At 43.7% G+C, this 72,089-nt stretch overlaps 1 protein-coding gene across 1 annotated transcript; it reads right to left on the bottom strand.

Moving 5' to 3' along the window:
* Nucleotides 1-34,855: 34,855 nt before the first annotated feature.
* On the bottom strand, nucleotides 34,856-45,173 carry eve1 (even-skipped-like1). The gene is made up of 3 exons (XM_034190924.1): nucleotides 45,017-45,173; nucleotides 43,658-43,893; nucleotides 34,856-35,448 (listed from the first exon to the last, which is right to left on the bottom strand). The coding sequence occupies exons 1-3, from the start codon at nucleotides 45,018-45,020 to the stop codon at nucleotides 34,960-34,962; spliced, it is 729 nt and encodes a 242-aa protein (XP_034046815.1). The 5' UTR covers nucleotides 45,021-45,173; the 3' UTR covers nucleotides 34,856-34,959.
* Nucleotides 45,174-72,089: the final 26,916 nt, after the last annotated feature.

Genomic DNA, 72,089 nt, shown 5'->3' with positions numbered 1-72,089 from the left:
CATTTGAATCATACTAGTTAAATCTTTATTACAGATATCTTAGAGTTTTGACTTGACAAAATCTAATTGCAGATATCTTGATTTAGATATTAGATTTTAGACTAGAGGCAAAATGACACTGCAAAGAATATCCAGTCTAGTTAATAAATGTTAAAAAAAATGATACCGCCTCTGCTTATGTTTGCTTGTTTCTCTGTGTCTGTTGTAAAGGATATTTTGCCTGAAGTTAGGTTTCATTAAATAACTAGATACTAGGTTAAGTCGCACACTCATGTCCCACGAGATAAAGGTAATTCCATTACATTTGTGTTCATCCTCTCCATTTCATGAGCTAGCCATAACTGTGCCAGTTGTCGGAACAGATTCTGGCCTGTTTTATTGCCTCCACCAGTGACGTCGGAGGAAGTTATGTTATCACCCCTGTTGTCTGTCTGTTTGTTGTGAACAGTCTGAAGCCCACATTTTTTCATATATCATTATTCATTTTTTACTGAAGATTGATATCCTGATAGGAAAGAAGTGATTCAGTTTTCAAGGTCATAAGTCAAAGGGGAAAGTCAGGAAAAATGTTGGAAAATTGGAAAAATCCCTATCTTTAACATTGAACGAGTTTCCAAAAATTCATACCTGTCAAAACAGATCAAATTTCTTTCATATTTGAAAACGTTATGTAGGATGGTATCTTTTATTGGATGGAAAAATTTGATGTGGATCTGATCCAGATTATACATTTTGTGGCCATTTAAATTTAACATTGAAAACCCCGTTTAATGTATATTTTACATTATATATGGACTACATTTTAAATGGACTGCATTTATATAGTGCTTTTCCATCTGCATCAGACACTCAAAGCACTTTACAATTATGCCTCACATTCACCCATTCACACACCGATGTCATGACCCACAATGTCACCTTACACGTCATGTGACCTGTAATAGGAACAAGAGTTTCCTTTGCAGTTTTTGAAAATAAGCCTTTTTTGATTTTTCCGAAAAATAACCTCCTGCGAGCTTTGTTATTTATTTATTTTTTTACATTTTTGGTTGCCAGAAATTCTAACCATATCTTAATCAAACGTGCCCCAATCACTCTCATATTTGAAAATGAGGTGCAGAATGTCACCAACTATCACCTGACAAAGTTTGATCTGGATCTGATCCGGATTGTGGATTTTGTGGACATTTGAATTTAATATTTAAAAACCATTTGGTGTACATTTTGTGTTATATCTCAATGAAAATGACTCAACCACTCTCATTTGTGACAATGAGGTGCAAACTGACACTCTCAATGAACAGACTAAGTTTGATCTGCATCTGATTTGTATTGTGGATTGAGCGATATTTGATTCTTTTTAACATTGAAAAGCTCTTTTGATCTATATTCTGTGTTGTATTTTTGCTAATGAAAAGCTTCAGGCAGGACTTTGACCTTGAAATTTTTTTCCAAGGTAAAAATTTGTGGAATGGGAAACTAGTGTTGGCAGAGGTTTGCACTCTACGAGAGCGGTGCTCTAGTTAGATCTGGATTATCTGACTCGGATATGGTTTCCTGTGATTGCATGTGGCTCCGCCCTGCTGTAGCTGCTGTGCAGCTTATGAAGGACCTCAAACGTCCAACATGTGTTATCTTCATCTTGGTTTCATTTTTCACAAATCGCGTCACATGAATCAGTTCATGCCGTCCTTCTTTTACACGGTGAAACATGTGACCTGACCTTCAACCCTTCACTGCCAGCAGGGCCTTTTGTTTAATCATGATAAATAAATGTTTGAGCACAGAAGCTGCTGTTATGAATCCCTCTAATCTTCTCATTAATGAACTCATTCAGCTGTGAAGTTTTATGAGCAAAATTAAACGTGCAATGTGTGCTCACTGCGGCGTGTTTATATGAGCTTTAACAAATTTAATGAAGGCTTGTGGTTTCCCTTCTCCTCATTAAAATGTGACGATATTCTAAATTACATTTGTTTATTTAACTTATTTAAACCTGAATTTCAGAATTCTTATTTCTGTAAAGGTAACGTAATGTTGCAATGCCGCACGTCTTAAAAATGTCTTGAATAAATCTGTCCACAAACAGTCTACTCTCTTGCAGAACATTTTGTCTTCCCAGAACTTAAAAATAAAAAAGGTCTCAGTTGTTCACAAAAAATACAGTGACTATAAAATGTACACAAATTCTCCAGGTAATATCACATCGAAAAAAATAATTCAAGTTTCTTTATATACAACTTGAAATGATGCATTGTATATATATATATGAATACAACCCCAATTCCAATGAAGTTGGGACGTTGTGTAAAATGTAAATAAAAACAGAATATAATGATTTGCAAATCCTCTTCAACCTATATTCAATTAAATACACCACAAAGACAAGATATTTAATGTTCAAACTGATAAACTTTATTGTTTTTGTGCACATATTTGCTCTTTTTTTAAATTAATGCCCGCAACACATTTAAAAAATGCTGGGACAGTGGTATGTTTACCACTGTGTTACATCACCTTTCCTTCTAACAACACTCAATAAGTGTTTGGGAACTGAGGACACTCATGACTGGGTATAAAAGGAGCATCCCAAAAAATCTCAGCCATTCACAAGCAAAGATGGGGTGAGGATCACCACTTTGTGAACAACTGCATGAAAAATAGTCCAACAGTTTAAGTGCAATGTTTCTCAACGTTTAATTGCAAGGAATTAGGGGATTCCATCATCTACAGTCCATAATATAATCAGAAGATTCAGAGAATCTGGAGAACTTTCTACATGTAAGTGCCAAGGCTGAAAACCAACATTGAATGCCCGTGACCTCCGATCCTTCTGGCGGCACTACATTAAAAACCAACATCATTGTGTCAAGGATCTTACCGCGTGGGCTCAGGAACACTTCAGAAAGCCATTGTCAGTTAACAGAGTTCGTCGCTACATCTACAAGTGCAACTTAAAACTCTACCATGCAAATTGAAAGCCATACATCAATAACATCCAGAAACGTCAATTTCAATTTATTTCCTTTATATAGCTCCAAATCACAACAGAGTTGCCTCAAGGCGCTTTACACAGGTAAGGTCTAACCTTACCAACCCTCAGAGCAACAGTGGTAAGGAAAAACTCCCTCTTAGGAAGAAACCTCAAGCAGACCAGACTCAAAGGAGTGACCTCTGCTTGGGCCATGCTACAAACATAAATTACAGAAACAATTCACAGAACAATTCACGGACAAATATACAAGAATTGCTGTTGGTGCACAGGACAGGAGGGTCGCCAACACAAATACAACTCCCATCTCTGGATGGAGCTGCACCTTAAACAGAGAAAAAACAGAATCATGCATCAGAAAGACAAAAAAATACTGTATAATTTGCCAACATTAATCAACAAGAAAAACAGAAGAAATACTAAGGTGATTGCCGGCTGCTAGCCTTAAGCTTCACTAAAAGACCCAGAATTTAGGTAAAGTTGAGGCCGCGGCCCGTTTCAATTACTAATAACATGAATTAAAGGAGTAAAAAGCGTAAAACAAAACTGTACCAGTATGCTATCCATATGAAAGGGAAAAGAAGTGTGTCTTAAGTCTGGACTTGAAAGTCTCCACAGAATCTGATTGTTTTATTGACGCAGGGAGATCATTCCACAGAACAGGGGCACAATAAGAGAAAGCTCTGTGACCCACAGACTTTTTATTCACCCTAGCGACACAAAGTAGTCCTGCACCCTGAGAACGTAGAGCCCGGGCCAGTATGTAAGGTTTAATTAGGTCAGCTAGGTAGGGAGGTGCCAGTCCATGAATAATTTTATAGATTAGTAGCAGAACCTTAAAATCTGATCTCGTCGCCACCTTCTGTGGGCCCGAGCTAATTGGAAATGGACAGAAGCAAAGTGGAAAAGTGTGCTGTGGTTTGATGAGTCCAGATTTCAAATTGTTTTTGGAACTCATGGACGTCATGTCCTCTGGACAAAAGAGGAAAAAGACCATCCAGATTGTTACCAGTGCTAAGTTCAAAAACTAGCATCTGTGATGCTCCGTCACAGGAAAAACACCTCTGTTGGAAGCCTTAAGGACAAGTTGGAACATCTCCAGCTGATAAACAATTTCTCATATACTCACTCCACTGAAAGCCATCAAAAGCCAACTGGATTTTAACAAATGGTTATCAACACGGAGGTGTTTTTCCTGTGCCACCGCGACCCGTCCGCACGTCTTTCATTAAAAAAATCTCCTTTAACAGTGGAATATCCGGATAAAATGCTGAAACCGACTTCTTCTGAAACGTCTCTGTTCTCTCACGACGTCCTGGATCAATAGAGCCTGAAATGTGGAGGTTTTAAGTTTGAAACAGGCTGATGACGCTGCCTGAGAGCGCTGCACGACGTCTCGCACCGTGAAAAGTCCTTAAAGCGACAGAATCACCTCAAAATCTCTCATCAGCTGTTCAAATTTTCACTGAAAACCAGCTTAATTTTTCGAACCATGTCCACTTCGATGTGTCTCACAGGTTTAGAAAAAATTTTGATCAAACAAAGCGCCAGTCTCTCAGCAACTTCTCAGACAAAGGAATTCCGACGAGGGGCTGGACGACTCCTCCCACAAGGAGTGCTCACAGGCGAATGACGTCACCGACAGGCGTGGAAAAACTCACGCATGCGCACGAGGGTTCAAGCATGTCTGACGTAAAAACATATGAATGAAATCCATATAGTTTTTGAAAAAAATAAAAAGGACCTATACTTTACGGACAGCCCTCGTAGACTTTGTTTAAAAGAAGTCAAATGTAGAAGTCAAATGCATCATAACCATGTGAGTCCCAGCTTTGACTAGTAGTACAGAATCATGAACTAGCTGGTTCAATCTGCTCAAACACAGTGTGGACGCTCTGATGTGAGCGGACCAGCAGACAGTAAATTATGTCACACCAAGCCTTTATTCACGGCTCATCTGTCCCGCTCCCCCCCTGTACTTATGATTATAGCACATTATTATCGGAGCTGTGGCCCGCCGTGTTATTTAACCCCTCTGTTTATTTGTCCTGCATCATTACACACATACTGCTGCTTTGAGCCAACATTACTGATGATGGCGTGGTGTACACCTGTCCAGGTGAGGTGGAAGACTGTGCCTATGATATTTCAAGCTTCCACTGCCGCTCTGAAATCAAGAGAAGCGTTAAAGGTCCCCCTGGAGTAATGCTTTAAATCCAATAAGGGGAACTGTATGCTATACAGGGCTGGCTCCTGAGGAACTTCATAAATACAAAAAAGTACCTCAAAAAGACAAAAAATGAATGAATAAATAAAATAATAATAATAATAATAATAATTTTATATATATACGCACATAATATCTGGGCTCCCACTATTTGCAGGAAATCAACAGAGAATTAAATAAATAAAACCCTGCTTTTTTTTGGGGGGGGGGGGGGTATCCCATGTTGACGGCACATATTTAAAATTTTGTCTGAAAATATCACCATGTTATTAATAATTTAATGGACATAAATATTGTGTAGCTAGTGTACATTTCATCACTGTAATAGTACTCTAAATGAAAATGGTACAAGTGTTCAAATACTTTTTTTTCTGTTCAAGTTATCTAGAGTGGGCATGAAAATTACAATGCTGGTCCTATTGGTGGTGGGGGTGGTGGTGATGGGGAGGGGGGGATAACTGGGTGGCCATCGTTCCTTTTCACGTTGGGTCTATCTGCTCTGTCATTGGTGGGTTGGGATCCGGTACCTGGGCGGGGGGGTGTTACCTTTCCACGTGGCTCGGGTGTATGTGGCCCGCCTGTGTCCCTATGGCTTCTCGGCTGCCCCTGCCGCTCCGGGGTCCTATCTCGTGCCTTCCCTGGTTTGGGGAACTCCAAGCAGGGTGGTCCGTCCATCTACAGCTCCCTGGCCCCCTGTCCCCACTGTTGGTTTGTTCCTCCCCTGGGGTTCCGGTACTCCTCTGGGGCTGCCCATCTCCCCCCATCTCGTGAATTCCCTGGCGCCTCCGCTGGGTCTGGGGTTAGGCCAGGGGCCCGGTGGGGCCAGTATATGTGGCCCGCTACATGCGCCGTGCCTCTCCTTCAGCCGGCTGCTTGGGATTGGGCCTCACATGTCACACCCCTTTTAATGCACTTCACCAGCTTAGTACATGCATGCACATCATATTGAGTTTTAAGTAGCACATTATACGGTTCATATAGTTTTGCAGTAACGTGTTGGGGATGGGTTTGCGGGGCAGTCTGTGGCGCAGCTGTGCACTGCAGCCTTCCACTGCAGCCTTCCACTGCAGCCTTCCACTGCGATCTCCATCCACCACTCCTGCCCTGCCATTTTAATGCACACACTTTATTTCTACATATTTAGTAAACACACTCACGAATTTAGAGTCGGGGGTCACTAGGCGGTGGTGGGTTTGCAGGGCAGGCTGTGGCGCAGTGGTGTGCCGCGGCCTCCCACGGCAGTCTACCACCTGCCGTCTCCTGCCCTGCTTTTAATGCAACACATTATCTTTGCTCACTTAGGGGGTCACACACAGCAAGACAGATTAATTATAACAACTATGGTGGGGTTGGTAGGTAGGGTGAGTGTGGCATGTGGGGTTGGCCCCAAATGGCTGTGGATGTCTGGGGCTCTGGGGTGGGGGGTCTGCTTCGCCTGTTCTGTAATGGTCCCGGGGCCCTGCTCTGGGGCTGTGGGGCCAGGGGTGTGTGGTGGTGGCGGGGCACGAGTGGGGGGTGGATGTTGGCACTGGGGAGCCGACAGCTGCTGGGGGATGGGGGCTGTGGTCTCCGTGGGGTGGCCTCACTTGGGTGGTCTTCTGATCTTGGGCTGTGGGGTCTGGGGAGGAGGGTGGATTGGGGGCTGGAGGGGAGTTTGGAGGGGTTCTGCTGGCTACACTGGGGGGAACTTGGGTGTTGGGAGCACCTTGCGTGCTACCTGGCCCCGTGGGTTGGGCCTCGCCTCTTGTCTGGGGGCCGCGCCCTGCCCTCGTATGACTTGGTGGTCCCTGTCCATGCTTTGGATTCAGTTGTGGTGGCTCCTTTGCCCCCCTTCTTTGCTGCCGCTTGCTCCACCTTCAGAGCCGGGGCCCTGGTGGTGTGGTTCTGGGCGGCACCCTGTGCCCTTCTCTTGGGTATGGGGCTGCTCCCTGTGCCTCCATAGCTGTGATCTGTGTGTGGATGGTTGCATGTTTGTGCTCTCACCACAATTCAGTTTTGGGTGCTCTCAGGGGGATCAAGACTCTGGTGTCCTAGATTACGCTATGGATGCTCACTAATTAGAAACAGACTGTTGCTGTCACTGTTTGTTCATATGTCGTTGTTTGTCCTGGTATGTTGTATGGTTGGGGCCCCGTCTCCTCGATGTCTCACTTCAGTTACTGCCTTCACCACTTGTCTTTTGTTCTTGTCTGTCTTTGTGTTGTTTTGGTGGTCGGCCCTTCCTGACAGAAGTTGTCGGTTGGCTTTGAGTAGGAGGTTGTAGGCTGATCGGGAAGGGTGTATGGGGTTCACACATGCACACCACGTTCACTCACGCACTACATATCTTCTGTTTTGCAAGAATAAATTGCATATATGTGTATTAATGTTCATAAATGGTTCTGTCAATGTGGCATTTACCATTACTATATATGCGGGGGGGGGGGGGGGGGGGGGGACGACGACAATGCTTTGTAACATGTGGAAAATTAGACCAAAAGTTTTTATAATTACTCCCACGCTGTGTGGAGACCAATAATTAGCATGTTCTCAGTGGTGGGCATAGCTAACAGTAAAGTTAGCTTCAATAACCATTAAACCCCTAATTGAAAAGTTAACTTTTATAACGCTAAACTGATAAACTGCAAAAAAATTTAGCGGCAGTTACCACTAACTTTTAGTATTGACTCTGTACCACTGATCTATATTCGCCCTTTTGAGGTTTCAAATCTCGCAAAACTTCGGAGAGGTCGTCACTCTGCGAGATGTCATTAACACTGAGAAGTGCATTGAGACGCTCTGATCAGGCTTAAACCACTGCACACGGACAACAGCATTAACATTGCACTCAACAAAAATATAAACGCAACACTTTTGGTTTTGCTCCCATTTTGTATGAGATGAACTCAAAGATCTAAATCTTTTTCCACATACACAATATCACCATTTCTCTCAAATATTGTTCACAAACCAGTCTAAATCTGTGATAGTGAGCACTTCTCCTTTGCTGAGATAATCCATCCCACCTCACAGGTGTGCCATATCAAGATGCTGATTAGACACCATGATTAGTGCACAGGTGTGCCTTAGACTGCCCACAATAAAAGGCCACTCTGAAAGTGCAGTTTTATCACACAGCACAATGCCACAGATGTCGCAAGATTTGAGGGAGCGTGCAGTTGGCATGCTGACAGCAGGAATGTCAACCAGAGCTGTTGCTCATGTATTGAATGTTCATGTCTCTACCATAAGCCGTCTCCAAAGGTGTTTCAGAGAATTTGGCAGTACATCCAACCAGCCTCACAACCGCAGACCACGTGTAACCACACCAGCCCAGGACCTCCACATCCAGCATGTTCACCTCCAAGATCGTCTGAGACCAGCCACTCAGACAGCTGCTGAAACAATCGGTTTGCATAACCAAAGAATTTCTGCACAAACTGTCAGAAACCGTCTCAGGGAAGCTCATCTGCATGCTCGTCGTCCTCATCGGGGTCTCGACCTGACTCCAGTTCGTCGTCGTAACCGACTTGAGTGGGCAAATGCTCACATTCGCTGGCATTTGGCACGTTGGAGAGGTGTTCTCTTCACGGATGATGCGAAGGAGATGTGTTGCACTGCATGAGGCAAATAGTGGTCACACCAGATACTGACTGGTATCCCCCCCCAATAAAACAAAACTGCACCTTTCAGAGTGGCCTTTTATTGTGGGCAGTCTAAGGCACACCTGTGCACTAATCATGGTGTCTAATCAGCATCTTGGTATGGCACACCTGTGAGGTGGGATGGATTATCTCAGCAAAGGAGAAGTGCTCACTATCACAGATTTAGACTGGTTTGTGAACAATATTTGAGGGAAATGGTGATATTGTGTATGTGGAAAAAGTTTTAGATCTTTGAGTTCATCTCATACAAAATGGGAGCAAAACCAAAAGTGTTGCGTTTATATTTTTGTTGAGTATATGTTGTGCCTAAAATTCTTATGAATATATTCTCTGGGTTTATAGAAGCTCAGGTTGTTTCTCCGTTATTTTCAATGGGAATCGCTGTGAGCTGCGATCGCTTCCTGTTCATGTCGTTCTGGGAGAAAGTGAAGTTTGCTCTTTAATGTCCTGCTTATTGTCCTTTACAACACTGTTTGTCCTGTCTGTTCCAGAGTAATATATGTAAGATGTCTGACATTCGGTTTGCGTTCATTAAATTCCACGCAAGTTAAACGTAGCAGACATGGATTATTTGGAATATTTGTTTTTGCAAGTTTTCAGGGTCTCATGCAGCAGTTTCTTATTAACGTGATGAAAAGCATAAAAAAAAATACATTTTGGTAGTATAATATTCATTTGCAATTGTCGCCATGTGGGTTCTCTATGTTATTTTGACTCTCTGGCGTGCAAGGGATTATGGGATATCTCAATAGGGTGAAAATAACACTTGATTGCTCATTGGCCCACACACTCCGTACAAACCGCGGAAGCAAAAGGGCGGCCATCTTACCACTCGCCAGTTATGTTGACCGCACATAGACGACTTATTAGAACGTCAGCAATTTAGAGTAATGGCCGAGCTGATTCTGTCATTTCCTTCTTTTTCCTAATCTATGTCTTCCATGATTAGTTATTTGATATTTTTTCCTTTCTTTCTTTTAGTACTTTGACTTATTCTCCTCTTCTATTCTCAGTTACTCATACTCACTGGGACAAATACTCAATTCTAAAAATTATGATTCTTTAATCAAAGTTTATACAAGTTTTGTGTTATATATATATATATATATATATATATATATATATATATATATATATGTTTCTATTATTTATATAACGGCTGAGTGGATTGTTGTAATTTAATTAGTGGCTTGTATGTCACGTGACATGGATTGTTAATACCATTTGCCGCTGTTTCATTGACCGTGCAATAGTTCTTTTTTAGCGTGCAATTTTGGTGCAAAATGAAATGTGCACGCCCTGAACACCGCATGTGCTCACATTAACCGGGGACGGTGTTTAGCTAAACATAATGGAGTTTGTTTTGCTGACGGATGACGTTTTGAAGGAGCTAATTGGCGCTGCTAATTCTTCTAACACACAAAAAACAAATCCACTATGCTGGAATCCGTCTGGAGGAATTAAGAGCTGTTAGGATGAAAAGAACACATCTCTGATGTGATTTTCACTGGATTGAGGAACTACATAAAGTTTTATTCATTTATTTATTTATTGAAGTACAAAAAGTCAGTGCACGGCATAACGGACTACACTGTCACAATTTTGGACTCCAATTTAAAGTTTGTGATGGACTTTTAAGCACCAGTGGAACACCAAAATTCAAGTCCCCTTCCTGTTGTTTATAAATTAATAAAATATCAAATGACAAGGATCTATTTTAGTCATTATATAAAACAAATAATGAATGTTTTTACATTCTTTGTATTCTCAAGGTAGGTCATCTGGGCATTTAGCCTCGAGGGGCTGGTTTTGTCGGTGAAAACGTTGCCGAGCTCAATACAAATTCATGTAATTTGGTCACTTTTTAAAGGGGTCAGACTCGTCAATAAAATTAATTTCATGTATGTGTGTCACTTCAGATCATCTTAGTGTATAATCTCACTGTTCCAGGCAATGATAGCTAACAGCTGGCTGTTAGAAGCAAGTTAGAGACAAAGGCAAACCGGTGTCGCAGACCGAAAGGTCCTCCCTAAAAATCGGTCGGCCCTGCGTTCACTCTGCATGCATCATTTCGGAGCGTCTGCAGTATTTCACTGATTATTGCCTTGTTTCTGCTTCAAACTGCACTCCACTCATCATCTGTCTCAGTGACAGTGATCTGAAGCTTTTGTACAACAATCATTTCCACATAAATTCAGCATTATTTCATAATAAAAGATGGAGGAAGCGATCAGAGCATTTCAAAGTGTCACCGATTATCGCCTCGTTTATGTTTAAAACAGTCTCGTTTCTGCTTCAAACTGACTTTAGAATGATTTAACAGGTTTTACTTTGACATCTGATGGTTAATAATCCCATTATTCCCTTTGATTGCTTTGGGTGAAGAGAGTAGGTCTCAGATGTGCTACTGTGGTCCCAAATGATGCATGTGCAGTGGAGGCAGGGCGGACCAATTTTTAGGGGTGGGGGCATTTGGTCTGTGACACCGGCTGATTTCAACATACAATCAATAAAGCCCGAGTGAATTTTCACTGAGCGACCAGTTGTGGAAGTACAAATTCTTGCCTTCGGATTGGCCACTTTGCCGAAGTGACATAGCGCTGACCTCAAGAATGGAATGAATATTTAATTTGGTGAAAGCTGGAATGTACATTGGTGCATTCCAGCTTTTACCTTATGCAAATGTAGATGGATAATATAGAAATAGTGGACTTTTTATTAGTTGCACTGAAAGAATAAAACACCACTTAAAGTGTAGGTGACACGATATGTAATGTTATTTTGAGTATTTAAGACTAAAATGACACAACAGTTTAAAATGAATGCTTTCCCAGTTTTTGGTTACTGAAGAGATAAATATTAGGATTTGGAACTGCGCGCCACTAAAAACCAAGAATGTCCGGGCGAGTCACGACACTGGAGAAGAAGGAGGAAATGACATCAGCACGAGAACCATTTACTTAACAGCCCCATTTATTTGGTTAGCGATTGGATGTATTTCTGTGTTTAAATGCTTCATTTCTGGAGTTATGCCAGCTGGATGAGTTTGCTACAAGTTGTTATGAAAACACAATTGCAGGTGGAGTCAGCTGGTTTCAGTTTCCTCAGGATCACATGCATCGGAATGAGTGGATTGTGGGGACTCTATTGTGGACCAGTGGCACTTTTTTCACACTCTTTGTGTGCAGCAGATGAGGGGATGCAAGTCTTTCAACTTGTGGCGCAAAGCAGCCCGCGACGGAAGAAGAGGACCCTCCGTTCACAGCAAAAACTCGAACCATCAGCCGCAGACACATTTAACAAATTACACCTGTGCCGGTGCTGTAACCTGGCATCAAACTGCTGGTGTGACAAAGGGACTTTTTTTTCAGCCAGGACAAGGAATTAAATTATTTTCAGATGTCATTTTCCAAATGTGGATACATTTTCATCAGTCTGGGAAGATGATCTCACTGAAACTACAGGTAAGACTATATAGTTACTCCTTGTGTTACGCTGCTAATATACAGTACACTGACTGTATTCAAGAAGGAAACAAGATTTATTTTAAAAATAGCTGATATTTTCATTCCCTTGTGTCATTTTTCAGATTTAAAATGTATGTACCTGTTTCTAAACAACAACAACAACAACAAAAAAACAAACAAACAAAAAAAATACACACGTCCTCGTCACTTTTTTCTGATGTCACAGATACCGTTGTATGCAAAACTTTGGGCATGTCCTGACAATTTTCATGATTTTCCTTTGTAAATCATTGGTTGTCTGGATTATAAATTTCAGTTAAATATATCATATAGCAGACGAACACACTGATATTTGAGAAGTGAAATGACATTTCTAGTATTTACAGAAAGTGTGCAATAATTATTTAAACAAAATTGGGCAGGTGCATAAATTTGGGCACTCTTCTCATTTTATTGATTTGAATACATTTAGCACTAATTACTGGAACACCAAATTGGTTTGGTAAGCTCATTGACCCTTCACCTCCTTACACAGGTGAATCCCATCATGAGAAAAGGTATTGAAGGTGGCCATTTACAAATGTTTCCCCTCTTTGCATCTCTTCTAATGAGTGGCAACATGGGAGCCTCAAAACGACTCTCAAATGACCTTAAAACAAAGACTGTTCAACATCATGGTTTAGGGAAAGGATACAAAAAACTATCTCAGAGATTTCAGCTGTCAGTTTCCACTGTGAGGAACATAGTGAGGAAATGGAAGACTGCAGGCACAGTACTAGCTAAGGCCGAAGTGGCAGGCCAAGAAAAATCTCAGATAAGGTGACGCGAAGGATGGTAAAAACGGTCATAGTCAACCCACAGACCTGCTCTAAAGACCTACAACATGATCTTGCTTCAGATAGTGCCTCTGTGCATTGTTCAACTATACAGCGCACTTTGCACAAGGAGATGCTGTATAATGTTGTAATGCAGAGGAAGCCTTTTCTGCATACACGCCACAAACAGAGTCGCTTGAGGTATGCTAAAGCACATGTAGAAGAATTTTTAGGTCCTTATTTGAACTATGATGAACTATCAAGTGTCCTGATCCGAACTGTATGTCCTCTGGTTGAACTAGCAGGTGTTCAACCCAAAAAAAGGGGCTCTATTAGTCATTCAGTCTGTCAGGGGCTTTCCAAGGCCTTTTAGGTGCTTTCCCGCAGGCCACGTGCAGGGGCCTCAGGCCAGCTGCACGTGTGACTGAGGCCACGTGCGGGGGGGGGGGGGGGCCTCAGGCCAGCTGCACCTGTGGCTGAAGGTCTTTTAAAAAAATCAGTTGTAAATCCTTCACGTTTTAATGGGAGCGTTTGTCACATTGAAATAATGGCCTAACACCTGCTTAGGGTTCACTAGAGGACGCTTCCAATAGAAAACCATGTCTTGGGAATGAAATAAATAAAAAAGTTGAAGGAGGAGCGATGCCCGCGGGTCTCCAATAAATAGACGAGCGCGGTTGTCATATTCAGTCTCTCTAGAGGACTCAGTTTGTCTAAGCTCTGTGTCGAAGGCTTAAATAAAGTTAAAAACTCTGTGCATTTTATCTTGCTTAAGGCTGAATTATTCTAAAGTGTTGTGTCCTTTTCTAGCATATCACTTGCAATTAGTTTGTGTTATCTAAAAGACGACATCCCGAGAAGACCATAAAGAAGGACCACGACAGAACTTGGCGAGCCAGCTTCAGGAGGGTCCAGGGGCATTCCGGCAGCCTGGGGCAGTCCAGCTCATCCCTCCAGACCGTAAATAACAGTGATCACGACTAAAAGGTAAGCAGAAACCTTTTATAACTTCTGCACGATCTGGAGGAGTGAGTCGGGATTTCCGCCCAAGTTGACAGGTGATATTTTTAATTGCCTCTTACCCAAAAGAACCTGGACTAAGAAAATTGATAAGAGACCAAAAAAAGATAAGATTGAAAATTATCAGGCCTTGTAGATAAAATGCTCAGAAGGTGTGTGTGTTCCCGGGAAAAAGAATGTCTGTGTGAGTGAAAGGTCAGGAATGTTCATGAACTCTGGTGCGGAAAAGAGTGCATGGAGAATTAACCTGGATGCTTGGAGAATAATTGGTGTTGAAATTCGTTACTAACGTGCCGGCTGATAGCATGCACTGTAGGGGTTAATTTAGGGGAGTATACTGACAAATAGATACAAGGTAATACAAGGTTATTTAAAGAGTTTAACAGAGACTGAAGTGAAATAAGTGAGAAAAAGAGTTTAACAGAGAATACGTGCAGAGGAAGCACAAGATAAGCGCCTGAGGGGGCGCAGTAGAAATACCGTACGTGATAAAGAGATTTAAAGAGAAAAGTGCAAAGTAGCACAGCTGACAGTAAGTAAAAGAGCTCAATAAAGGACGTCATTTTTTAAGAAAAGAGAAAAACTATAAAAAAAAGAAAAAAAATGAATGAAGAGTTAGTGCAGAATACATGAGAATTAATGAAGCAGAAAATAGTGCAGTAAGGCACCAAATACACGCTTGTGGGGCGTGGGAGAAGAATAAGTAATTAAGTACACAGTAATATGAGTTTTTTATAAGAAAAGAAAAAGAGAATATTTTCAGTGCAAAGGCACATTAAGCTCACGAGGAGCTCAGTAAGTGAAAAAAAAAAAGTAGAAGAAAGTGCAGAAAGGCACAGGATACGCACGCGAGGCGCGGTAAGGCGTAGAAATAAATGAAATATTGTATGCTCAGAGAGGAGCTGGTGAAAAATAATATATTAAGCACAGGATACGCACGCGAGGCGCGGTAAGGCGTAGAAGTAAATGAAATATTGTACGCTCAAAGAGTAGCTTGTTAAGAAAAAAAAAAATAATATATGAGTTGCTGGCAGCGCCGGAGAAGCTGTCTAACGTGAAGAAGAGATACATGCTTAAACAGAACACATTGGTGTTAAGTGAATAAAAAGGTTGTTTAAAGCCGCGGAGTGAAAAGTGGCAGAAGTCTAGATAGAGATATATAGAAAGTTGTTTTTAATAATTTTTGTGTATAAAGCTTTTGAAGATTGGTGTGTGGGAGAGTGGAGAGTAATCTGTGTAAAGCTGTGAGGGCTTGCAGGCTGGCTGACATACAAGATTAATGTGAAAGAGTACGAGGAGGAGGTGTTTAGACCCAACAGAAGGACTTGGGAGGAGCATGACAGGCAGAGAGGAAAGTGTGAAACAGAGACAGTGAAGAAAAAGACAGGATAAGAGACTGCTATACAGAGAAGGTAGATATTATTTCAAAGAAAGAAAACTAATAAACAAACATAGCAGAAAAAGACGAGAAGCAGAAAGTTAAAAAATTAGAAGGAAAATAGAAAGTCGGGAGCAAAGACATTAGGAAGTGTTAGGGTTGTAAGAGGAGTAAAGAAATAAAATTGGTTATAAATCAAAAGAGTTAAAGCTTAGATTATAGTGAAAAAGCTGACAGACTGATCAATGCTTGGGACAGTCATTGATGGGAGACTTAAGTGATGATGAAATAATACTCCCAGAACATTACTTGACAGACGGAGACATCGAAACCCAGGGAATCAGGACACATTTTTGGCTGGAAAGGACCTATTTTGACAGTGTAGGAGCAGAACATTGGCAGGACGAACAAGAGATCAATCAGAAATTATGGCAGATTACTAAGGTAATCAATCTGAAGCAAAAGAAAGAACAATTCCCTCTAATTAATTGGGAGCTGCTGATAAGACGTCTGTGGCATCAGGGTTTAACCCCGTGGCTGGAGCTGCTTTGTGCTGATCCTAATAAAGAAATTAGCATACCATTAAATCATTTAATAACACTACCAACCGATCCAGGTGAAGAACTGTTTCCTAGGTTGACTCTGACTGTGGTCCCAAGGAAGGTTCGGTGGGAAACAGGTAAATTTTCATATTTAGTTAAAGAAAAAGAAGACGGGCATAACAGTTGGAAATTTAATCCTTTTAAGGGTTTAAAATACAAAACAGGTGTTACAGCCGGCAAGTTATTGGTCTGGATCAGGACAGCCCCTGAGGGACTACCAGAACACCATAGAAACACCTCACATAGCGTTTGTCAGGGTTACATGGGTAACTCTCAAGGTCAAGGTCGGGAAAGTACCCCGCTAGACTTAGTACTAAGAAAATATCCAGGAAAACGCACTAAGGCCAACCAATGTATGAGAAAGTGGCACAAAAGGTCACATGGGGGCAGGCAATGGCCTTTGGAGGGATCATTTGATCCGGTGATGTGTGAAGCAGTTGCGGTAGAAATACAGAAAAAAGAAATTAAAGATCAGCAGAAGAACGTAAATAACAACAAAAAACGCACTGAAGAAAAAGAAGTTTTGGCCTTGTTCAAGCAGGAAGCACAGAGGCTACAGCAGAAAAGAGAAAAAATGACAGAGGAAAGATCCAAAGACACTAAAGCCAGTGCACCGAGCTGGGAAGCAGAGCCACCCCCATATAAACGTCATGATATGGGAAAGACAGCTGGACAATTTGTATTAGGAACTCGTGAAGAGGACCAAGGCATGGATGTGGAGGGCAAGTTCACACTGACACTAAAAGCTCGAGAGCCACAAGGAGACAGGTCCTCAGTCTGTCAAATGGATCATACAAGGTCTCCAAGTCCGAAAGTAAGTGGTCGCTCACCACGACCAGCAGGGGGGGCCACAAATAACAGTGACACGGAGGCAGACGAGGATAAAGAGAGAGACCTGAAGGCTCCGCCTGCACATCGAGGTCCACTGAAAACCGTCCCCTCCCACCATAAGTCAGCCGACTGGACCTTCACAGGCTATAGAGGCTCCGAAGAGTGGCACAAGAGCTTCTGTGACACACTGGATCTGGCCAGAAGAGATAATGAAGAACTAGCTGAGCAGCTTCGGCTAGCGAAGGAAAGAATACAAAGACATAGGGACGCCGAGGAAAGAAGAATATTACAACAATCGACGCCCAATCAAGGGAATCACATTATACAGCCACCCACCCGAAAAATTTCTGGTGAGATCGTCATTGAGAGTGCAAAAGAGGCCCGACTCAGGCAAAGACAACAATGTGTAGCCAAAGACATAGTGGCTTTAGAACAGAATATAACCGACTGGATGGACTGCCTGGAACCAGTCAGTCGCACTCGATCTGGAAGACAGTATGGAGCCCCCACAGAAGAAGAGGAGGATGAAGACCTCATATGCCCATTGGTGGTTAGAAATGGTCATCATGGGTATACCCCATGGAGCTGGACAGACATGGTGGGGCTGGCCAACAGGCTGCCAGACATCACCCAAGGAGCTGGGAGATGGATAACTGCCTTAGAAGAAGGCACTGCAGGGGTAACCTTGTCTTTAGGTGACATAAAAGCCTTGCTAATGCATGTCATGGGAAAACATGACACTGAAGAATTAGCAGGAAAGGTTGGACTAACACAAATGATGGGCACTAATCAACATGATGAAGTCCCCTTTAATCGCTTTAGAAACTCCATGTGGGAAGGACTGAGAAGAAAGTACCCTGAGGTCTTGGATCCCTCTAAATTGGATGATGAGGAGTGCCCAAAGAAGTTCCTGCACCGATTCCAGAAGAGATGGGCGGAGGAAACAGGAAATGCATGGAACCATTCTCCAGCAACTGAAATCCTGTTTAAAATAACTGTAAAAAAGGCTCTACCAGATGAGGTTCAGAAAGCCCTAGATGGAGTCGTGGGACTATCGAAAATGAATTGGGCTTTATACTCTGAGCATATTTGTCACCATCTTGAAATCTACAAGAAAGAAAAACAAAAAGAAGAAGATGCAGCAAAATCCCTGACGAAAAAATTGGTGCAGATGCAGTTGGGAGAACTAACCAAAGTCAAGAAAGAAAAAACAAAGACCCAGGCACCAATGATGACCCCTGTTCCTTCTGAGTCGGCAAGCACAGGCCCTACGGCAAACACTGCTGCCACCATACAGGCACCTGTGGTAACAGCCACACAGAGCCCCCAGGGAGCAGCAGGGAGCACTGCTGCAGGAGAAGTCTCGGCACCAGTGGAGCATCACTATCACTACCATAGCACTGGCACACCCGGAAATGGACCCACCTACAGTCATGGATGGAGAGGAGAGTCACGGAACTTTCAAGGTCAAAGAGGAGGGTGGCGAAGAGGATCTCGCCAACCTTCATTTGGAAGCAGATTCCAGAACTCAGCTCCCAGGAACAGTCAAGCGGGACCGCCTATGGGATCAACACCCCCAATAGGGGATCAACCCTCTAATGAGTGTTGGAGCTGTGGACAACCTGGACATCGAATGAGAAATTGTCCGGCCCGACCTTGGGTTGGACCCTCTGCCTATTGGCAATAGGGGGGCCTAGAGAAGACAGAGGGGGAAACGGTGGCTTTGGCTATTTCGATGATACCTAAGGAAGAGCCAACCGTCACCGTTAATATACAAAACAGAGATTTCCCTTTCATGGTGGATACAGGGGCAACATACTCTTGCATAGGGAAAATGGGCGCTCATCTCCCCCTCTCTGGGTCTGTAATTAAGACCATCGGCTTCTCTGGGAAGACTCAAATAATACCTTTTACACGCCCACTTCCTGTAACGATTGCAGGAAAAACAATTGAAGCACGCCTGTTATACTCACAAAATACACCTGTGAATTTGCTGGGAAGAGACATTTTATGTAAGCTACAAACCCAGATAGTGTGTACCCATCAAGGACTGCAAATACACTTTCCTGACGAAGCACTCGCCAACATTATGGTGCTTATGGACATGGAAAACAAGGTCCGACCAGTGCAACCCATGGTATACTGGCTGAAGTTACAACCAGAAATTCAAATCTTCAACTGGAATGGGAAAAATGGAAGCCCTGGGCAGAACAACACTATGAAGCAGTATATACACCTAGTTTACCTTTACATGTCACCCTGATGTTCGATGCCAAACAAGAACAAACTGACTATGCATGCTGCTGGGATGTATTGATGAATCAACGGCTGTTTCACATAACCACCACAGAAATTTATTTAGGCCCCCAAGGGGCCGCAGCTTCTGTCAAGCTAACTTCAGCTGAACAACAATGGTATCAAGTGCCGAATGCCACGCCTCATGTGACCCTTTTAGTCTCAGAAAAGTACGAATCCCATGACCTAGGTCCAATGGTAAAGACAGCCTCAGAAGTTGAAGAATGGCAAAACATGGAAAGTCCACAAGTACATCTGCCAAAAGACCAGCAGTTTATACGAATTAATTTAAAAGTAAATGATGAGGCTATAGCTCAAAAAGTGGAGCTCAATCCTAGACCAGAGGGACAGATGGTGTTATCGGCCCAACAAGAGAAATTGTTAGAGCAAATACCACCAGTGGTGTGGTCCAAAAGCAAAACGGATGTAGGACTAGTAAAAACAGCCTTACCAGTAAAAATAAAAGTAAAACCGGGAGCAAAACTGCCTCACCAAAGGCAGTATCCATTAAAACCTCAGGCTATTGAAGGCATAAAACCAGTAATTAAGGGACTAATGGCAGCTGGAGTTTTAATAAAAACTGCAAGCCCATGCAATACTCCTATCTACCCTATCCCTAAAAACAATACCAAAGAGTATCGGCTGGTACATGATCTGCGTCCTATCAATGCAATAATAGAAATGGATGCACCTATAGTACCTGATCCGCATACTATACTATCAAGCATCCCTGCTGGAGCAAAATGGTACACAGTAATCGATCTGTGTTCAGCCTATTTCAGTGTGCCTGTGCACCCAGACTCACAACATTTGTTTGCATTCACATTTCTGGGACAACAGCTAACGTATACACGGTTACCTCAGGGACTGAACCTGTCCCCAGCCATCTTTAACAAAGTCCTGGCTGAAGATTTACAACACCTTGACATACCCAGTACATTGGTGCAATATATGGATGATCTCCTTATTGCATCAGAGACTCAAGAACAGTGTGAAAAAGATTCATTAATTGTATTGCATGCATTGGCAGATGGAGGTCATAAAGTAAGTAAGGACAAATTGCAGTTCTGCAAACAACAAGTAGAATACTTGGGAAGACAGTTGTGTGGGACCACGCGATGTATAGCCCCAAGCCAAGTGGAGGCTATAATCAAGGCTCCCAAACCCCAAACAGTGGGACAGATGCTTTCATTCCTTGGGATGGCAGGGTACAGTCGGCCGTGGATTTGTGATTATGCTATAAAAACTGCACCTTTGCGTGCCATGATTAGAGCAGTGGGGCAAACAAGCAATGCAGCTCTCCTCGTCTGGACAGATGAGGCAACGGGAGCTTTTGAGGCCCTAAAAACAGACATGCAATCTGCTCCCGCGTTAGGTAACCCAGATTATGGGAAACCTTTCCATTTGTATGTTACTGAAAAAGCTGGTTATGCTTGTGCTGTACTAATGCAGGAAACAAATGAAGGAAAACAACCATTGGCCTATTATAGTACAAAGCTTGACAACATTGAAACAGGATTGCCACCATGCTATCAGGGTCTAGCAGCAGCTGCCTTTGCATTTCAAAAAGCATCATCCATAATTATGGGACATGCAGTAACGTTGTACACGTCGCATCAGTTACATGCCCTGCTAACCAGTCAACGTTTTGTCTTAACACAAGCTAGACGCACTGGATATGAAGTTGTGTTGTCCGCTCCAGAAATAACAATACAACGTTGTCACACGGTGAATCCCGCCACCAAATTGACCACACCGTTAGATGGTACTCCACATAACTGTGTGGCAGAGACAGAGAAATTTTTGAGAGCCAGAGAACATTTGTATAATCACGCCATAGATGCAGATCTAACCCTGTTCGTGGACGGCTCATGCTTTCGGGATGCCGCGGGATTGCATGTGGGTATGGGGATTGTTAAACTAAACACGGATGGCGAGACCTTTGAATTACTGGAGTCCCAAGGAATTGATCAGCCTTGTTCAGCCCAACTGGCAGAAATCAAAGCCTTAACTATGGCTTGCCAGATAGCTAAAGATCAACATGTTAATATCTACACAGACTCAGCCTACGCTTATGGCGTATGTCATGTACATGCAAACATTTGGAAACAAAGGGGATTCCTGAGAGCAGATGGCACCCCTGTCACTCATGGAGAAGCGATTTCCCAACTGTTACAAGCTCTCCAATTACCGTCTGAGGTAGCCATCATTAAATGTGCAGGTCATCAAAAGAATAATAACATCATAGCTCAAGGTAACAACCTAGCAGATGACGCAGCTCGCAAAGGAGCACAAGGAGAAAATATGTTTCCCCTGCTAACCATCTAAGATTGTGCCCCACTGGTTTCACTTGACGCACTGATAGTGGCTCAAAGTAGGGCCAGTGGAGAAGAAAAACGAATGTGGGTTAAACGAGGCGCTATTGAGACACGCAGTCAGGGGCCAGCGGACAAGCTGTGGCGCAGTAGTCATGGACATTTTGTGTTACCCACCAATTTATTACGACATGCAATCATTTGGGCCCACGGACCCGATCATTGTTCGCGAGTCCAAATTATGAACAAACTAAAAGCTGTCTGGTGGTCACCATATATGGCAGCTACAGTGGACCGTTTGTTGAATGAGTGTGAGGTATGTGCACAGTACAATGTCCGGAAATCATTCACAGCCCCTTTAGCCCACATTCCGGTCCCTGATGGGCCATTCAGACATCTTATGATGGATTTTATAGACATGGGAGCTGAAAATCGAGTTAAACGAATGAGATATGTTTTGGTAGTGATATGCAGATTCAGCCGATGGATTGAGGCAGTAGCCTCTGCAAATCAAGACCATAAAACGGTAGCCAAATTCTTGTGCTGAGATGTCTTTCCAAGATTTGGCATTCCAGATACTATCTCATCTGACAACGGTAGGGCTTTTGTAGCCAAGGTTACACAAGAAACATTCAAACAATTGGGTATCAAACAGAAATTTGGGTGTGTTTATCACCCCCAATCAAATGGGGCGGTGGAACGGGCTAATGGCATTTTAAAGAACAAACTAGCAAAAATCATAGCAGACAGCAATGGCAAACTAACCTGGCTGGATGCGTTGCCGCTTGCTTTATTGTCAATGCGCTCACAAACTAACCGACTAACCCATTTGACACCATTTGAAGCTCTTACAGGTCGGCCGATGCCTATTCCATACCTGAGAGGACCCTACGAAGGACCATCGCTGGAGCAGCTCCAAGACGAATGGCATAATTATCTGAGACAGTTAACCCAAATACACAAAACTATCTTTTTGCAGGTCAAAGGTGCTACAGAAGACAGAGAAGCAGAGATTCCACTCGAAAATCAGAGCATCCAGCCTGGTGATCTGGTTTACGTGTTCAAAAAGAAGTGGGACAGGCCCCGCCGAGAAGGTCCTTTTAAAGTTATTCTTGCCTCACGTACAGCAGTCAAAGTAGACGGTAAGGACACTTGGTTTCATTTAAACCACTGCTGTAGGGTTGGTGGCCCAGCGCCCCTGCGGCCTCGGCAAGCTCGTCTTGGCAGAGCCGCCGGGCCAAGGGGGGAAGCAGGAGAAGCCAGAGACCCTACAGCAGCACCGAGGGACGGCCACGCCTCCCTGCAGCCAGAAGAAGCACCGAGGGAAGGCCACGCCTCCCTGCAGCCAGGCGAACACCGGCCAAGGCGCTCACAGAGACTGATTGAACAAAGACGACGCACAGCTTCAGAGAGTAGTGGATCCCTGCCAGATAGAGCAGCGACAGACTCAGATGCAGACTCAGAAACAACTGGAGACGCAGGCCAACAGACAGACAGAAATACAGACCGACAGATAGACAGGCCACAGGAGACATCAGACTCGGACAGCAACTTAGTAGATTTACCGACAGAAGAACCACAGGAAGTACAACCCAGACAAAGCACAGATACACCACACATCCCTAGTGACAGCTCATCTAGTGACGGCTCACTCAGTAGCACATCTAGTAGCACATTTCAACAGTCATCAGAGCAATGATTAAGGAATTATTCAAGGGATTGACAATACTACTGGTGGTCAGTATGGGAGAAAATAGACATCCAAAACATACAACGGACTGTGCCGTGGCCATGGCCGCAATAGCAGCTAAACAAGGCATTCTAAACACAGGAAAAACATATAATTTGGTATACATTAAATCAAAAGCCTACAAGAACATAGGAATACAGGGAAAGCTGGGGGATTACATATTAGGCAAAGCCATTAGCATCAAATGTGAAGAGGAGGGAACACTCAACATAGAGGTAATTTGTGATAAAGGAGGATGCAGGGAAACCAAGCAAGACGTAACTGTTACAGTACATGAAGCCACAAAATGGGTAAAAATCAAACCAAGGAAAAAGAGGACAATTAGAAGCCTAGAAACAAGCAGTCACTTAGGGAGATGGGATCCCAGTACAGACCTAGCCCGCACACAAGGGTTGAAGACCAATTTATTTTACCAATGGTTGAAATTTTCGGCTAGGCAGATCAGTGAAAAGCCTTGCATAGCCTGTCACCGGAAAGGTGTGATACCTCAGGCTAAACCCCTACCTGATATCAACAACTGTTATAGGAGCCCCCAACATAACTCAGACCAAGCAGAATGCTATACACAATGTGTTATGAAAATGGCAGTAGGTGATGAAAAATATGCTGCCGACAGTAAACTTTGTCCAGTGCCTCTAAGTACAGAAGGAACCGTTCCACCTATGATTAAAATAGAGAAAGGGATGATACACCCATTCTGTATAGCTAAAGGCTTAGTAGCACAATACATAAGTGATTGGCAGGTAGGGACGACCCAGCCAAAACACCAAATACAGTGTATGCAAAAGCAGCAAGAATACAAACCGGCCAAAACAGCATGGAACATTACCGTCTGTCACACCCTGCCAGCAGCAGGCATACAGTGTGAACAAATAGTACCGGCCACAGGGGGGTCTGTACTTGGACTGAATCTCACCCATGCTTCATGGGTATCTACTCCAAATTTAGCTAAGGGAACGGTACCCTTAGCTGACATCTTTTGGATATGCGGACAAAAAAGGAAACTCCTGTCATCGCTGTCCCCTAATTGGAAAGGCCTTTGTGCTCCTGTGATGCTCACAGGAGCTATAACAGTAATTGAAATGCCAAATTCAATACAACCCATGCCACAGAAACTTCGTAAGAAAAGAGGAATAATGACACTTAAAACAGACTACAACGTCACAGTAAGAAACGGGATACCAGAAGGGATACCCCGACAGTTAGAAGCCATAGACAGTAGCAGAGTTAAAGCAGATGAAGACGCGGATAAATGGGGATGGGCATTGGCTCTGTTCGGGGTTACTCCAAAAATCCGTTCTAGGTTCCAGGAGGTGCAGTGGATTAATTACTTGTGGTATAATCAGCAAAGATACCTGAACTGGACATTGGCAGCAGTAGGAGCCTTAACCGAACAGCTGCACGCCACCTCGCTAATGACAATGCAAAATAGATTAGCTATCGAGATGATGATGGCTGATGAACAAGGAGTTTGTATTATGATCAAAGCCACCGAATGTTGCACAGCTATTCCCATGCGTACAGGGGAAGACGGAAATTTGACAGAGCTCTTAATCACACTTGAAGAGATGCAACAGGAACTGTTAAGTAACTCCATAGGAGGGAGAAATGAAACTGACGATTCTGGATACATTGTAGGGAATGGAATGAATATTGGCCCACTATTTTCACTGTTTGGGACTCTAAGGAGAGGGTGGATATCATGGAAAGACTGGTTAGGTGTAGTCTTGGCACTAACAGGGGTGGCGGTCTTGCTGGTAATATGTTGTGGTATTCCCTTGATAAAATTTCTGGTCAATAAATTGATTTCATCCACAGTAGGACAGCTCCCACTGTTAGCCATCCGAGCCCTAGAAGAAAGCACAAACGAAACAGACAGAGAACCAGAATATATAGAAATGGATGAAATACCAATTATCCTCCCCGACAGCCCCCAGCTCCCTAATATTGTGGCGTACACCCCAGATAGGGAGGACTGGGATGGACCGTGCTTGGTGATATTGTAGACGAGGAAGAAGACATGCACGCACATTTACATTCACACACATGCACCCACAAAAATGAGGGATAGGATAGACAATATCTGAAAGAATGACATGGAGCTGTAATAATGAACGTATATGTATATTACTAGGACACAGGAGTATGGCTGAGAGACCAGACTCCTCTGATCAGGGACCTATGCCTGATCTGTCTCTATCAAGTCTGATTGGACTCTCAGAACTGTTTGGAGAAGAGGATATACAGGAGGGATGGTCGAGCCATGATTGGTCGCCACAGCCGCCTTCCATCCAGCAGCTAAACCAGTTGGCAACAGAAGGATCTTCATCGTTCCAGCACCTGGCGATGACGGCTTCACAGAATCTGCCTGCAGCAAGAGTCGGCCCGAGGACTCCACCATCACCTGAAGGACCCTTTGGACTCAGGAACACACCCCTTCCGCAGATGCCATGGAGACAGTCACATGTGCCAGTGGCAACGATACCCTCCAGGGGAGGCAGCCAAGGTCGGCCATATGCAGCAACTGCCCGAGTGCATCCTAGACCCAATTCACTGCTAGGACCTGTCCCCAGCTTTCCACCCCCAAAGCAGGAGAGATATTCCGATCAGCCCAGTACCTCTGGAGGAGGATCAGCAGGGGTGGACCTTAGTCGAACTCACCCACCAGGACAGAGGGGAGCTTTATACAGGCTGCTAAATGCCCAGAGTGTCCCAACCACTTGCCTGTGCGACATCAACAATACTCCCCCCACACACAAAATGCCTTCCCCCTTGTACTTCCTGTCCCCTGGACTGCACAACCTTAATCTGGTCATGGTCACCCCACAGGACATGGCAATCTTGGTTCGAGAGCTTCGTCTTCCACAAGAGTCTGTTCCAAAAACCTTGGAGCAGCTCCTGCCCCTCACAAATCACATTCCCCATGAGCTATTTGAGGAAATCATGCCACAACTGAGTCAGACAGCTGCATACCTGTTAAGGATACACCGTGACAATGCCAACATCTCTTGTGCTCAGGAGGGCCTCCATACTCAACTGTGTGGTCTTCAGTCTAGTATGGACATGCTAGCCAGCATGATGGAGCATATGGAAAGGGAGCAGCTAGGACTGGCCACCACCACCCTGAATGTGGGCAAGAATTCTCTGGGGGCCCTGTACAACCTGGCCAAGCAGCACAAGGAGCTGGAAAGATCCATCAGAGAACTGCACGACTGTCTGAAAGCCAGATTTCCTGATCCTTCCCCCACTACCCCTGAAAGGCCAACCTCCCCATATTCCCCAACTTCTCCCAAAACTTCAGATGCTGAGTAAATGCTGAGGAGCGCGGACTGACGTAATGGCACTGAACACGGACGATGACCTTGGTTCTTGAGTTTGAATTACGGACTGGTTTCAGAAATCTGAGTGTAAATAAAAACAAAGAAGGATATATGTTAGTAACGAAGGTTGGGTAAATGTCTGTCCTTACCATCATCTGCGTAACACAGATAAAGCTAAATGCATACACATAGATATCACATTGCAAAGTTATAAAAAGGGGACCCTTACACGGCGTGTTTGTAGATTTAGTAGTAAAGATGCACCATAGGGACCCCTTTTTCTTAAATTACGAGCGCGGTTGTCATATTCAGTCTCTCTAGAGGACTCAGTTTGTCTAAGCTCTGTGTCGAAGGCTTAAATAAACTTAAAAACTCTGTGCATTTTATCTTGCTTAAGGCTGAATTATTCTAAAGTGTTATGTCCTTTTCTAGCATATCACTTGCAATTAGTTTGTGTTATCTAAAAGACGACATCCCGAGAAGACCATAAAGAAAGACCACGACACACATTTGGACAAACCACCTTCATTTTGGAATAAGGTGCTGTGGACTGATGAAACTAAAATTGAGTTATTTGGACATAACAAGGGGCAGTATGCATGGCTGAAAAAGAACACAGCATTCCAAGAAAAACACTTGCTACCTACAGTAAAATTTAGAGGTGGTTCCATCATGCTGTGTGGCCAGTGCAGGTACTGGGAATCTTGTTAAAGTTGAGGGTCACATGGATTCCAGTCAATATCAGCAGATTATTGAAAACAATGTTTATGAATTAGTGACAAAGTTGAAGTTGCGCCGGGGCTGGATCTTTCAACAAGACAACAACCCTAAATACTGCTCAAAATCTACTAAGGCATTCATGCAGAGGAACAATATAACGTTCTGGAATGGCCATCTCAGCCCCCAGACCTGAATATTATTGAAAATCTGTGGTGTGATTTTAAGTGGGCTGTCCATGCTCGGAAACCAACAAACCCGAGATGTTTTCTGAAGACAAATGGTCCAAAATACGTTTAACCAGAATCCAGACTCTCATTGGAAGCTATAGGAAGCGTTTAGAGGCTGTTATTTCTGCAAAAGGAGGATCTACTAAATATTGATGTATTTTTTCTGATGGGGTGCCTAAATTTATGCACCTGCCTAATTTTGTTTTAACAATTATTGCACACTCTGTAAATCCTATAAACTTCATTTCACTTGTCAAATATCAGTGTGTTCATCTGCTACATGATATATTTAACTTAAATTGCTGATCAAAACAACCAATGATGTATAAAATAAAATCATGAAAATTATCCGGGGTGCTCAAACTTTTGCATACAACTGTCGTAAAACAAACATTTTTTTTCTTTTTTTAATCAGCTGATTAGGACCAAAGAGCTGGCAAACAACAACAACAACAACATCTACAACAAAAATTATCACCTTCACCCATATGCTGAAATCACCTGCATTATTTATTTATTTATTTTATAATCACCATTCTGTATTCTGAATATCATCACTGTTGTCAGACTGAAGGTTTTCCTCCAAGGTTTAGTCTCTAAATAAGGGTCAAAACCATAAGGCTGTGTCCCCCACATCTTCTTCAGAATCACCTTCAGACTGGAGTTAAAAAATCATCCCAAAACAGCTCAACTTCCGCACTGTTTGCAATTGATTTGGGCTTGAATCAGCAGGTCCCGTTCTCATGATGACGTAGCAACAATATGGCCGTGGCTGAGGGCCGAAATAGAGCGCAGGCTTCAGACAGCTATTGTTTATCCTTTACCCGCGCACTTATCATTAATTTTTTTCAGGATTTTTAAAATATCAACACTTCATCATTTTTAGTGATTATTTGTGTACATTTTTTGTGTCACCTACACTTTAATCTCTATATTATATATTTATAAACCTTTAATGGAGCTTTGGATCACCCGTTTTCCATTCACAAGCACGAAACAAATGCATAATAAATAAATAAATATAAATGCTGACTTTTAAGTTGCTTATATAATGTTTTTATCCACAGTGTAACTTCTTGTCTTCTTACCACGTGCTTATGTGCTTTGACCTGTGAACCGGAAGTGCTAGCTAGCTCTCTGTGTTCATAAACAGAAACTAACATGTAGCTTTTAGGGTTTACAAACATTTTTGACCATCAAATTTATACAACGGCGTATTAGGGCCATTCAAAGACAGGAAAAAAAAGGAGATTAAATTTTTTTAATTTAAAGTCACAAATATATGAGAATAAACAAGCAAATGTACGATGCAAATTTGCGAGATTAAAAACATGCAAATCTGCATGAAAAAAAGCAGCAAATTTGCCACAATTAAATACGCAAATTTTCGAGATTATAAACATGCAAATATGTGAGAAAAAACAGCAAATTTGCAAGAAAAATGAAGTAAATTTGCCAGATTATACACGCACATTTTCGAGATTATAAACATGCAAATCTGTGAGGAAAAATAATAATAATTTGATAAATAGCCAAATCAACATAGCTAACATCCAGGCTAGCTGTTACCTGCATTTGCATTAATTGCAAGCACAAGCATTATAGCATTATTTCTCTTATCTCTCAGACATTAAATATTGAAACCGCTGCCCGTGTATTAATTCTTTTTGACTGTAAAAACGTACATGATGAAGCCATTGTCCCGTCTCATTCCATCACTATAAGGCGCCAATAGGCTGCATTTTCATGTGCATTTACGTACCTGTAGTTTTTTTTACATGTTCTAATCTCGCGTCGTCTTTTTCTCGCAAATATACATGTTTATAATCTCGCAAATTTGCATGTTTAAACCTCGTAAATTTGAGTGTTATATCTCGTAAATTTGCATGTTTATTCTCATATATTTGTGACATTAAACTCGAAAATGTAATCTCCATTTGTTCCCCGTCTTTGAATGGCCCTAATACGCCGTCATAAATTTACTTTACCAGCAAAAAAAAAAAAAAAGTTAGCAGACTGAAAGCTAGCAGAACTAAATTTAGTGGAAGTAAATTGGTCCTCTTATGGTTTTCAAAGTGAGCTGAAAAGCTTATCTGCTAACAAAAACATTAGCTTCACTAATTAGTGGTTAGCGGATTAGCGGAACCATGCCCACCACTGGTTGTTCTCATGGTTTTGTTGTCATCTGTTTGTTCATTTGGGCAACCAACAAAAAGAAGTAAAACATAGCAATACAGAACAATGGTGTATCAAGAGTTTGAGATGGTTGCAACTAGTGTGTCTAGATAGAGTGGTGAAAAGACGAGTCGAAAAAAAATCACCTGACTCCTGGTGCCATCTTGGGTTCAAAATTGTGTTCACTGTTAATCTGTCTGCATGTAAATCCAGGTATTTTATTTATTTATTTGCTGAAAATGCCGGGTTGTTGGCAAAATGGCGCCATGTTCTGAGTTGACGCCACTCTCTCTATCTAGGCACACTAGTTGCAACTACCCCTCCCCTGCCCAAATCCCTTGAGCCGTTGACCAAAGGTGTGATAAAATATGGGAAAGGTCTTGCATAAACAAAGGCTGACTGATGAAGGCTGCTGCATGCAGAATTTGAAGATTTCCAGTGTTTGAAATAAAAATTGTGTATTGAAAAAAATATGGTGATTAGAGCCAGATTTACAACTTCCCACATTGCCTTTGAATGCAGAAAAAGGGTACAGATTTAATTTTTTTTCTGGGGCATGCACCCGGATTCACAGTAGTAGGGGTGTGCCTTTTGCATGTCTGACCAAGTAACAACTCCACCACCCCCTCGCCCCCTTCACCTGAAGTCATATCCACCCCTGCAAAACCAAACACTCATAGTGCAGCACATAAGTGAAACAATCATGCAAATGGTGATAAAAGCATCAAATTCAGCAGAAATACTCCTTAGACACTCCTCTTTTGAAAAAAAAAACAATTGGCCACTTGACTTTTCAATCGGTGGTCAGATAGGGGTCAGTTGAAGAATTACACAGAGGTCAGAATTAAAAGATACTCCAATCATATTGAAGAATATTCCACATTATTTGCCTGATCATAAAGATTCCAAAAAGGTATAGTTTGGGCTATCTGTGACTGAATTCTATGGTTATGGGATAAAAACAGCAAGAACGGTGACAAAACTTGCTGTTTTTATCCCATAACCATAGAACTCAGTCACAGATAGTCCAAACGATACCTTTTTGGAATCTTTATGATCAGACAAATTATGACCCCTACCTGACCACCGATTGAAAATTCAAGTGGCCAATCGTTTTTTCTAAAGAGGATTGTCTGAGGAGCATTTCTGCCGAATTTAATGCTTTTATCACCATTTGCAGGATTCGCCTCTAAATATTCTCTTATCCACTGCACTATCATGGAAAAAACTAATTTACATCCGTGTGGGTGAATCTCTCAGCCTTGGGTTGTTTTGGACAAAAGAATCGTCCGTCTTAAAAACTTAAACTTATTAATGCAGATCCAACAGCATGTGGTCTGATGGATTGTGTACTACGTACGTATATACAGTTGCGGTCCGAAGTTTACATACACTCATTATGAGCTTGGATGTCATGGTAATTTTGGGCTTTAAATGATGTCCTTGAACTGTTCTTTTGGAAGGGTGGAATGATTGTATAATGTACAGCATACATCATTAATGACTTTAAAAAACAAGAATTTGGTGCACAAGTTCAAACAATTTGGATTTTCTCTAATCCACACAGGCATTTCTGGCGAACTTTAATTTCTTTTTTGCTCACTTCAGGAGCACAATGCAGCTATGGACACTGCGATGGTTGGATTTTTCACATGAGATTTAATTTTTATTTTGGGTGAGAGGATTAGGCTGCCGGTTTCGGCTCCACGTCCGTGCATTGAAACACTCCTGGACCGCTGATGGACGTGAGATTCATGTTTATTAATGCTACCACAGCCTGGTACAAGAAACACTGACACATCTGAGAGTCTGATCACATTTTGAACTTCAGATCTGGTGGAAAAAACGTTGAGACTAAATATTACTGATTCCAAATTCATCTTTAGTCCTTACTCTTGCTCTCTTTCTGAATTTATGCATGAATCCACACATGCACAATTCCAATCCTTCAGTCTGTTTATTGCTTCAGTGGCTTGTGCTTTGACTGTAAAAGTCCATCTGTTCAGTTCCATTTAACAACAGCCAGTCAGTGACATCCCACTTTATATGAATCGGGATGTCTTCTTCTGATTTACGAGAAAAGTGACTTTTAAAGGTACACTTATTTCTCCCTCTGTGACTTCAAACCAGCTGCCTCCATCCTCCCTATCTCTCCTTGCAAATTCACTGCAGAAAATGGTTCTGGGGAGCATTAGCATGGCAAAAACACTTCAGCTTGCCAGCACCCTGATATCGGTGTGTGTTTGGGTGAATGTGAGGCATCATTGTAAAGTGCTTTGAGCTTCTGATGCCAATGGAAAAGCACTATATAAATGCAATCTATTTACCATCTCGGTATTTCTTAATGGCTGATGTAAATGAAGTTCAAGACATATTCAGTGACTTTGAAATGTTTATGTATCCATCCCATAACTTGTTTCAAGAAAACTGTCTGTAAACATAATTATTTAGTTCTTACATTTCTAATAAATTGCCCCCGCCCCAGCTTTTCCTTTTTTTTTTTTTTTTTTAAGAATATGTTGCAGGACTTAAGTGCAGGAATGGATGTACATTAACAAATGAAATGAAGTTGATCACACAAAAATGAAATATTTTGGGTTAATACTGTCTGCAAAGAAACAGAAGTCAAAGTAAGTGTAAGGATCACTTTTTTATTTCATTTAAATTTACATTTTCCATACAATCCCAACTTTTTCCTGGATTGAGGTTGTATAAAAATAAATCTTCTCAGGCAGAAAACTTTCTACCACCAATATTCAGACAAAGAGCTGTTTCAGTAGTGTTATTCAGTGTTTTACAATTTTATTGGTCAGTAGAAGCCCCAACCACAATTAGCGATCGCTCCTGCTTTACAGAAAGTTAGGTTGTACGTGTTTGGAAACTTTCATGGAGGATTTTGACTTCCAGATGGATTCCAGTAATATAAAGGCCTGAAAATACAAATAGGATCTGTTTGAGTTTTGATGACATGCTGTGTTGGACACAGCATGTGGAGTTGGACCCCCCCCCCCCCCCCCCCCCCCAAATGTACAGTATGTATGTTGTGCGAATGGGGCCACACGCTATAGATTATCATGGTAGGGCCCATAGTATTTATTTTAAATTGTTTTCCTATAATATGTCGCTTCTTTGTGTCTCACATTTCTAAAGAGGAAATTTTAAGGCAGATTTAGAAACTCATATTATCTGTCTCTTTGACAGGCACATCGATTGAGGTGTGGGTGGAACGTTAATTTCATAATTTTTCTGTAGAAGCAAATGAAACAAAACTGAAAAATGGCTCACAACGAGAAAACTGCTGAATACAAGTCAATCCTAGAACAGTTCTGCTGGTTATTAGACATTCACTACAAATCACAGCAGTTGATTCTTTGGTGTTTGGGTGCTTACTCGTATAATATTCAAATTTATATATTCATTGAGAAAATGTCTTTTTTTTTCAAAAAAAGAAGGTTATCCTGTTTTTTTCAGAAAAAAAATGTAATAAACCCCTAAACAAATGTCTTCGAATGCCATACTTTACCCTGAGTTTTATGAAACCACTTTTGAATAATCCTGTGAACAAGCAAACAACCAAGAGACGCTGGTGAGAGCACGTCCACCACGCTGGAGGTAACAAAATGGAAATTCATGGACCCTGAAATCTTCAGATTTGTCAATCAGCATTCATTACTGTAAAATTCTATAGAAGCAGTATTCATTAATTTCATTACTGCAATATGTGCAAAAAAAATATGATAAACAGACCAAAACACTAAAGCAACAAGACATAAAAAAGACATAATGTTTTAATCAATTTTATTCAATTAATAAATTGTTTCATTTAAAATCCTTGCAATGCAGACATCTGTTAGGGCCCTTTCACACATAGTGCGAAGTTTGGACGAAGTGCCCACTTAGTGCGCATGACGCAGGAATTGTGTGCAAACCGTGTAATATCGTCCCTGTCTCCAAAGCCTCGTACACCTGTTGCTACAACTATTTGCACACACAAGCACCTGAAAGACAAAGTGTGCGCTGTGCAAACCCATCTCACCCTCTCACGGCAGGTACCGGCCAAATTCCAGGTGACTCACATGAACGTCTAACACCGCTCGCATGGCACTTAGCCAACATGGCCAGTTGCACTCATGGTACGATAGACTGCAGACAATCACTTTCATACTCGCACAGAAATTTGTCTAAGTCCCACACGAGTGTTGCTTTGGTGTGTGCGCTGAGATGACAGGAAGTGTGTCCTCCCACTGAAGTGTCTGTGGAAATCTGTGGATCTGAACAGCTGGACACCATGTACTGTGTTTGGACGGACATGGACAAACAACTGCCCATTGTGACGCGTGTGTCTGTTTGCTGTTATCAAGTGGCCACATGGACAGGCTGCTCCCAGGTTGAAACGGACCGCCTGCTGATCTCACTGTCACGTCACCCACGTGAGCTCTGTTCCACATGACACAGTATTCTGTGGTGCATCATCCACAAGATGCTCGTGGCCAGTTGGAGACACACCAGCAGATGTGGACATGAATGAGATGAGTGAACTGCTTCTCATTCATGTAATTTCATGACTGTATGTCTGTGACCATGGGTCATCTACAGAGGAACAGATGGATCATATTTGTATTGCTTGCTTGATAAATGCGGTGTTTTTATATGGTGTCTGAGGTTTTTTGTTTTTTTTTGTAATACTTCCATGTCCTTCCTGATATGAGGCAGATTCCTGCAGCTTTCAAAGTATAGCTCTGTAGCTCAGTGGTAAAGTCGCTGACCGGCAGTCAGAGCTTTTGAAATGCGCGAGTTCACGTCCAGTCGGTGGTGTGTTTTTCTCTTAAAAAAAAAAAAAAATGATTCCACATAAGCAGCGCGATGTGGTTCCACAGGCACCAGCTGGTTTTAATTTTTTTATTTCTACCACACAAGCGGCGCCATGTGCTGCACCTCGCACTGTTCCTGCTTGAAAGACACTGGCGCGTGCATGAACTCTCGCACTGGATTCGTGGACGCCTGCCCCTCGGTGTGATGTTTCGTAATGCGCTAATTTCGAACTGTTTTGTGCTGTTTCGCCGTAATCGACCAGGCGTCGACCAAACGTCGCACTTTGTGTGAAGGGGCCTTTAGTCTTGTGACTTGCAGCTCCTTCATGAGCTGCAGGTGTTCTTTGCTGGCTTCAGTTTCTGTTCGAATTTATGCCACCTCCTCCCTTTGATCCAGACCAGCAGGCTGGATGCTGGTCTTGGGACTTTGGGCTCGATTGAGCCACAGAGACTCTCCCCTACTGGTTTTGAAAAGATGTTCTGGTCTCCAGTGCATGCACAGGGGGCAGGAGCAGGAGGTTGGATGGTGCAGGACGCTTCCAGAGGTCTGGAGGGATCCTGGTGTTTGAGGAAGTCCACCTAGCCTGTGGTGATACTGCGAGAGGCGAAACACCTCCAGTGGTCTCATGGGTGAACTGTAGGTGCTAGGTGCCACGGGTGATGGGGTGGAGAGAGCCAGAGGGGAGTAATGGTGGAGAGACAGATGGGGAAGGTGAGGTGGGATGAAGGGATAAGATATGGTGGAGGAAGGGGGGGCGCGGCCCAACAGGAGGGCACCCAGGGGGTCAACCAGCGGGTGGGGCCAAGGTAACGAGTGTCTTTGACGTTTATCTTTCATCCTCCTGTTCTGGAACCACACCTGCAGGAGGGAGGGAGGAAGGAAGGAAGGAAGAAAGGAAGGAAGGAAGGAAAAAACATTACATTGAGGGCTTATTATATCTGTTGACAACACAATCAAAATCAACCCCACATTTACAAGTGCATAGTTCAGAATATGTTCAGAAAAAACTGCAAAAGAATCAGTTTTGTACAAACTGAATATTTAATAAAACATACAAAGTTTCTGAACAAACAAATAAACAAAACACCCATAACAGTGAGACAAAATGTCCTATGTAGACACACACTGGCATATTGGTGTGTGTGTGTGTGTGTGTGTGAATGTGAGGCATCAATGTAAGTGACTGTGAAAGCGTTCTATAAATACAGTCCACTTATCAGCAGCCATCACTAATATTTGGTTGCAGAACCTTTGTCAACAGTGACATTTGCTAAAATTTTCTTGTAGCCATCTCGAAGCACTTGAGCACCGGTCTGCTGGTAGTTTCTGCCTTTCTTCCATTCAAGCTCTTAAAGTGTAGGTGACACCAAAAAATGTGCACAAATAATCACTAAAAATGATGAAATGTTGATATTTTTAAAACTCCTGAACAATAAAAGTTGATGATAAATGTGCAGGTGAAGGATAAACTACAGCTGTCTGAAGCCTGCGCTCTATTTCAGCCCTCAGCCGCGACCATATTGTTGCTACGTCATCACCAGAACGGGACCTGCTGATTCAAGACCAAATCAAATGCAAATACAGCGGAGGTCAAGCTGTTTTCAGACAGTTTTTTTTCCTAGTGTGGAGCTTTTTATTTATTTATTTATTTATTTTTAAATCCAGTCTGAAGGTCATTCTGAAGAAACTGTCGGGGACACAGCCTTATGGTTTTGAGCTTTATTTAGACCACATTGAGAGAGACTAATCCTTGGAGGAAAACCTTCAGTTTGACAACAGTGACTACAGTGAGGAAAATAAGTATTTGAACACCCTGTGATTTTGCAAGTTCTCCCACTTAGAAATCATGGAGGGGTGCATGTCCACTGTGAGAGACATAATCAAAAAAAAAAAAAAAAAATGTATGATTTTTTTTTATTTTTATAATTTATTTGTATGTTACTGCTGCAAATAAGTATTTCAACACCTGTGAAAATCCATGTTAATATTTGGTACATTAGCCTTTGTTTGCAATTACAGAGGTCAAACGTTTCCTGTAGTTTTTCACCAGGTTTACACACACTGCAGCAGGGATTTTGGTCCACTCCTCCATACAGATCTTCTCTAGATCTTTCAGGTTTGAAGTTTCAGCTCCCTCCAAAGATTTTCTATTGAGTTCAGGTCTGGAGACTGGCCAGGCCACTCCAGGACCTTGAAATGCTTCTTACGGAGCCCCTCCTTAGTTGCCCTGGCTGTGTGTTTGGGGTCATTGTCATGCTGGAAGACCCAGCCATGACCCATCTTCAATGCTCTTACTGAGTGAAGGAGGTTGTTTACCAAAATCTCGCAATACATGACCCCATCCATCCTCCCTTCAATACGGTGCAGTCGTCCTGTCCCCTTTGCAGAAGAGCACCCCCAGAGTATGATGTTTCCACCCTCATGCTTCACGGTTGGGATGGTTTTCTTGGGGTTGTTCTCATCCTCTAAACATGGTAAGTGGAGTTGATTCCAAAAAGCTCTATTCTGGTCTCATCTGATCACATGACCTACTCCCATGCCTCCTCTGGATCATCCAGATTGTCATTGTTGAACTTCAAACGGGCCTGGACATATGCTGGCTTGAGCAGGGGGACCTTGCTGCCCTGCAGGATTTTAAACCATGACAGCATCATGTGTTACTAATGTAATCTTTGTGACTGTGATTCCAGCTCTCTTCAGGTCATTGACCAGGTCCTCCTGTGTAGTTCTGAGCTTTCTCAGAATCATCCTTACCCCACAAAGTGAGAACTTCAAAGGTTAAGACTCCCAGTACCTCAGTCTACACGTGATGAAATAATCATGTTCCACAAAAAAAATAAAAAAATAAATAAATATATAGAAATAATATAAATAAAATGAAATAAAATAGTTTGAAAATAATCAGTTTTGCTTCAGTGGCGAGTGGAGAAGCCGCGGACACCGTGCATGTTCTCATAAGTGTTCCACCTGCCAATCAAAAGTATTCTGCCGGCAAGAATTAACTGTCCAGACAACGAAAACACATTGCAGCTCCGACCCGAACCACTTGGTGGCAATGGGGCAGTCATTGCCCTGTAAAAAAACATAAATTAATCAATAAATTAATGGGGCTATTAAGATAATGGTTCTCGTGCTGATGCCACTTCCTCCTTCTTCAATGTCGGGACTCGACTAATTGACTTCAAACACACACACATACACACACACGCGCGCACACACACACACACACACACACACACACACACACACACACACACACACACACACACACACACACACACACACACACACACACACACACACACACACACACACACACACACACACAAAAAAAAATCCAGTACACCATAAACTGTCTGGATGCATGAAAAGCTATTAAGATGAGAACCTGGTCAAATTTGTGATGCTATTTTTCACTGGACTGAGGAAGTACACAAAGCCTTTTTTTTGTTTTTGTTTAAAATATCACAGATTACATCATCAGAATTACTTTTGAACTACAACCCCAGTTCCAATGAAGTTGGGACGTTGTGTAAAATGTAAATTTAAAAATAAGATTTTGGTCTGCATCACTGGTGCTTTGACATCAACAGTCCAACATGAACTTTAAACAGGAGTCCAAAATTGTTGTCAGTCAACTTGGAAAAGCAATTAGATACAACCCCAATTCCAATGAAGTTGGGCCATTGTGTAAAATGTAAATTAAAACAGAATGTAGCGATTTGCAAATCCTCTTCAACCTATATTCAATTGAATACACCACAAAGACAAGATATTTAATGTTCAAACTGGTAAACTTTATTGTTTTTGTGCAAATATTTGCTCATTTTGAAATGGATTCCTGCAACACATTTCAAAAAAGCTGGGACAGTGGTATGTTTTCCACTGTGTTACATCACCTTTCCTTCTAACAACACTCAATAAGCATTTGGGAACTGAGGACACTAATTGTTGAAGCTTTGTAGGTGGAATTCTTTCCCATTCTTGCTTGATGTACGACTTCATTTGTTCAACAGTCCGGGGTCTCAGTTGTCATATTTTGCGCTTCATAATGCACCACACATTTTCAATGGGTGACAGGTCTGGACTGCAGGCAGGCCAGTCTACTACCCGCACTCTTTTACTACGAAGCCACGCTGTTGTAACACATGCAGAATGTGGCTTGGCATTGTCTTGGTGAAATAAGCAGGGACGTCCCTGAAAAAGACGTTGCTTGGATGGCAGCATGTGTTGCTCCAAAACCTGGATGTACCTTTCAGCATTGATGGTGCCATCACAGATGTGTAAGTTGCCCATGCCATGGACACTAACACACCCCCATACCATCACAGATGCTGGCTTTTGAACTTTATGCTGATAACAATCTGGATGGTCTTTTTCCTCTTTTGTCCGCATGACACAACATCCATGATTTACAAAAACAATTTGAAATGTGGACTCATCAGACCACAGCACACTTTTCCACTTTGCATCTGTCCATTTCAAATGAGCTCGGGCCCAAAGAAGGCGACGGCGTTTCTGGATGTTGTTGATGTATGGCTTTCACTTTGCATGGTAGAGTTTTAACTTGCACTTGTAGATGTAACGACAAACTATGTTAACTGACAATGGTTTTCTGCAGTGTTACTGAGCCCACGTGGTAAGATCCTTTACACAGTGATGTTGGTTTTTAATGCTGTGCTGCCTGAGGGATCGAAGGTCACGGGCATTCAATGTTGGTTTGCGGTCTTGCCACTTACGTGTAGAAAGTTCTCCAGATTCTCTGAATCTTCTGATTATATTATGGACTGTAGATGATGGAATCCCTAAATTCCTTGCAATTGAACGTTGAGAAACATTGTTCTTAAACTGTTGGACTCTTTTTTCAAGCAGTTGTTCACAAAGTGGTGATCCTTGCCCCTCTTCTTTGCTTGTGAATGGCTCAGCCTTTTGGGGATGCTCCTTTTATACCCAATCATGACACTCACCTGTTTCCAATTAGGTGTTCTTTGAGAATTCATCAACTTTCCCAGTCTTTTGTTGCCCCGTCCCAACTTTTTTGAAATGTGTTGCAGGCATCCATTTCAAAATGAGCAAATATTTGCACAAAAACAATAAAGTTTATCAGTTTGAACATTAAATATCTTGTCTTTGTGGTGTATTCAATTGAATATAGGTTGAAGAGGATTTGCAAATCACTGCATTCTGTTTTAATTTACATTTTACACAATGTCCCAACTTCCTTCGTCCCAACTTCATCCTTGTCCCATTTACGTATGGCTAGATTTGTGGTTGTACTGTGAGCAAGTGCAACCAAAGTCAAATTCCTTGTATGTGTTGACACACTTCACCAATAAAGCTGGTTCTGGTTCTGCTCTGTCCATAGAACAACACCCGAAAAGACTGTGGCCATAAAAGTTTTTCCAAAAAATCTTAGTCGATGGGTCTAAAGCAACCCTGTCTCACAAGAGTAAATGGCGGAATTATGATAAGTACATTAATCTATGGGTTCGTGAGGGGGGTACGAAAATGAGGCACTTTTTGTAATGGGCACAAATGGGGAGTTGGGGGGTTAATGTTTGGGAAGGGTAGACACTTACACTATGATTATGGTGAGAGCTATTTGATTAGGAAGATTATGAATAGCAAAATAAAAAAATGTGTCATGAAAAGTGGGCACTTTTTGTGACGGGGCAGGAAAAAATAAACATGAGACTGGGCTGGTCTAAAGCCAGTTTTTAACTAATCATTACCACTTAAGGTGCCTAAACAACACTTCAAATCCGGCCTCAGTGTACCATGACTTACACAAAAATGCACTGCGCCATCGCAGGGTGGTAACCAGAGCCAGGTAGGAGCCACTGAAGTATTACACAGGGGTCAACATTTAAAAATGCTCCAGTCATATTGAAAAGTATACCACATTATTTGTCTGGTCACAAAGATTCTAAAAAAGGTATAGTTGGGATTACCTATGACCAGAGGTGGGACGAACTTTAATTTTTCACTCTTGTACAAACTGAAAATGACTGAAATTGTCACCATTTGTGCAGTTTTTAACCCTATAATATTGTCATAGGCAAAGGTGGGACGAAGTCACCATCAAGTCACTCTCAAGTCATGAATCAATAAATCCCAAGTCAAGTCTCAAGTCATAATGATGACCAACTATTTGCAAGCTGACTTGAGACTTGACTTGGGACTTGCAGATTGATGACTTGAGAATGACTTGACAGTGACTTTGTCCCACCTCTGCCTAAAACTGAATATTATGGGGTAAAAACTGCACAAATGGTGACAATTTCAGTCATTTTCAGTTTGTACAGGAGTGAAAAGTTAAAGTTGGTCCAGTTTTGGTAAAAAGTGATGCAAATTGTTGGATGAGCTAATAGGGTGTTTACAAAGGAAAGGTTTGCATCACCTGTCATGCTTAGCTACCAGTTCTCAGGGTAACAGACGTCATGTCTCATAGAAGCTAATGGACGATGACTAGTGGTGTTAAAAAAATTGATTCATGTCAGAATCACAATTCTTATGCTTAATGATTCACAATTGATATAAAACTTTCAAAAACCTATTTTTTTTTTTTTTTTTTACAATAATGTCTCCTTTTTGATTCAGTTTCTCCTCAGCGCCATAAATGTAGAATTGTCACACATCCTTTTCGGCTTCTGTACTACAGTTCATGCTGCAAGTCAGCTTGGCTCATTAGCATGGAGCAGCAACCGGAGACATGCAACAGAGTGAAACGGATGGGAGAAAAATGCATGTTAATTAATCCAAAAATACACACTAGTGACTCATACAAAGGGACAATGAATGTCATGTGACGTACAATCTACCAATCAAATGACAAGGATCAATTTAAATCTATTATCATGTACTGAAACAGTTTTGTCACTTTGTCAGACCCAGATCCTAAATTTGTGGCTATGCAATCACTTTGACGCAGTCGTGAACCTTCTGAAATTCTCCGTTGGGGTTGGTGGGTGTTACAATGCAATTCACTACCAGAACAGTAGGGGGTAGAGGTGGGTGATACCGCGAATTTTGGTATTGATCCGATACCAAGTAAATACAGGCCCAGTAACGCCGATATCGATACCAATACTTACAACATAGATCCAAAGGATCCAAAAGACCTAGGATAGAATTTCACCAAACATTGTATGTGACAACAAAATACTTTATTATCACAATCAACATTTTTGTTTAAAAAAAATATCACTCAACACAACTTAAAACAAAATCTCCTGAGGTAGAGGGCTGACAAACCACAATACAAGGGTGCGCCGCTCTGTGTTGTGTGACACAGCGCAGTGCTGCTCTTACAGAGAGTAGACTTTGATGAATCTGCGTGCGCAGCAGTCAGTGCATGCGAGAGAGAAAAAAGCTTGAGTATCAATCTTTTTACACGAGGATCGTTCAATATCAATACCAGCATTGGTATCGTTATTATCGATATTAGGATCAGTCTGCCCACCTCTAGTAGGGGGCGTTACATTTTTCATGAAGACTGGCCGATTATCCCATAAAAGTCGATTGTGAAACCAGAAAAGTGAGATTCCGGAAATAATGTGGTTAGCCGATCAATCACAGCTCCTGCGGTCTCCGTCGTCTCGATGTGCAGTTAAAATTTTTTCAAGGTGCACGTCAGGCTGTGGCGAGGGACTCGGAGGGGGTTCGCAATGATGCAGAAGGCTCTATGTGGCAACGGAGTTGTCGATACGTAGTAGCATAAACTGGACTTTAAGGTCCAAGTCTGCTGCTTTCTGGCCTTTGTGTGAACTCCAGTGAAATGCTGATGGAAATATATAATCTGTGACATCACAGTTGTGCTGCTACATGGACACAATCTGCCACCTTAAAGCTGGAAGGAGTTGTCTGTTCAGTCCTCAATATTTTACCAGCTCACTGATCCTCTGGGAAGCCGGAGCTTCTAAAGCGTCAGGTGGCAGCATTTACAAGGCCTCGCTTCACATTCCTGCTCGTTCATAAAAGATCCTCCAACGGCTGACAGAAGAGAAGCTGAATTTACTGCACATTAACGCTCGCTGCAGCAGCCTGCAGGGCCTCTGCACCAAAATGTAAACCTGTCAATACTTAATCTGCCACCACTGAAACCAAAAGCTTCTGTCAATCGGTGAGTGTACAATCTCAAACTGTTGTGTTGCCTTCAGGCTAAGCGCGCACACAGACCCTGGAATTAAGATTATTGACATGACTGACGGGTGTTATTGAGATTAATGTTTTAGTTTGTGAGAAACTTATCAATTCATCAATAAACTCCCCCATCAGACAAAATATCAATACAGGCTTTTGAAGGCCCACCTTCAGTAATGTCACAACCCACCAGGGGTCCATGGCCCACACTTTGAGAATCTCTGCCACTAGATTGTTGGATAAAGTTTCCTTTGAATGTTTTTTTTTTTTTTTAACCAAAAAACAACAGAAAAAAGAGCTTTGACTGAAATTTGAAGCTCCTCTGCATTAGAGGTGGGCGGATCGATCCTAATATCGATAATATCGATACCAACGCTGGTATTGATATTGAACGATCCTCGTGTAAAAAGATCGATACTCGAGCTTTTTTTCTCTCCCGCATGCACTGACTGCTGTGCACACAGATTCATCAAAGTCTACTTTCTGTCTGTAAGAGCAGCACTGTGCTGTGTCACACAGCACGGAGCAGCGCACCCTTGTATTGTGGTTTGTCCGCCCTCTACCTCAGGAGATTTCGTTTTAAGTTGTGCTGAGTGATATTTTTTAAAGAAAAATGTTGACTATGATAATAAAGTATTTTGTTGTCACGTACAATGTTTGGCGAAATTCTATCCTAGTTCTTTTGGATCTTTGGATCTATGAAGCTTAAATATGAAAAAAGTTTCAGTATTGATATCAGTGATACTGTGCCTGTATTTACTTGGTATCGGATCAGTACCAAAATTCCTGGTATCGCCCACCTCTACTCTGCATGAAAGCTGTCTGGGTCTGATCAGGGTCACGTGACTGCGGTCACAAAGGGTCCCGGCTTCCCCTGAAGGTGCTGCAGAGGATTTTATTTTATTTTTTTAACCCATCATGATACCTTTATGGTTGTTTCGGGTAAGTTGAGAGCCGTGGACAGCTCGCAGCGCCTGCTTCTGGACACGTAGCTCTCTCTGCCGTACTCCTGCTCCAGCCGGTTCAGCTGCGCGCGCGTAAACGCCGTCCGGTGCCGCCGGCTTTGGTCGAGTAAAGTGGTGCGCGTGCACGGCTGCTGCTGCTCGTCCCCGGTGGACTCGTGCACTGCGGCTGCCTCCGAGGTTTGACTGCCACCCGCCACTGAAACACAAACTCCCATCAGGCACTGCGTGCAGAAAACTGTTCCTCAGAGATGTTCAACTAAAACAAAACAAAACAAAACACACACACACACACACACACACACACACACACACACACACACACACACACACACACACACACACACACACACACACACACACACACACACACACACACACACACACACACACACACACACACAAACAATAAAATAAAATAAAAATAGAATAAATAAATAAAAGGGCTGTCTGATACGCTTTAGATAAAAAAAAAAACGTTTTAAATAATGTGATGATATGAATGAAAGAGCCACAATTGTTTAAATAAATAAATAAATAAAATGATACATACATTAGGATGTTTAAAAAAATACATCAGCATTTCAGAAAACACACTTCAGAAAGCATAATGACATTTCAGCGTTTTCTGAACTGCTGTTCTGTTTTCAAAAAAGTATTTTCTGAAATGTGTAATCAGCAATGCAGAATGCCTTCTCAGGCCACTAACAAAGTTATGTTCAGTTATTTTTTGCACATACAAATAAAACGTTGTATAGCAATAAAATAATTTTAACAGGTATGTAAAAAAAGAACATTATGCAGATTATTTGCCTGCAATTTATTCTCCTGATTAGAAAATCCCGATTAGAGGTCAGTGATCGATTTTATACATTTAAACTGTCTACTGTCAAAATGTAGAAGAAATCATATCATAAAAAAAGGTTTCTAATATTTTGTCCAACTCAGTTTCAGGAAATGTCCTAAATGTTAATTGGCAAGAAAGTGTAGTTCAACCAAAAAGCAGCACAAACTCCTTTACCGAATCAAACAGCCGACAAAATGAATAAAAAAAAAGGAACAAAACTCAAACGTTTCTACCGTTAAACTCCTAAAGACGTCATACGGAGGATTTACTTCGTGACCTCTTTAAGGGTCGCCTGTTGGACCCCCCACAAATCCACCGTAAATGATCAAAAGGCTGTGTGCGTAAAAGTGCTCCAGGCCCAACAGCTTTGTGTCGTTTTACTGATGGAGTATCGATTTTTATCATGTTTATTTACATCTGAGAAAGGAATCATAACTGTCATTTATTTGGCAGCAAAAGAAAAGTTGATACTCACGCATCAGGCTGTTCCTGCGGTGTTTAAAGTATTACAAATGAAAAACAAAATCCTCCTCTGTGGGGATGTTTATTTGTTAATCGGACGAGTGGACAAACAGCTTTAGGACGCACGAAATCTCTTTCGGATGAGTTTGGACACCCGGGCCTAGATGATGGGTTTTTGTCCTCTCCAATCCCCCACCCCCCCGAGCCGTCGCGTGGTTCCCCGGGGCGGCTCTCCTCTCTTCCTCTGCCCCTATCACGCGCGCTCCAGACGGGCCGTGGCACCGCGCGTCGGGCCGGCGCGGCGCCGCGGCCCGGAGAGGTGTTAAAGGTGTTAGTGCCAAAGCCTTTGGTCTCCGTCTCCACCTTTGTACTTTTGTTATGGAGACTTAAAGACACAGACACCAGCCTGAGCCTCATTGTCCCACGACGTTTGATGTTTGGAAGTGAATCATTAAAAGCGTAACGGCGCAAACCGGCGCTGAGGAATCACTCATTAACTTCAGATCATACGGCTTTTTAAATGATAATTAAACAATAGTCATTACACACAGGTCAGTTCATTTTGGTACACAATATCAGTATTTGAATATATATTGAACCTCTGATCTGACGTCAAAAAGACATATAATTTGCTTTAATGATCCAAAGGTTCAGACGACAAACTGTAATAAACGTGTTATTATTCGCCGGCTCTTTAATAGAAAATCAATTAATTTAATGTGATTCCCGTTCATGAACATTCAGTAATGCACGATGGCATAAAGGCATAAATGCCCGCACAAAACTGCATAAAATGATTGAATAATCATGAAACACTGAATACTGCGCAAGAAAGTGCAGTTAGTATCACTGCAGTAAAACAGTATCAGAGAAATTCTTTAAAAATTCAAGGTGAAATGATTCCACACATAAACAACTTCAAATATCATGAAATGTGTTTAAAGAAGTGACAGTGGTAGGAGAATAACAGTAGAAAGTATATTATCTGACCCTTGCACTTGTGGCTATAATATGCATTGATTGTTAATCCAACAATCATGAGATGATGCAGACAGCCAGACGCCAGATTTGGGTGGAGTCATGGTGGATGGAGATGATTTATCTAGTTAAAAAAAAAAAAAAAAAAAAAATCTGCTGATATAAAAGTACGGGAGCCAAGCAGACAGGATCAGAATCCACATTCACAGATTTGTTCATCAGTCTTAAAACCAGGTCCAAACTGAGTCTGTGATCCTGCAGAATAGAAATAATGAGGGAAATCTAAAATAACCGGAAGGGCACTCCCATGCACATACTTTATCATGAACTCTCCAGCTGACAGGAAGCAGTGAGATTTCTGACTTTTAACCTCATCAGATCTTTGTGACATCATAAAGCCACAATATTCATTTTGATTTTGCAAAGCTTTAATTGGGTTGATCGGGCAACACTGAGCAGAAGTACAGAGCTACTGTGCAGTTTTTCCAAGTGAATCTTGGTGTTCATCAGGAATGTGTTGTGGCTCCTACAGTGTTCAGTGCTTGCATGGACTGGGTGCTTGGTAGAATTGTGGAGTCCAGCGGTTTAGGTGCTTTTGTCATGAAAGAAAGTTTATCGAACTTGACTTCACAGACTATCTTTGTGGAATCAGTGGATGCCCTCATTGCAGCACTTGAGAAGTTGAGTGAGGAATTGGACTGTCTTGAGTCGTGATTGTACTCAATCAAGACAGCATTGTGGCCTAGTGATTAGCAATGTTGCCTCACAGCAAGAAGATCATGGGATCGATTCCCACTGGTGACCTTATGGAGATTGTGTGGATTCCCTCCAGGTGCTCCAGCTTCATCTCACATCCAAAGACATGCAGGGTAGATGAATTGGAAACTTTATAATTGTCCAGGTCTCCCCTGTAAAAGAGATCTTGATCTCAGTGGGACTAACCTGGATAAATTCAAGATCCATGCTTTCAGTGACTTCCTGTTATTGTAGCCAAATGTCAAATCTGTTGCGAGATTCACTTTTCTCAATATTGACATTGATGTTTCTGCGTTCTCTACTTTTGAGGATGAAAGATGTTTGGGAAAGGTTTGTGGAACTGTAAAGTCCCTGAACAGAGGTGTTCGGCAATACCTGTTCAGGAGAATGAAGGTCCAAGTCTTTAGGATTCTGGTTCATGCAGTGAGATCTGGCCGTTGATCTACAGTGGTGACTGGATGTATTTGATGCCAGGTCTCCTCAGAGAATCCTTAGGTACCACTGGAATGATTTTGTATCTCAAATAAACAGTTACCTATGTAGACAAAGATAAGGTCTACTACTTTCATTGTAAGGAAACATCAGCTATAAATTTATGGCCATGTGGTGGTCTTCTGCATGATCTGGTGCAAGAGAATGGTGCAGAAGACCCCAACGACTGGCAAAGGCCATGGGCATACACTATCATTTGGCTGCAGCAGATCAAGGCCTACATTTTAGAGGATGGACTGGTTGTCTGAGTGGATAGTGGCCGATTCAATTCAATTTATTCATATTGTGCCAAATCACAACAGAGTTGCCTCAAGGCACTTTACAAGGGTAAGGTCTAACCTTACCAACCTCCCTGACTAAGCACACGGTGACAGTAGAAAGGAAAAACCCTCTCTGGCGTTTTTGAGGAAGAAACCTCAAGCAGACCAGACTCAGAGGAGTGACCTACTGCTTTGGCCATTCTAACAATAAAAAAAGACAAAAACAAACAAAAACAAAAACAAAAAATGAATAGGGTACAAATGGCATCATCAATTCAGTGGAAGATCTTTCGGCTACTTTCTTGCTTTCACTTGGGGTTTCCACAGCAGAGCTGCATCTATCAGATCTAATCACATCGGATAGATGTGATCAGATCTGTGACATTTCACGTCCATGTACAAAGGCAATAAAACAGCTGACATGCAGGTTAAAACCACTGCTGCTCTGTTTTAACCCGTATCTCAGCTGCTAATTGCGGGTTTGTACATGGACGTGAAATATCACGGATCTGATCACATCTGTCTGATCAGATGTGATCAGATCTGTGATATTTCATGTCCATGTACAAAGCTGCAATTAACAGCTGAGCTGCGCGTGAAAACAGCCTGCTGCAAACACACACATCCAGATCTATTCCCACAGACTCTCTCAAAGTAAAATTAAAATTTTACTTTCATTGAAAGCTCCTTTGAAAGGAACACAAAGCAAAAGACAAATAAATAAACAAACATGCTGCTCACCCATTTGTAAAGATTTCCAAATTAAAAACTCCACAACATCAAAGATGTCCACATGCACGTATTGCAAGTGCACGTGGACGCAATCGCCAGACAAGGGATTAAAGGTCCACTAGTTCTCACACCATAGACAGCCACAGAACATTTTCAAGTTCCACTAGTGCTCAGATGGCCAGCCAGAGAACAATGTCCAGGTCCACTTGCCCTCAGGTTCTGATTGTGCGCATAATGTCCGATCGCAACTCTGCCTTGAGCTCAACTTCTGTCACGATTGTGGCATGTTAGACAGGAAGTCCATTATCTGCTGTAAATAGCATCTTCTGAGTTTTTCCAATATGAAACATACATCTGCGTGTCCAGGCAGTCTGTAAAAACACTAAGGTGGAGACAGTCCATGTCCATCATGTTCACAGCAGCAGTAAACCAGCATCCTGTGACACACCCAGCGCATCACCATGATTAAGTTCCAAAATCCGACAGACTCTGAAAAAGTTAAGAGTTTCGTGGTGAAATGTGTGGTCTCCTCCCTAAATCTGAGCCATCACTTTCAAAGAAAAACTCAGAAGCTTCATTATTGGACATAACCACATTAATTTCGCTGTGTCTGTCAGCCATTGGGATGTTTCTGTTTTGCTAATATGTATGTCACATGCCGAGAATTGCAGAGTGGGACGTTTTCTGGAAATTCACCTGTTAATTTGCTCAGAGAGAGGAATAAAAAAACATCAGAGACTAATTATGAGCACATGTGCGAAGAGAGACTTACAATCATGAATACTTTGATGTTGTGTTGGTAACTGGGATGTTAAAAACATGCAACATGTCCTTTAACAACTGGTTTAATCACTGCAGAAAAACATTTAGAAACAGGCCTTGAGGTTAGTGACAGGTTAATAATTTCCAACACAGTAGTCTTTAAACAATTCAGTTGATATCAAGTCAAAGAAAGGTTTTGCTTTTCACAGAAGTTACAAGTTTCATTAGCATACCCAGCAGAATAGTATCAATTTCTGTAAATCTTGGCATCCTGTCAGAGATGGGACCCATATTAGTAACAGGATGCATTGCTGGGACTAAGGCATGCTGGGATATATTTGACCTAATATCATCTATTTAGTCTTCAGAGTAGTCTAAAGGTGCCCTGACACTTGCACTTTGATTCGTGCACTTTGCACGAACATCGTTGTGACAATCCCACCCGCTGTGCTCCCAGTTGGACGCTGGGCTTTGTTCCACTGACTGCCACACATTGTGCGCTGGACGCTGCGTATATAAAATAATTATTTTGTAGCGGATTAATCATTTTCTCTAGGAGTTGGCTGTTTAAAACGCCTCTAATGGCTTCCAGAATCACAGAGGGATGTTCCAGCTGCAGCTTTTCTCTCTCACGCGTGTGTGCGCACTTGAGGTGGAGAATGCATTTGGAAGCATCTAAAAAGGTCATTTTTTGTCATGTTTATATTGTAATAGCTTGGTAAAACAGTTTTGTGTTCATCAGTTCTTGTGTGCAGCTGTAAAAGTATATTTATGATAGCTGTAACATCTTGTTATAATCATTCAGATGAGCTACACTCTGATGCGGTGCACTGACGCAATCACTCGTGCTCACGCAGTGTTTTTGACTTGTGTAATATTCACGTGAATTCATGTAATTAATGTGTGATGGAGATTTTGAACATTTCAAAATTTTCTTTGCACACTTGCACGAAGCTGTGCAGTTTACACCGGTTTACAACAAGTTTGAGACAAGTTTACTCTCGTGCACGGCAGAGTGCGTGCAAGTGAGCGGATCAAAGTCATGCAAGTGTCAGGGGGCCTTAAGGAATCATCAGCAGTAAATGGAGAGCAGCTTAAAGGTGTCTGTCCTTGAATAAGTGTAGCCACAGTGTCAAACAAGGACTTTGAATTATGCTTATTTTTGTTTATCAAATCAGAGTAATAAACCTGCTTAGTAGCCAATAGCGCATGCTTATAGTCCAGAATAGAAATGGGCTATGCGAGGTGGAAGACTTCTAGTTTTGAACTATGTCATTTGCACTCAAGATGTCTAGAGTTCTGCTTGAGGCCACATAGATGATCAATGAACCATGGTGAGTGCATTTTGGGGGTGTGTGGTTTGTAATAAATGGAGCAATCAAGTTTAGTATGCCCGTAAGCACCGAATTTAAGCTATCCAGAAGGATGTCTACTGAGCTATCATGTCCAGAAAGTGACACTAAGTTATCAGAAGGTCTGGCTCCAAGTTAATTTGTGGTTGAGGAGTTGATGTAATGCTAAGGTGATAAATAAGCACCTCATCCCAGCGGACAGGGCAGTGAAACTGTGAACTTAATAAGCAAGTGATCTGAAACCACTGACATTAAGGGAAACAATGTCTATGCCTGAAACCATAACACCAGGAGTGAGCACCAAGTTGAGGGTGTTTCCACTAATGTGGGTTGATCCCTGAATGTTTTGATGAAATCCTGGCACATCTATAATGTCATGGGCAAGAATGACAATCAAGCCCTCCAAATCACGTAGCCTGTGTCAGAAAAGGAGTTAGAAGTGACCACCATCTTCATTGTAGGTGGACAGAAAATTCTGCTCCTGTCTGAGCAACCCATCAAAAGCCTTGGGGGCTTTTATTGCAAATTTGTCTGACAAACAGATGGGAAGCACTGCGATGAAACAGCTCTCAGAAGGCCTGGCAAGGATCGACCAAAGCCAACACCCTGGGAATTACAAGGTCTGGTGCTACTAGTTCACACTCTACAGGAGAGTGATGTGGCCACTAAAGATGAGCAAGATCCCCTCATCCACCGCAAGCAAGATGGATGGAAAAAGTGGTTGGGGCTACCACAGTGTCTCTCAGAGATGGGTCTCTTTGGGAAAAACATACTGCTGCTGCCATTGTAATCAATCAGTTTGGGCTATATGCAGGAGAAGACCAGGTTGGTTCTCAAGCTTTGAGAGTCTACTGACCAGTCGGTTAGGAACGCAAATTCCAAGGTTGTGTGGGTCCCGGCTCTTCGATCGCCAGAGGTCTCCTATCTTCGAGCCTGCCCGCACGTCACCTTGTGTTTAATTGGCATTATATTTTTGTCTATCCAGTTGTGCGTTTCACAACATTAAATTGTTACTCTTTGTCTCATCCATTGTCCGTTCATTTGCGCCCCTTGTTGCGGGTCCGTGTTACGACACCTTCCCAACACAATCTGGGATTAATTTTTATTTATTTAATTTTTTTGATCATTTATAGACAAGTTTTTCATGTATATAGATTGACCAGATGTGATGATTAATTTGACTGGAAGTTGATTGGTTTTGTTTTATTTTTTCCTTTATTTTTTTATATATATATTTTTGAATCCATTTTTGATTTTTGATTGCTGTATATTGTGATTGTTGTTTCGTGTGGACCCCAGGAAGAGTAGCTGCAGCTTTACTGCAGCCAATGGGGATCCTAATAAATACATAAACAATAAACATAAACAATAAACAATAAACATCCTTTCGCACCCCTGTGAGGTCGCGCTCACAGGGGCACTACAGATGGCACCACGACCAGGTCCTGAGAAAACTAGCGGAGGTGCTGGAAGGGTGTCGAGAGGGTAGCAAAGGATCACCATCAGCAGATGGCCACATCAGCTTTGTCATAGAAGGCAGGGGAAGAAGTAACACCAAGCCAAGAGAAACAACAAGGCCTTTCTCCTCTGACGAGGAGTGGAACATGAGGGTTGATCTTGGCAGGCAGCTGGTTCCCCGTCAAGATTACATCACTTCTCTCCTTCCTGACATAGTTGTGTGGTGTACCAAGGCAAAATCTATGCTCCTCATTGAGCTCATAGTACCAATGAAGGAATGTATTGAGGCTGCCTTTGAGCGGAAGAGGGCCAAGTATTCAGAGCTGGGTGCTGAGTGCCAGGAGGCTGGCTGGAAGACCACCATCTACCCAGTATTGGTTGGATGCCAATGCTTTGTGGGGATTTCAACCACACATTAATTGAAAAGTTATGAACTTGGGGTAAATTTTCTTCCATTTATTGTGTTATTTAATCTTAAAGAAAGCCATTTATCCAGCAGATCTGGGCAGCAGAACAGAGAGAACCAGATATAGTAGATTTACAACATGTGTGATTCAGTTTTGATAATTTTGGAAATGTTCTGACCTCACTGTAAGGTGACAAAAGCGATGAACCGTGTTGTGTGTAACTGGCTATAAACACGATTTTGCATTGACTATGGGTGATTCTTAGACTACGGGCACTTATTATGTCCTTTGATCATATTGTATGAAAAACAGAAAAAAGGGGACATTTTACACTTTTATAGTTATCTTTACAATGAAAGTGTGTTAAGAAAGTTGTTCTAGTAGTCTATGATGACTTTTTCACCTTTTTTCAGCATCATTATATGCAAATATTGCCGTTTTGTGCTTGTCCCACACCCAGACTTTTGATCTTCAATGATAAAAATGAATAGTAAAGAAACGTTTTTTCTAATGTTTTAAAATATCTCTGAATAAAATATCAGTAAAATAATCAAAACATAATTGGGGTATTCAATGTCATACAACTGTTGTGATTTTTTTTTAAACAAAATGTAGTTGTCCCACACTATTGCCGTAATTTCCACCACAACACTGTAATGTCCCTAAACAGTTTGTATGAAAGATTGTTTGGGTAGTTTCTATGGAGATAAACAGTGACATCAGAGCACATGTATATAGCTCAAAATCACAACAAACAGTTGCCCCAAGGCGCTTTATATTGTAAGGCAATGTTGTGGTGGAAATTACATTTACAAGGCCAATAGTGCTGGTAGTTAAAGAATCACCGCTATATTGTTGGAACAATGGATGTAATGTAGCATTTCTCTGTGCAACATGTGTTAAACATATAAATGGAGCCAAATGTATATGCTGTTCTTATGTTGTGAAAGTCAAAGTAGATGTTCCTTGTGTCCTGAAGACACTCAAGATATAGATTAAAAGGAAACTTTTTGGATAGTTTCTTTAACTGATGTCAATATTATCAACAACAGATTTCAAATTTTTCAAGTATGTTGGGTCACACTGATCGAGAAGAATAATGGCTTTGGCCCGGCAGTGCACAGCCAGGCTGACTAGTGTGATTGGCCACCACATATGCCACCTCATGCTGTCAGGTAAATGATTGTCTGTGAACTCTGTGTTTTACCAGAATGATTGCTGGAACTGTCATGCATCCAGTTTGGAGAATTCAGGGTGACATTGAAGTTTTACTTGCACATGCTGGAGCTCTCAGTATATAGACCAATTTTCCATTAAAACAGAGCACAAAAACCAAATAGCAAGCAAGTAGTAAGAAATGTTTCAATTCTCAAAAATGATTCCACACTCAATCCTACTGATTGGAGATATTGACACCAAAATGTGATATCCTCATATGGTGATAAGACTCAACCTTTGAGAAGCTATCGTGGACCAACTTCCTAAAGGAGTCCAGAGTAGAGCTGTTGGTACTTGGTGTACAGGTGCCAGTTGAGGTGGTCTGAGCCTCTCATTTCAATGCTTCCTTTGTGTCTCTTTGTGGATGTTATCTGTGAGGAGGCAAGAGTGTAACTCCAGAACATCCTGGAGGAGATTTATATATGACCTGGGACTGGTCCAGAGATGTTTGGACCACAAGTGAAGCAATATATTTCTTAAAATATAAAGAAACATGAAACAGTACTGTGCTATTTTCTTTAAATTATTACTCAATAGTTAAAAAATATAACTAAAAAACAATCTAAGTTGTTTAAAGTTGAGACTCTTCTTGTAATCACAGCAGTAACAATTAAAAAAAACCTATTGCATAGATTTATTTAGTAAAAATAAAAATAGATTGAACAATGTACACATTTAAAATGTTCACTCAGCTCGACTGAGTGATTCTGCAGCTAAAGGCTAAGCTAACATTAGCTGATAAAACATCAGGAGTGCACTACGTCGCGTTTTATTTTTAGTTTACTCACTCACCTCAGACAAATTTGCAGAATCTCCATTGCTCAAACTGGGTGTGTGTATATATCCAAAAGTGAAGAATTTTGGATTGAGTGTGTCAACTTGTTCACACCGGCTGCTGGTTGGGGTGCCCTCTTATTTTATGCAGGCCCGTTAGTCAGAAGGCCACTGGTCAGAAGGCCCGTTAGTCAGAAGTTCTATATAGTTAGAAAAACAGTTGGGTTTCAGTAGAAAAACCTCTGAACAATAACAGTGAAAAGTAAAAAATGTCTTCAGCTTTATTTAGAATATAATTCAAAAATAATTCAAACAGCAGCCAATGTTATGCACAGGTGGAAACCATTCAGATGATTCAGATGGCTTTTGGTGACTTTTCAGTCGTGTGACTACCCGAGAAATTGTGGAAGTGGTGGGCATGTCACAGCATGTCCTGTGAGACTTCGACACAGAGTTGCTTTTGCTCCGCTGTCAGCAGCTTCGTACCGAAGCCTTCGGCACAAATTTCACTGCCACTCTTTTCATAGCCAAATCTTCTGTCACAGTGGAGTGTACCGAAAAAGTGCTGATGTCCACCTCTTCCGCAATCTCTCGGACAGTCACACGACGGTCCTGCATCACCACAGTGTTCACTTTGGAAATGATCTGGTCATTTCAGCATGTTGATGGCCAACCGGAGCGTGGCTCACTCGCCACCGTTGTGCGTGCGTCTTTAAACCGGTTGTACCGCTCCTTAATCTGTGTGATGCCTATAGGATCGTCACCGAAAGCCGTCTGAATCTTCTGAATGGTTTCCACCTGGCTGTCGCCCAGTTTCTGGCAAAATTTGATGCAGTAGCGCTGCTCCAGTTGTTCCACCATTTTCCTTGCAATAAAAATCCGCCGAGAGCACTGCACATGTCCTCACACAAAGGCTGCTTACCAGAAAATGATGCACTCGACAGGCGTGAAAAAGTTCACGCATGTGCACGAAGGTTCAAGGTTTGCTCATGCAAGCCCACGTGATTCAAATCATCAGGTTTTTGCAAGAAATAAAAAGGTCGGATACTTTTCTAACAGACCTCGTACTTATCTCAACATTGCAAGCAGAGGAACTGCACAGAAGTCTACAAACAAACCATGAACAACAGCTACATTAGCCAACAAAACATATCCTGTAACAGGTTTTGTACAATATTATTACTGTAAATTGTTGCACAATGGCTAAAATAAAGTCTCTGAAAAACATCTACAAGTATGACCAAAACCCTCAGCCTGAGCTAAGCCATTTGGTATAAGCACGATTACTGTAAAAATTGTCAGACGTTCATGCAAGAGCAAGTAAAACAAATTACACATACATTTTTCTAGTTATGAACAGAAAAACAATGACTCCTGGTTATAAACAATATAAAGTAAAACAGAAACTATATTTTATATTTTATTTTATATTAGGATTTTGGAACTGAAAGTGAAAGTAAAACTGGAACTGTATTAACGATTTCAAGCAGTGAAAGAGTTGGCACCCCAGTAAAATGTATTGGATCCCCAAAAGACACATTTTCTGACAACTGGGCTTTCTGAAAACAGGGCAGACCCCACTGACTGACTCTCTGACTGAGCATCTGGCCTGAACACTGGATGGCTGCTTCAGCTCCAGCTGACTGGCTGCTTCAGCTCAGCCCGGCCTCATTTTGAACAATCACTGAAAAAAAGCTTCTCCCAGCAGGGTGATGTCTGTCACTTGTTCTTCTGCTTTCTTCCTCTTAATAATGTGGTAATGAGTGGCAAACTGAGTGTTTTGCTTTTTCTGTCACAAATCCATGATGGCAATTGTTTGGGTTGTTCACCGGCCCTCGAAAAGCCAGATAGTGACGTAGAAATCTCCGCCCCCTCTGCACGTCCAGACGCGTTATTGCCACGTCCAGTGCAAACGAAAGTGTCAAAATGATGGACCAGTGTGTTTGCTGTGAAGCCCCTTAAGGGTCATGATTATGATTTGGGATTAGGATTTGTGGTTTGGGTTGTGTTGAGGGTTAGGGTTAGGATAAAGGTCGTGGTTAGGGGTTAGAATCTGCAACTGATAAGATAATGGAGGTGATGATGCTTTTTGGTTTTTATTTTTATTTTTGTTCCATGATCTACGCTCAGTTTAATACAACCGCACAGCAGCCATGTAAACCAGAGTACTTCTTTCATATCTGAGCTTCCTTCCTGTGACAGTGGCTGACATTTGTCCGGATGCTGTTCAGACCACCCAGATCACAGTCACAGTCGTTTTACTGCCCTGTTCCAGACATGCACATTAAATGTGTGCGCACTCACTCAGCTGGACTTCACTGTCAATTGGCAGAGGCAAATAAGATAAGGGCCACATTTATGATGTGTTTCTGTAAAAAAAAATAAAAAAAATTAAAAAGTTAAACCAAAATGGACGCCAGTCCAGAGCTGTGGATTGAAAATATGCTCTACAAGATGAAAATCCACATAGGTGGACAACATGTGCGTCTGCTTTATCATGCATCAGCACATTTGTTCCTGATTAATGATGGATGTGGAGACTTTAGTAAGGCCCCCGATACACTTGGAACACACAATTGGAAAAACAAACAGACTTCGATCTGCATTTGCAGGGGACAGACAGTCGTCCAGCTGTGTATGAATTCCCAGAATGTGGTGCCAAGACAGCACGAATGATTCACACAATTATGAGTGCAGCAGCACCCGAATCCAGGTGGGCTACCCAGAGTGCAGGTCTTTGTGGACATAAACCTTCTCCGACAAAAAAATAAAAACAGAATTAAATAAAAAAGTCAAGGAAAAAAAAAATAACACAGCATGAAACCCCACAATGCTGGTGTCACCGACCGAACGGTCCCCATAAAAATTTGTCCACCCTGCCTTCACTGCGCATGTGTCATTTCTGAGCTCAGCAGCGATTCACTGATTATCACCCCATTTCTGCCTAAAACTGCACTCCAGTCATCATCTATCTCAGTGACAGAGGATTCATCTGTAATGTAATGTCATCATGGCTATTAGACCCCGTCAAGTCAAATCAAATTTATAAATTTGTATAGTGCCAATTCATAACAGAGTTGCCTCAAGGAGCTTCACACAACACAATTCTGAAACAGAACAAAATGAATTAAAAGATTAAAAGCATAATAAAAGAGTAAAAACATAAAAGAGTAAAAACAATAAAAAAGACCCTCACATAATAACATAATATGCTAACGATAAGACAGGGAAAACAGATGCGTCTTAAGTCTAGACTTAAAAGTCTCCACAGAATCCAACTGTCTTATTTGCGCAGGGAGATCATTCCACAGAACAGGGGCACAATAAAAGAAAGCTCTGTGACCCGCAGACTTTTTATTTACCCTAGAAACACAAAGAAGTCCTGCACCCTGAGAACAAAAGGCCCAAGCCTGCATGTAGGGCTTAACTAGGTCAGCTAGGTAGGGAGGTGCCAGTCCATGAACAATTTTATAGGCCAGTAACAGAACCTTAAAATTTTATCTCACAGGGACAGGAAGCCAGTGAAGAGATGCCCGAGTGGGTGTAATGTGGTCAAACTTTCTGCTTTGTGTCAAAAGTCTGGCAGCAGCATTTTCAACCAATTGAAGACCCCTAATGATGGACTGTGGTAAACTAGAAAATACAGCATTGCAATAGTCCAATTTAGAAGAGATAAATGCATGGATCAGAGTCTTAGCATCAGCCATAGACAGGATGGGACGAATCTTCACTATATTTCACAGATGGAAGAAACCAGTCCTCGTAATGTCTCTAATGTGGAGGTCAAGGACAACGTAGGATCAAAAATTACCACAAGGTTCCTTACTTTGTCCACATGATGTATAACACACAAACCTAGGCTAAGCGCTAGCTGGTCAAATTGTGCTGCTGTCTCGCTGGACCAAGAAGCATCATTTCAGTCTTATCACAGTTCAAAAGTAGGAAGTTACTAGACATCCAACTTCTCACTGATGCAAGGCAATCTTCTAAAGATTTTATGTGAATGAGATTACCAGCAGAAGCATGGTGACTTAGTGGTTAGCAATGTTGCCTCACAGCGAGAAGGTCATGGGTGAAATTCCCACCTGTGTGGAGTTTGCATGTTCTCCCCGTGTTTGTGTGGGCTTCCTTCGGGTGCTCCAGGTCCTTTTGGTCTGGTGCTCCGATTTGTAAATTGTCCGTAGGTGTGTGAGTGGGTGTGAATGTGTTTGTTTGTCTGTTTGTGGCCCTGTGACAGACTGGCATCCTGTCCTGGGTGTACCCCGCCTCATGCTCTATGACTGCTGGGACAGGCTCCAGCCCGCGACCCTTAATTGGACTAAGCGGTTGAAGATGAGTGTGTGTGTGATTACCAGCAGTTTTCTGCATGTACAATTGAGTATCATCAGCATAGCAACGAAAGGCAATCCCAAAATGCCGCAGTATGCCAGCAGCAGTGCATGTCAACATGTCACAGAGATGCACTGAGGCACAACGCTTATGATTGCGGTATAACGTCTAGATTCTGCATGTAACCACACATCCATCGTCAGTGCACCTTATGTGTCAGAGGATTCATCTGTAATATCATGTTATCATGGCTGTTAGACCCCGTACACACAGCCACAGTGTGCGCCAACGAGTCACAGAGACGCGTTGGCTCATTGTGACACACAGTGTATTTGGTGTGATTGCACTGCGCAGTGTTGACGTCTAGTGCAGATAATGATTACGTGCCACAGACTTTGCACACATTACAATATTTCCTTTGTGCACTGGGCATGTGGAGATTAATCAATACAAATCGGTATCTAGATACAAACATATGCGATGGGAATGCATCGATTCATTCAGTGTGCAGTGATTCAATTGATGGGTTAAATCGTGTTGCATTGCTCGCTGCCTGCTTGCATTGCTTTGCTGGTTTTCAGAAGCGCAAGTCCACTGGCGTGAGCACCAGCCAGTACCTAAACTGAAGTTGTCTATCAAGTAAAGGAAATAATAATAATAATAATAATAATAATATCCTCTGTTTTGTGGGACTAAAGGGCCTTTCACACTGAACACGTCAGACGCGTCAGCAGCGTCAAAAATCGGTCTAAAACGCATTATTTTCAATGAAACGTGTTGCTTTTCAGACACGTCGCGTCAAAAGCCGAGCTAAAACGACACTTCTGAAGGGAGCGCGCATTGCTGCTTGTCGGCAGGCTGATCAATCAATCAATCAATCAATTTTTTTTATATAGCGCCAAATCACAACAAACAGTTGCCCCAAGGCGCTTTATATTGTAAGGCAAGGCCATACAATAATTATGTAAAACCCCAACGGTCAAAACGACCCCCTGTGAGCAAGCACTTGGCTACAGTGGGAAGGAAAAACTCCCTTTTAACAGGAAGAAACCTCCAGCAGAACCAGGCTCAGGGAGGGGCAGTCTTCTGCTGGGACTGGTTGGGGCTGAGGGGCTGATGCGGTCAATGTTCAATCCAATCCAACTTTCAATACTCTGAGCTGTGACGTATCTTCGCGTTGTCCAATAGGAACAATGCATCGGGCCAAAACACGGAAGACTAGTGGCAGAAACCACTGATCTATACAAAATGGATTGATGCAGAAACCACTGATCTATACAAAATGGACTGGTGCAGAAACCACTGATCTGTACAAAACGGATTAGTGGATGGATGGATGGATGGATGGATGGATGGATGGATGGATGGATGGATGGATGGATGGATAGCTTTATTATCATTGTCATTTATGGCAGTGGTAGGTCCATGACCTATACGGGATCTAGGCGCTCTCGCCATCACGAACCTCCCAGCTGACTGGGTTATAGCAGTGGGTAGATGGGACTCATTAGCCCTGTTAAGGCGGTCCACCTAGGGGAAGGAATACCCTGATGTTAAACCCCCAGCCTGGGTTACTGCCCCCGTGCCTCCGAGGAAGGTTCTTTAGCCAGAGGCTAGGAGAAGGTCACTCTGATATAAAACCTACAGCCTGGTGGTTGCCACAGCCATCTCAGCTTGTCTGTGCCACTGTGGAGTGCCACCTTGCCTAAAGAGTGGAATTGGTGTGCGCGAGCTGATCCCCACTTTAAGCAACGAACGCAGGCGGGAAGGAAAGCCCTGCAGCGATGGGAAGAGGCGAAAACAGCAGGTGCATGATGGCACTGGGATCTGCAGTCTCGATCCTGCATGCAGGCGGCTCAGGAGCTATGGTCGTTTGATTGCTGACCTGAGACAACAGCATCATCCGGCAGGGCCCTGGGTGACCAAGCAGCCCTGTTTAGGGATAGCCCTGCTTGCTCCACATGGAGACAGACCTAGAAAAGGTGGTCTAAACATGGCTTGTCTCACTAGACCCGGTTGGCTCACTGCTGCCAACGGGCATCACTACACGCAGTGCGAAAAGAAAAACAAAGCACCTGAAAATTGCGTGCTGGAATGTATGCACAATGATGGACTCAGACAATAGCGATCGTCCTCAAAGACGCTCAGCCTTAGTCGCCAAAGAGCTAGCAAGGCTTGACATAGACATTGCTGCACTCAGCGAGGTGCGCTTTGCAGACCAAGGGTCACTCACCGAGGAAGGCACAGGCTACACACTGTTCTGGTCAGGGAAGGCAAAAGAAGATCGTCGACTCTCAGGGATCGGGTTCATGATTAAGAGCACCATAGCACATAGGTTACACAGTTTGCCAGTTGGACATTCTGACCGACTCATGTCACTCCGGCTCCCCATCAACAACAAGGATTTTGCCACTATTGTTAGTGGTTAGTGTGTATGCCCCAACCATGCAGGCCAACATCGGAGTTAAGGAGGCTTTCTATAGCGATCTGCACAACCTTCTACAGCTCATCGACACCCATGACAAGCTCCTCGTCATGGGAGATTTCAACGCCAGAGTGGGCCGCGACTCTGATGTATGGAAGGACGTGCTAGGGAAACATGGCATAGGCAACTGTAACGACAATGGCCGCCTGCTGCTGGAGTTCTGCTCTGCACATGACTTAACGATCACCAACAGCCTGTTCCAACAGAGAGAGAGATTCAAAGCAACCTGGAGACACCCACACTCCAAACACTGGCACCTTCTGGACTACGTTCTGACGCGACAGCATGATAGAAGAGATGTACTACATACCAGGGTGATGCCTAGCGTGGATTGCTATAAGGATCATCGATTGGTCTGTTCCAAGATTGCTTTTACTTTCAAGCCCCCTCCTAAGAAGGAAGGCCCACAGTTTAAGAAGCTACAAGTCCACAAGCTGCAAGACATAGACACAAAAATGGAGTTCTAGGCCAAACTAGAGGAGAGACTGGGTGGAGAAGAAGGCCTGCCTGACGACCCTGAACAACAGTGGATGAGATTAAAGACCATCCTTCAGGAGATGGCAGCAGAAGTAGTGGGCTTCTTGGCCAGGAAAAATAAAGACTGGTTTGATGAGTCTGATGCACAGATCCAGGAACTACTAGAAAAGAAACGTGCATGCCACAAGACTCTTATAGCTAAACCTGATGACCACTCTGCCAAGACAGCTTACAGAAATGCCTGCTCCACACTGCAAAGCAAGCTCCGCATACTGCAGAACGACTGGTGGCTAGCTTTTGCGGAGAAGACACAACAACATGCTGATGCCGGAGACATGCGCTCCTTTTATGAAGCCCTTAAGACCATCCATGGGCCAACACATCAAGTGCAAGCACCCCTGCGCTCCTCTGACGGCTCCACCCTTCTGACGGACAAGGAAACCATTATGCAGCGTTGGTCAGAACACTTTGAAAACCTCTTCAGTGACAAGCGCACTGTGCAAGAGTCATCAATCGAGAAGATTCCCCAGGTTGAGGTGAAATGGGAACTTGATGACCCCCCAACACTTGAAGAGATCCGAAAGGCCACCATGCAGCTGAATCCAGGGAAGTCTCCTGGCATAGATGGCATCCCAGCAGAGGTGTACCAAAATGGAGGTGAGGCAGTCCTCGACAAGCTTCAGATTCTCTTCTCCAGTTGCTGGGAAAAGGAAAATAGTTCCACATGACCTTCGGGATGCGGTCATTGTCTCCCTGTACAAGAACAAGGGCGACAAGTCTGACTGTTCTAATTACTGGGGCATCACTCTCCTCTCAATAGCAGGTAAGATTTTGGCTCAAGTGCTGCTCAACAGGCTTACCCCTACCATAGCGCATGAAAATAATCCTGAGAGTCAGTGCGGATTTTGGGCCAACAGGGGAACCACCGACATGATCTTCGTCCTGAGACACATCCAGGAGAAGTGCAGAGAACAGAACATGGCCCTTTATGCAGCCTTCATAGACCTAACCAAGGCTTTTGACACAGTCAGTCGTGAGGGTTTGTGGAAGATTCTTGCACGCCTTGGCTGCCCTCCAAAGCTCCTCACCATCATCCGTCAGCTGCATGAAGGCCAGATGGGACAAGTGAAGTACAACGGGACTCTGTCCGGCAGCTTCCCCATCTCAAATGGCGCAAACAAGGTTGCATCCTCGCGCCCACTCTGTTCTCCATCTTCTTCAGCATGATGCTTCGTGAGGCCAAAGAAGACTTGACAGATGGCATCTATATCCACTTCAGAACTGACGGAAGTCTGCTTAACTTGCGGCGCCTTCTGTCCCACACTAAGATCACAGAACAGCTAATCATGGAGCTGCTCTTCACAGATGACTGCGCCCTCGTCGCCCATACGGAGCAAGCCTTGCAGCACACTGTCAACTGTTTTGCTGAAGCAGCACCTCACCATCAGCCTGAGACAGAAGTGCTATATCAACCAGTCCCCCATACAGCATATACCCCACCCCAAATCAACATCGAGGGTACCAGCCTGAATGCAGTAGAGCACTTCACGTATCTCGGTAGTGTTATGTCAAACAACACATCTGTTGCCAAGGACCTAGACAGTCGCCTTGCCAAGGCCAGCAGTTCTTTTGGTCGACTCTCAAACAAAGTCTGGCAGAATCATGCACTGCACCTTTCCACAAAAGTGCAGGTCTACAGAGCCATTGTGGTCCCTACCCTCCTGTATGGAGCTGAAACCTGGGTTCTGTATCGCCAGTAGATCAGATTACTGGAACGCTTTCATCAGCATTGTCTCCGAAACATCTTCGGGATCAAGTGGCAGGACTACATCTCAAATGAGGACATCCTTACCAGAGCCAAATTGCCCAGCATGGAGTCTATTATACTCAAACAACAGCTTCATTGGGCAGGTCACGTAGCCAGGATGGATGATACACGCATGCCGAAATTAATTCTCTTTGGCGAGCTCAAGGAAGGGAGACGAAACCAAGGGGCCCCCAAAAAGCACTATAAGGACCAGCTGAAGAAACAGCTCTCCCTTGCAGGCATTCAGCATCAGTCATGGCAGCATCTAGCTACAGATAGACTCAGCTGGCGTTCCAGCATCAAATCCACCAGCCTGAAGTTTGAGGCAGAAAGAAGTGAGGCCTCACGCCAGAAGCGTCAAAGACAGAAAGAGTGGGCAGCAGCACAAGCCCAGCCTACTCAAGTGTTCATTTGCCCCAAGTGTAACAGGTCATGTGCATCCCGCATCGGACTTTTCAGCCACCAGAGGGCTTGTAGAAAATAAACTTAAAAAAAAAAAAAAAAAAAAAAGGCCTTCTCACTATCCTTGCAAGCAAGTAAACTGCCAACAACAACAACAACAACATTGTCATTACAACAACGAGATTGCCACACTCACATTCCACAGACAAACAGCAGTTAATGTTGGGGAAAGTGTAGTGACACAGACCCACAACAGGGGGCGCAAATGAACGGTCAATAGATGAGCCAAAAGGTAACAATTTAATGTTGTGAATGTGCACAACGACTATACAGATAATCTCAGAATATGATAGCAGTCAATACACAAAGGTGACGTGTGGGCAGGCTCGAGGATAGAAGACGTCTGTCCTGAGAAGAGTCGGAACCACACGATTTCCGCCGCCACCGAACCTGGTGGATACTGGAGCCGCCAAGTCCCGAGTTCCCAGGTGATCACCGTTCCCGACTGCCGGATCTGGTACTGCTGGTGAGGAGCACAAACAGTGAGATGTGGGTGTGTGCACACCCAGTAACAAAAACAGTCAGAAGGTGGAAAGTCACCTCCACCTCTAATCACATACTCGTGCAGCTCCTGTTAATCACTTATCTGGTTGGAGTGTGAAGCGAAGCTGTCGCTGATCACATCAAACGCCAATCCCACAGATAAGGAAACACTTACAGGAAAACAGCTGCAAAGAAGTTCAGACTATTAGTCAGTGTTTTCAGTTTAGCAGAGAATTACCTTCACAGGTAGATGATATCTCGGCAATGAGGTGGAGATGACGTCCGGGTTTTATGGAGTAGTATGATGAAGCGTAGATGGGTGACAGTTGTCATGAGATAATGAGTGACAGCTGTCACCCCCGGCTGTGTCCGTGGCGGCAGCGCCCTCTCGTGCCTGAAGCCCGCACTTCAGGCAGGGCGCCCTCTGGTGGTGGGCCAGCAGTACCTCCTCTTCTGGTGGCCCACACAACAGTTAATCCACAATTATTACTTGTTTACCATAATAATGGCACACATCACAATTAAGACAACACATATACATTTGACATTGTTTATGTGCACTAAACTTGAAACAGTCCGTTTTCCAAATTGAGGCGATGTGAGAGTGTGGTAGCCGCTGCAACTGGAGTCGCGCCGCCTGCCAGCTTGGGAAGAACGGGGGCCTGCCGCAGGAGGGGCAGGAAGGAAGGTGAAAGGGAAAAACTGGAGCATGCTTCAGTCCATGTGTAAGTCAGTTTATTGTCTTTGTGGGTTGAGATAAGAATGGAGCCGAATAATCTCACCAAGGCCTGAATAAATTCCTCTGGAGGTAAACAGTGGGCAATTTGTCCTTGAGGCTAGATAAGCCTGGAGTGTTGTAGCTGAGCAGTGAAAAACACTTTTAACAGTTCCACTTGAACAGCCAAATCACAATTATGACTTTAGAATATTCCCAATTATGAATTAAGAATATTCACCGACCTCCAAAACCTTCAGCTTCAACTGCAAGGCACGCATCAGCTCCAAGGTGTCATCCAATTTGCGTCTGAGTTCAAGAGCCAAAGCAGTCTGAGAATGCACTGCCTTGCCAACCTCGTTAATCATGATGGACAAGCGAGGGCCCGTGGTTCTTGATGCCGCCGTCTTGCCAATTTTCCGGTAGATCAGGGCAGCACATAAGCCAAAAAGTACCAGCCCTGCTACCATGAGACCAAAAATAAATAAATCCTCAACGTCCTCAACGGAGAAAGGTGCCAAGCATGCAACACGCCAAGACCCCCAGGAGTCGAGGACATAGCCCACAGGATACGTTTCATCTGGGCAGGTAGGATCCCCCGGTCCTGACCTTCTTGTAGAAAAAATTGTGTCAATAGCATTCAGAGACCAGCTGATCAATTCCATGGTTAATCCAATAGTAGTCCAATAGATCGATTTAGGAATTCACAGTCTGGTGAAGTAGGGACTTGAAGGATAAAGGCAGAGAGAAAAGGGAGAGTGGAGGAGATGCGACCGCCCTCGTCGGAGTCCCAAGCTGTGCAGAAACCACTGATCTATAAAAAACGGATTGGTGCAGAAACCACTGATCAGTACAAAACATTAACGTGTGACATTAACGTGTGATTGTAAAGTAGGATTTCTGTGATATAAACGTCATGATGAATTTTTTTATATAGTTATTTCAACTTGTAATTTCGTCAAAATATGTAATTGCCTTTAATGCTGTTATCAGGACAGAGTCATTTCTAAAATATGAATTTGAGCACAATAAGTGGAGAGCTTCTACCTGTGCAGATGTCTTTGGACTTTGATTCATGGACATTATTAATGATCCACTCATTTATTGTTAAAATATAAAATGAAACAGCTTTTTTAAGAAATAATAAAATAGTCACTGTTGAAAGAGCCTTTTATTTAGAAGCAGGTGATGTTATGCTGGATTCTCAGGACCAGATGAAGGTCTCTTCTGCAGCTTTGAATTCTGGTGGTGTTGCTGAAGAGCAGAGATGTTTTCTTTCAAGTGGACTTCATGGTGTTCAGCTCATCAATGGAAGTTTGGTTGTCTGCACAGCAAATGTTCCTGATTGGGACAAATAAATATTTCTTTAAATATAAAGAAACACTAAACAGTTTATATATAAAAAAAAGAAAAAAAAAAAAAAAAACGATGGAAAAAAATGCCTGGAAAAAAAAAGTTATTTAAAGTTGAGCTTTTGTGGTGTCTGTGAAAAGCTGTAGCTTTATTTGTTAAAATAAAAAATAAAGCATTCACTCAGATCAACTGTGCTAAAAGGCTACGCTAATGTTAGCCGATCAATAAACCTTCACAGCAGTGCAAATGTCACATTTTATTTTAATATTATTCTCACCTCAAAAAAGATGCAGGACTAAACTCCGTTGGGCAAACTGGGACTTCGCATATATCCAAAAAGCGGGAGATTTCGGACGGAGTGGGTTTGCTCCATCACCCCGGCTGCCTGCCTCGGTCTGCCCAGTGATGATGCCTGAAGGCCGCCTTCTCCGTGCGGGTCGGCCCGCTGTCGCGGTTCGATCAATATCCCACCAAGTCGTCAGTCCTCCCTCGGTCGGCGTCACTCCGAAAAGTAGCTGAATAAAAGCTTCTCCCAACAGGGTGATGGGAGAATCGTTCTGCCTCTGTTTTTTAATGCTTTTTGTGGTTCAGGCGAGGCAAATTCAAGATGATGATCGCTGAACTTTTTTCAGGTTGTGGAAACAGCCAGAGTGTGACGTAGCCACAATCTCCGCCCCCTTGCTGCTTCCGAAGTAACGTGTCTGACGTCACGACACATTGGAAACGCATCGGCCTGGCGTTACGACGCATTGGGAAGCCTTAAAGTGTCGTGCTGACGCTTTCAATGTGAAAGGCCCTTAAGTGTGCAGCTCCAAAGAGCAGTGCAGATTTCACTTGGAATTAATAACTTCAAAGTGAATCGCTGGTTTAAATCAAATGACACCTCTGTTGTGTGGGCTGCTGAAGAGGAGGTACTGCTGGCCCACCACCAAAAGATGGCGCCCTGCTTGAAGTGCGGGCTTCAAGCACGAGAGGGCGTCGGAGCGACCGGGAGTGACAGCTGTCACGCATCATCCGTACCAGCTGTCACTCATCCACTACTCATCACCACCACCATAAAGGCCGGACTGCAACTCCACCTCCCCGCCGAGAAATCAGCTACCATTCAGGTAATTTCTCTGCTAAGCTTAACTGTGACTAATAGTCTGATCTCATTTGCAGCCGTTTTCCTGTGACGGTATCCTTATCTGCGGTATTGGCGTTTGGTGTGGACTGCGACAGCTTCGCCTCACACCCCAAACCAGATAAGTGGTTAAACAGGAGCTGCACGAGTGTGTGATTGGAGGTGGAGGTTTTCCCTCCTAACTGTATACAGACTGTGGGATTACTGAGTGTGCGAACTCACACTCATCAGGACTGTCTCTGTTCTCTGCCAGCAGTACAGGGTCTGACTGCTGAAGACAGCAGCCACCTGGGGCGCAGGGCTTGGCGGCTCCGGTGTTCTTCAGCTCCGTTGGTGGTGGAAGCTGTGTGGGATCCGGCTCTTCTCTTGCCAGGCGTCTTCTATCGTCGAGCCTGCCCACACGTCACCTGGTGTATAATTGACATTCCACCATATTGTTATTGTCTGTACATCGTTGTGCGATTCACAACATTAAATTGCTACTTTTGGCTTATCCATTGTCCGTTCATTAACGCCCCCTGTTGTGGGTCCGTGTCACGACACTTTCACAACAGGATTTCTCGGCCAGCATCATGGATCCCGAGGGGCGTCAACCATCGCTTGAAAAGCCAATGGAAGAGTGAGGTGCACAGGCGCCAGCAGGAGGCGTATTGGGTGAGCTGCAGCACATCTTAACCGCCTTTACCGCTCGGTTGGACTTTGTTACCGAGCAGAGCGTTATTCTCAATCGTAGGATGGAGGCTCTCACCGCCCAGGTGGAAGCGCATGCTCAGGGCGCTGCTGCAGCACCTCCTCCTGCTGACAGTGTGCCAGAGACAGACATTCCGCTGGTCGTTCAACGAACCCCCCACCTTCCCCTGAAGCATACACCTTCCTCTGGAGGCACCTTCCTCCAGAGCCGTACGGAGGCTGTGTGGAGACGTGCGCAGACTTCTTGATGCAGTGCTCGCTCGTCTTTTCACAGCGTCCCGTCATGTACACGTCAGACGCTAGCCGGGTGGCTTACGTCATAAATTTGCTTCGAGGAGAGGCACGCGCCTGGGCTACGGCGCTCTGGGAGCAGAATTCACGGCTCCTAACGGTTTACACTGAGTTTGTGAAGGAATTCCGACAGGTGTTCGACCACCCTCATAGAGGCGAGACAGCTTCAAGCGTGCTGCTGTCGATACGGCAGGGGCGTCGGAGCGCAGCGAAGTATGCAGTCGACTTCCGCATCGTGGCAGTGTGAGCCGGCTGGAATGCTGTTGTGCTCCGCGCCGCCTTTGTAAACGGACTGTCTCTGGTCCTTAAGGAGCACCTGGTGGCGAAGGACAAGCCGCGGGATTTAGATGGGCTTATCGACCTGGTTATACGGTTAGACAACCGATTAACAGAACACCGACGGGAGCGAGACGAAGGGCGTGGTCAGGCACAAGCCGTCCCTCTTCCACCCGGGTCCGAAAGGGAGCCGACTTCCCCACGCTCCGCTGCCAGGGCTCTCCACGTGACGACAGCTCCCCCTGCTGACGTTGCTAGGGAAACGAGCAGGGCCAAAAAGTGATCAGATCAGAGACAAAAGAGGCTGATCCGTGGAGAGTGTTTTCTCTGCAGCTCTACGGAGCACACACAGAGAGAATGCCCCAAACGGTCAAAACAGCAGCACTCGTCCTTAGAGACTGGGCTAAGGGTGGGTCACAACACCCACGTGGGGAGACCCCGACGATCTGCACGTATCCCAGTCACGATCCTGAGTGGGGATCTAACCCTTCACGCCCCAGCACTGGTGGACACGGGGTCGGAGGGGAATCTGCTGGATAGCAGATGGGCAAAGGAGGTTGGGCTCCCTCTAGTGGCCTTACCGTCACCATTGTCGGTGCGGGCGCTAGATGGCACCCTTCTTCCACTAATCACACACCAGACACAGCCAGTGACATTAGTGGTGTCTGGGAATCACAGGGAGGAGATTGTGTTTTATGTAACACCTTCAACCTCCCGAGTGATTTAGGGTTTTCCATGGGTACTAAAACACAATCCCCGGATTGATTGGCCGTCTGGGGTTGTGGTTCAGTGGAGCGAAACCTGCCACCGGGAGTGTTTAGGATCCTTGGTTTCACCCGGTGTGACAGCTAAGGAGGAGGTTTGAGTCCCCCCCAATCTGGCGGCGGTGCCAGCCGAGTACCACGACCTTGCTGACGTCTTCAGCAAGGATCTGGCACTCACGCTGCCCCCGCACCGTCCGTATGATTGTGCCATTGATTTGATACCGGGTGCTGAGTACCCGTCCAGCAGGCTGTACAACCTCTCACGTCCGGAACACGAATCAATGGAGACCTACATCCGGGACTCGTTAGCTGCCGGGTTGATCCGGAACTCCACCTCCCCGATGGGTGCTGGTTTCTTTTTTGTGGGCAAGAAGGACGGCAGACTCCGTCCATGCATTGATTACAGAGGGCTGAACGAGATCACGGTTCGCAACCAATACCCGTTACCTCTGTTGGATTCAGTGTTCACGCCCCTGCATGGAGCCCAAATATTCACGAAATTGGATCTTAGGAATGCTTATTACCTGGTTCGGATCCGGGAGGGAGACGAGTGGAAGACGGCATTTAACACCCCGTTAGGTCACTTTGAGTACCTGGTCATGCCGTTCGGCCTCACCAATGCGCCCGCGACGTTCCAAGCATTGGTTAATGACGTCTTGCGGGACTTCCTGCATCGGTTTGTCTTTGTATATCTAGACGATATACTCATCTTTTCTCCGGATCCTGAGACCCATGTCAAGCATGTATGTCAGGTCCTACAGCGGTTGTTGGAGAACCGGCTGTTTGTGAAGGGCGAGAAGTGTGAGTTTCACCGCACTTCTTTGTCTTTCATGGGGTTCATAATCTCCTCCAACTCCGTCGCCCCTGATCCGGCCAAGGTTGCGGCGGTAAGAGATTGGCCCCAACCAACGAACCGTAGGAAACTACAACAGTTCCTCGGTTTTGCAAATTTCTACCGGAGGTTCATCAAGGGCTACAGTCAGGTAGTTAGCCCCCTGACAGCCCTGACCTCCACAAAAGTCCCCTTCACCTGGTTGGATCGGTGCGCAGCCGCGTTTAGGGAGTTGAAACGCTGGTTCTCGACTGCACCGGTTCTGGTGCAGCCCGATCCCAAGCGCCAGTTCGTAGTTGAAGTGGACGCCTCTGACTCAGGGATAGGAGCCGTGCTATCCCAGAGCGGGGAGTCCGACAAGGTTCTCCATCCATGTGCCTACTTTTCCCGCCGGTTGACCCCAGCTGAACGGAACTATGACGTCGGCAATCGGGAACTTCTTGCGGTGAAGGAGGCTCTTGAGGAGTGGAGACACCTGTTGGAGGGAGCATCGGTACCATTTACGGTTTTCACGGACCATCGGAACCTGGAGTACATCCGGACCGCGAAGCGTCTGAACCCCAGGCAAGCCCGCTGGTTGCTGTTCTTCGGGCGTTTTGTCTTCCGGCTCACATACCGCCCCGGGACAAAAAACCAATGATCTGACGCCCTGTCCCGGGTGCATGAAGAGGAGGTCAAGATCGAGCCGTCAGACCCCCCTGACACCATCATCCCCGAGTCCACGGTCGTGGCCACCCTTACCTGGGACGTGGAGAAGACCGTTCGGGAGGCCCTGACACAGAGACCGGACCCGGGGACAGGTCCGAAGGACAAGTTGTACGTCCCACCAGAGGCCAGGGCTGCGGTCCTTGACTTCTGTCATGGTTCCAAGCTCTCCTGTCATCCAGGGGTGCGAAGGACTGTGGCAGTGGTCCGGCAGCGCTTCTGGTGGGTGTCTATGGAAGCCGACATCTGGGAGTATGTCCAGGCCTGCACCACCTGTGCCAGGGGCAAAGTCGACCACCACAAGGCCCAAGGCCTCTTCCAGCCTCTGGCCGTGCCTCGTCGCCCCTGGTCTCATATTGGCCTGGACTTTGTCACGGGCCTCCCGTCATCCCAGGGCATGACTTCCATCCTCACGATAGTGGACCGGTTCTCCAAGGCGGCCCACTTCGTGGCCCTCCCGAAGCTCCCGACGGCCCAGGAGACTGCAGACCTCCTGGTCCACCACGTCGTGCGTCTGCATGGGATTCCATCAGACATTGTCTCAGATCGTGGTCCTCAGTTCTCCTCCCAGGTCTGGAGGAGTTTCTGCAGGGAACTGGGGGCCACCGTCAGTCTCTCGTCTGGGTACCACCCCCAGACGAACGGGCAGGCAGAGCGGACGAACCAGGAACTGGAGCAGGCCCTCCGCTGCGTGACCTCTGCGCACCCGACGGCCTGGAGTGACCATCTGGCCTGGATCGAGTACGCTCATAATAGCCAAGTCTCATCTGCCACCGGCCTCTCCCCGTTTGAGGTGTGTTTGGGGTACCAGCCCCCATTGTTTCCGCTAGTGGAGGGAGAGGTCGGGGTGCCCTCGGTCCAGGCCCATCTGAGGAAGTGCCGTTGGGTGTGGCGTATCGCCCGCTCTGCCCTGCTCAGAGCCCGGACGAGGGCTAAGGCCCATGCAGACCGCCGGCGTTCCCCGGCCCCTGCATACCAGCCCGGGCAGCAGGTCTGGCTATCCACTAAGGACATCCCCCTGCAGGTGGAATCCCACAAGCTAAAGGACAGGTACATCGGACCATTTCCCATACTCAAAGTCGTCAGTCCGGCCGCAGTGAAGCTG

The sequence above is a fragment of the Thalassophryne amazonica genome, chromosome 16 (assembly GCF_902500255.1).
Source record: "Thalassophryne amazonica chromosome 16, fThaAma1.1, whole genome shotgun sequence".
Lineage (NCBI taxonomy): Eukaryota > Metazoa > Chordata > Actinopteri > Batrachoidiformes > Batrachoididae > Thalassophryne > Thalassophryne amazonica.
The sequence above is the reverse complement of the archived record's forward strand: the minus strand, read 5'-3'. Positions and strand labels throughout refer to the sequence as shown.

Bases quoted from the DNA above. Each gene is read 5' to 3' on its own strand.
- eve1 (XM_034190924.1), bottom strand. The intron at 35,449-43,657 runs GTATCATGATGG...TCCCTCCTGCAG, and splicing joins TACCCGAAACAACCATAAAG to GTGTGGTTCCAGAACAGGAG.